Source organism: Bidens hawaiensis, unplaced genomic scaffold, assembly GCF_021521415.1.
Source record: "Bidens hawaiensis isolate Kalapana, Puna unplaced genomic scaffold, B.hawaiensis_p1.1 tig00004658_1, whole genome shotgun sequence".
Classification (NCBI taxonomy): domain Eukaryota; kingdom Viridiplantae; phylum Streptophyta; class Magnoliopsida; order Asterales; family Asteraceae; genus Bidens; species Bidens hawaiensis.
In genome coordinates, this window is record NW_027491284.1 from 1,449,693 (window position 1) to 1,521,781 (window position 72,089).

At 37.6% G+C, this 72,089-nt stretch overlaps 2 protein-coding genes across 2 annotated transcripts; both read left to right on the plus strand.

The window, feature by feature from the left end:
• The first annotated feature begins 6,230 nt into the window (after positions 1-6,230).
• On the plus strand, positions 6,231-19,699 carry LOC143627360 (uncharacterized). The gene is made up of 7 exons (XM_077097205.1): positions 6,231-6,514; positions 6,631-6,959; positions 16,675-16,984; positions 17,060-18,008; positions 18,294-18,604; positions 18,712-18,836; positions 19,191-19,699. Exons 1-7 carry the CDS (start codon positions 6,231-6,233, stop codon positions 19,697-19,699), a joined length of 2,817 nt encoding a protein of 938 aa, XP_076953320.1.
• A 35,941-nt stretch (positions 19,700-55,640) lies between these two features.
• On the plus strand, positions 55,641-67,458 carry LOC143627361 (uncharacterized). The gene is made up of 3 exons (XM_077097206.1): positions 55,641-55,817; positions 55,898-56,130; positions 67,257-67,458. Exons 1-3 carry the CDS (start codon positions 55,641-55,643, stop codon positions 67,456-67,458), a joined length of 612 nt encoding a protein of 203 aa, XP_076953321.1.
• Positions 67,459-72,089: the final 4,631 nt, after the last annotated feature.

A 72,089-nucleotide genomic window follows, 5' to 3' on the forward strand; every position in this document is an offset into this window, starting at 1 on the left:
TCCGGTTCAATTCTGATGCGGTCCGATTCAATTCTGATGCTCCGGTTCACCGGTTTGGCTTGTTTTAGCTTATTTTTCGCCCTTTTTAACCACGATAAACTTCCGGAACCTACATTATTCAAATATGTTAGTAATATACAAATTCTAATAAAACTGAACAAAAACTAATAAAATATTAATTAAAATATACAAGGGATTTATGTATATTAACCATTATATCAAATATCCCTACACTAATCTCTTTTTCGTCCCTGAAAAAATCTTATTGCAATGAGATCAGCATCGGAGAAATACAGTCTTAAAAACATATAAGGTTATCTTAAAGCTTAGATAAACGTAAAAACCACGATTGCCGATATTGTTGTCCACTTAAACTCAGCCACTAGCCTATCAAGCCCCCATGCACATTAAGCATTTAAGTTCATGTGATATTAAAAACCTATGGGTCTCACATATTTGGAGTTAAGATTCACCTACCCCCATCTCAAGCATAGTCAAGACAATTAAAAATAATCGAGTTGAAGCAAACCGGTTCGACATATGACCATAAGATAACAACCCCTTAATGGTAAGAAGAAAATACACTTAGATGGAATTATGGATGATAGGTCAAGTGAAGTCGTACGAGCATGTCCAATATTATTGGACTTTGACCTATATATGCCCTAAGAAAATATTTATTGACTAAAAACTTTGAGCCCCAATAGTGTATCCTCAGAGTCGCCCTCCTCTTGCTAACATATAAACTCTCAGTCTTGTCTAATATGTGCAATTTTGCCTCTTTTTCTATTTTTGAGAATGCTTCTTGGGCATTTTTCATTTCAAAACTTTTCTCACTTTCTCTTTTTAGATCAATTTTTGGAATACTTTATTTATTTATTTATTATTATTTTTTTAGTTTTTTATTCTGTACTTAGGCATTTTTAACCTAAAAATATATAACTAAGACTAAAGCTCGTATAAAATTGGACATTGCGGGGTGCCACCACTCCTTATTTATTTTCATAAAACAGAGTGGCGTGCTAATTTTAAAGTGCATTTAATTATCACTACCTTATGGTATTAGTTTATGGAAATACTCTCTATGCCTTATCGAATTTCAGCTTCAGTGTCCCCCCTAGGATGAGAACCCACAAAATCTAAGATTAATTAGGTTTATTAAGAATATGCCATGGGAAACCTTTCAAGACTAATTGGGCCTACCGACACATCCCAAGGTTAGTACGCTTTCTTTTATATTATCTCATATTATTAGTTAGTTTGAAAAACCGATTCCCGATAAGTATCCTCATCTCCTATTTAAGTGCAAAAAGAAACAAAATCAAGGGACATTTTTCAAAACCTTTTTTTATATATAATTAAATAAAATTTAACTATGACTCAAATGTCCTAACCCCACACTTAAATTTTGCATTGTCGTCAATGCAAGGATAAGAACTAAAAATAAAAATAAATTCGAAATACAAAAAGCTAAAAACCTAAAAATAAAAAAGATAAATAATTGAAAAGACTTAGCTGGTAATATGCGCATGAAATATAATGACAAAGTCTTCTTCCATGAATACTCTCTAACTCCGAACGTGCCCAAAAAACGGTATCTCCTCCTCTCACACATGAACGGAAGCAGCATAAACAACAAACAATATCTAAAAATATCTTATCAATTTGATAGATGTTAAACACTTAAGTATTTTGCCACACCAACCAATCCCAAGCAATAAACATGAATAAAAGCAGTAGATAAATAATAAGTATACAGTTCGGCTGCTCCATCCTCACACTTGAATTTTGCATTATACTTCATGGGGGTCATTTTTCTAGCTCTCTCAATCCTGCAAAATCATAAAAACAAAAATAACTACAAAAAACTACGTTAGTAACACGACAAGACTCAAAAATAAAGATGGAATAACTATACAAACTCTACACTTGAGTTTTCACTCATGACACTCTACTATGTGATCTAATCAGCTGCCCAAGTGGAGCTTCCTCCACCTCGGTCAAACTCCATGGTTCTCCAAGAAACTGCATCACGATACGACCATTCATCTTCAATCTTATTCCTCTTATCTCCAACTTTCCCAACCTCCACAAACTTTTGTAGAACACCGCTTATCTTTATCAAACTCCATCGACTCTCGAGAACTCAAGACCTCTCTCTCCTCCTCCAAACAAACTCTGACGGAACGGGGGTGCTCAATACGTGGATCCATGCCGGGAATAAAAGACTCAATCGCTTAAACGGGATGACATGGATCAATGAGACCGTCTTGACACTCGGGTGTCTCATGGATTTAGCAACATAAGTGACACTATCGTCGCCGGCTCTAAGAGTGATCTTACCTTCAAATATATCAAAAAGTGCCCTAGCAGTACACAAGAATGGACGGCCTAAAATAATAGGAACTCTCTCATCGGCCTCCATATCTAAAACCACAAAATATACGGGGAAAACCAAATTATCAACTTTCACGAGCAAGTTTTCTACAATCCCCCTAGGGTACTTCACCGAACGATCCGCTAAAGACAATGACATGCCGGTGGGTGTAAGTTCTCCTAGGTCTAGCTTCTCAAACAACGATTATGACATTAAGTTTATGCTAGCTCCTAGGTCCGCTAAAGCTTGACACGAGGTATTCCTACCAAACAAACATGGAATAGTGAAAACACTAGGTTCGGGTAACTTCTCGGGTACCTTATTGAGAACTACTGCCGAACACTCTCCGTTCAGTGGAACGGTCGAAAGCTACTCCAGACTTTCCTTTCTTTTAAGAAGATCTTACAAAAACTTGGCATATTTCGGCATATACTGGAGGGCCTCGATAAACGTGATATAACGTTTAATATACTTAATTCCCGTGTAAATTTTATTTAATATTTTATTAATTTTATTCGGTTTTGTGTAAGATTTGAATACTACTAACATATTTTTATATTTTGGGTTTTGGGTTTGAATTCCGGTGAAAAGAGGGCGAAAAAGGAGCAAAAACAAGCCGAACCGGAGAACAGAAGGATCAGGAAACGAACCGGACCGAACCAGAAGAGAACCGGACCGGCTAGGCCGGCCGTCCCCCTCCTTACCACGCCGGAGCGCCGCGCGGTGGGGGTGGCCAAGCTCGTCGCGTGGCACGGCGGCCTCCCTCGTCCAAAATGTTCCATGCAGTTAACCGCCTTACGTATTTTTGGACACCTGTTGCCTATATAAAGACCCCTAAACTTACCATTAAACATACCTTGAAGTCCAGATGATTTTGGTGGGTTCCGATAAGTCCGAGAGCACTTTCCGGCAGCTTTGGAGTCGAAGAATCAGTTGGTGTTGCACGTATTAGTTGAAGGCGAAGAAAACGGGTTTTATTTTTTGTTTCTTCCGTTTTTATTATTTTATCGCCATGAATTCTTATTTGTTTGTTTTGCTTAAACCTAAGATGCTAGGCTAAATTGCATGAACTATCTAGGCTTACGATGAACTTATTTTGATTTTTTGATTTGATTTTGGGATTTATTTACGTTATGGTTTTTATGATTTAGTAAAAGATTTATCTATAATTAATTGATGCATATGGATACTTAGGATTGTTTGATGGGTTTTATTCCATAGTTTTCCTTGATTATTGTTTGTCATATGATAGGATTGCTATTAGGTCAATTACTTTATGTTTTTGATTATTTTATGATTGATGTCATGATAAGATCATAGGAATAATATTGTCAAATAAACTTAAGTGTGCTACTAACTTAAAATCTGTAAAGTGTTAGGTTATTGATAAGTCTTTACTATTTAATCTTGCTAGATTTAGTTCTTCGTAAGGAGTCCGTGTAGGGTTGATTATTTATTATTGTTTATCAAATCAATTAAGCATAGTAATTGCCTTTGATTTCCGTGTTGTAAGGTAGGATTTCGTATAAAGGACCAAAATTATAAACAATTGGGTGACCGTAAGCGAACTTAATTTTTAATACTGGTGTGCGTTAAAACTTGTTAGAAATCCATAGGTTTCTCTTGAGAAGGGTCAGGGGTCCTGTTCGGGTTTTCTTTTAAGTGTCTATTTTACGATCACAGTCAATAACTAAATATTTTCCCAAGTCAATTCATTGTTGAAATTTAGTGGAGTCTAGCATAGGTAGTTTTCTCATCATCATCTTATTTTCATAACAAACTTCGTTTTCGTTTAAATTACTTGTTTTCTTAATTAGTTTTTAATTATGGAATTAAATTAATATTTTAAATCCCCCAAAAAAATGTAATTAATAAGTCGTGTTTTATAGTCGAGTCTAATTAGCTAATAAACGTAATTTAAAGAGTCTCGTGGGTTCGATATCCGGACTTACTTAGCTTTACTAGAGTCGATCGGTTCACTTGCCGGTTAGTAGTTTAGTCGAGTTTTAGAGAGTCTAGAGTATTACTTAGTGTTTATTTTTAGTTAATTTAGTTAATAAATATTAAACTACTTCAAGCACATCAAGTTTTTGGCGCCGTTGCCGGTGACTCTTGGCAATTGCGTTATTAGCTTTGATTGGACCTACTTGCTACATACGTGCTATTTGTTTACGTTTTGTTTGAGTCGTAGAAGTGTAATTAAGTCTAGTTTATTTTTAATTATTAGTTTTTTTTATTATCTTCGTTTTATTAGAAACTACTTACTCGGTCTTGTGTGTTTTGTTGGTATATGCCACATCTTCATTCGCAAGGACCGCCGTTGAATTGTTTTGGACCTACTCCGTTGAAGTCCGAGGAAAGTTCAAGTTCATCATCGTCTGAAAAGCAACCAATCACCATAGAGACTTCACCCAAATCGTCACCCACCAATTCACCCGCAATTCACCACCACCAAGTCCTAGACCTTTCCCAATGGCCGAGAATAACCGCACCGTATACGAGCAAGCTTTCGAAGGGTTCCTTGGAGACCACTCACCCATTGTCGCCCCTGACATTAATAACCCTAACTCGTGGCAGATCCCATCCTATGTCATGAATAACATCACCAATCTCCACCAGTTCCATGGCCGTGAAAATGATGAAGATGCACCGGAACACATCAACCGTCCGACTCGTGTGTTCAAAACGTTCATTTTTCAAGGTGATAGCCAAGATGCGATCTTCCTTCACTTGTTCCCGTTTACACTTTCTGGTCGTGCCGCCACTTGGCTCGATTTGCAACCTATTGGAATATTCACCACATGGGAGGCGCTTCGCAATGCATTCCTCAAGAAGTACTTTCCACCTACTAAGGCCTCTCGCCTCCGTGATCAGATCCACTCCTTCCACATGGAGCCGGATGAGGCGTATTACCAAGCTTGGGAACGTTTTCAGAATCTGCTTTCCCGTTGTTCACAACATGGGCTCACACCTTAGGCTCTTGTTGAGAAGTTTTACAATGGGCTTACTTATGAAGCTCAAGCAAGGTTTGACACAGTTGCTGGGGGCAATCTGATGAACAAGAAGAACGTGACCGAGTGTAGCAAGATGTTTGAAAGTTTTGCGCAATCTTAGTACGCGAAGAAGCCACGAGGCGGGAATTCAAATCCCGCCAGCAGTACACCCTCATCTGCTTGAGGTGTACACCAGGTTAATCTGGATACTGGTATGGCTGCTGCTTTGGAGAATCTCACCCGAGTGACAAAAGAGTTAAAGACTAAGGTGGATAAGTGTGAGATGTGTAGAGGTGGTTATGGTACGCTGGATTGTCCGTTGATGAACAATCAAGATGTTGATTTTGTGGCTGGTTAGAACAGCTTCCCTAATGCTTACAAAAACAACAATCAGAACTGGAACAACTATAAGAGTCAGAATCAGAATCAGAATCCAGGGCAAGGCAACTTAAGTTGGCGTCCGGTCGGTGGGCCACCTGGCTTCCAAGCTCCCTATAACCGAAATCAAGGTCAGTATAATAGTGGAAGTTCTAATGAGCAAAGTTCGGGTAATGGGAAAGATTCGAGTGGTGGAATGGGATGATTTGAAGAAATGATGCAAAAAATCCTTAATAAAGATCAAGTCACTCAAAAGACCCTTGCCGACCTTGCTTTTGAAGAATCAACAATCAGCTATGCTTGACATGCAGCGAACCATTGGTGATCTTGCCCGATAGTTGAATGAAAGACCTCCGGGATAGTTTTCAGGTTCTACTCAACAGAATCCGGCCGCTCAAATAAAGGTGATTACTACTCGTAGCGGTAGGGTTTTGGGTCCCTAGGTGCGAAGGAATGAAGTTGAAGTGGAAGATGAGGAGGTGATGGATGAAGAAATCGAGATGGAAGTACCGGGTAAAGTGCAGAACACCGCACTAGTTGCACCACCAGTAGAGAAGAAGCCGGTTGATGTCCGGCCATCACCTTTGGTTGACCACTCTCGTATCCCGTATCTAGCTCGCGCAAAACACGAGAAATATACACAGGAGTATGGGCACTTTCTTGATATGTTCCTACAGTTGAAGATTAATCTCCTGTTCGTTAAAGCCCTCCAACACATGCCAAAGTACACGAAGTTTCTGAAGGACCTGTTGAAGAGGAAGGATAGGTTGGGGAGGTGTCATCGATTCCCCTCATGGGAGATTGTTAGGCGGTAGTGTTGAACTGCGTACCTGAGAAGTTGTCAGATCAAGGTGTGTTTACGATTCTGTGTTTGTTTGGTAGTGATGCGATGAGTCGTGCATTGGCGGATTTGGGTGCAAGTATAAATTTGATGTCGTATTCTTTGTACAAGAAGTTGGAGTTAGGAGAGCTTACACCGACTCGCATGTCTTTATCGTTGGCCGATCGTTCTGTGAAGTATCCACGGGGTATTATTGAAAATTTGCTAGTAAAAGTGGATAAGTTTGTGTTCTCGGTTGATTTTGTGGTGCTTGAAATGGAGGTCGACGAGAAGGTTCCCATCATTCTTGGTCGTCCGTTCTTAGGTACTGCAAAGGCACTGATCGATGTGTATGATGGGAAGATCACGCTTCGGTTTGGTGATGAAAATGGTACTTATGATGTCGCGAGGTCGATGAAGCTGTAACACCCACAAAATTTCGGTTCAAATTTGACAAGTTTATTAAGATAAAGGACCAAAAATAATTATGATAAAAGTAATAGGAAAAGTATGATAAAGAAGAAAAAGTATTTTTATGTTAAGAGAATAAGGAAACTTCATCCCACATTGAAAGTGGGAAAGAAATGGAAGCACTATATAAGGAAGGAGTTTTCCACGGTAATGTTCTTATGAGACTAACCACTCTCACTAGTCCTAGCGGAGGGTGCAAAGCACCCGACGCGCATGCGCACGGACTCGAACTCAGACACGGGCGATGGGAGTAATGTGGCGTTTTGATGGTGCACTTGGCACTTCGCACGCTCGCATCGCTGCTAGCCGCATAAGGGCCGCTTTAGTGTGGAAGATAGACCAAGAAGTGACGAGCTAACAAAGTCCAGGGGCTGAAAATAAAATTTTGGTTTTCTAGACACATCACGCAACGCGATGGGTAGAACATGTTGATCATCGCGCTACGCGGTGGTGTTTCCCAGAAGCTAAGAAAAAGGGGCGCCGCGCTACGCGATGGTCCAATTAGAAGGGGGTATCGCGCTACGCGATGACCCGGTTAAGTAACCAGGTACACGTGTCCAACCACGTGTCAACACGTGGCAAGACCTCAGCTATTGCGGCGTCGCGCTACGCGATGGCCGAGGAGAAAGCCCCATCGCGCTACGCGATGGTGGGCAAAACTTTGCCCATAAAAGGGGGCTACGGGTTTGAAGCAATTTCATCCCACAATCACTTTTCTTTACACACATATAACCTTGGGAAGCGTCCCCGACCATTGTGAGGTTCTAAGATCCTGATTTCTCAAGAAACGTGTAAGAATTTGGGGTTCTAACGCCCTTTAGATTGGTTAAGCGAGTTAGAAGCAATGTTCTGACGGTTCAAGCTATAGAATGTGATAGAGAGTAGAAGTGCTGCTCGATCAATCTTAAGCGTCTAACTCAGAATACCTGTGTGAGGTAGGGGTACTGCTTAAGTATTATTTTATTATTATAATGGCTTGGACCATAGTCGGGTTTAACATTTCGGATTTTCCGAACCCGTATTCGTTTACGAACGAAACATTTTTAGACCTTTATTATTATTGAAAATCAAGTGTTTATAAATAATTAAGTTTATAATGTTCACTTTAGGCCCCTTATACTTTATATGTTGTTCAAATCTTAAACTATGCATAAAAAGCCCATTAAATGACCTAAATCCAAACTATAGGGACTAAAGTTGACAAATGATGATATTTTCCTTCTTTTGGCCGGAAGACCACGTGGCGGGGTGGCCTAGGCCCACCACGCGGCGCCATAGGCTATTTGCACAGCTCGTTTGGTTTCTTATTGTTTCCTAGTTCGTTTTTGCCCCGAAATCGCTTATTTTAGGTCATAATCGAGTGTTTTAAGACCCAAGAAGACTAATATAGCTTAGATACATGTCCATACTCATTAACCCTTGATCAAGAATGAAATTTACTGGTTATAATGTTGATTTGATCATGAAAGGCCATCTAGTTCTAAAACGAGTACGTTACCATATTTAGTTCGATTTAGTGTATCCTATATAAACATATCATTATTTCTCTACCACAAATCATCCCTAAACCCTAATTCACAATTCCTAGCCATCACCTACCTCCAACCTACATCATCTTCTTCGGTTTTTGTATTATTGTTGAAGATACACTCATAAACGGTTGACTTTGCTTATGCACCGATCTTTGACTTCCGTTTCTCATCGATCCTTTCACTTTCTGGATAAGTTGTAAACATAGGAAACATTCATATATATTCCCTAGTCAATAAACTTCAATCAATTTCGGTGGTTGAAGGGTATTGACTGGTCATTTCGTTTAAACTCGTTAAAGGGCAAAATAGTCAACAAGTTTGACTATCCGTTTTCTCATACTTCTGTTCAGATTCAACATTCGGTCTAGAAGACTTTTATTCTCGTAACGTGATTTTAAGGCTACTGACCAAAACCCGATTTCCGACTCGCTGTTCAGATTCTGGTCATTACCAGCTCGCTTAAACGTTTAATTCAACATAACTAGAGTTCTATTCATCCGTTTGGATTGATTCTAGCAGAATTAAGTTCGTTTTATTTATAGTTTCATATCACAAAGTTTCAGCTTCTGATTAGTTATCTTTTTTGACAAGTATTGGACGACTCGCTTATCCGTTTACTTGTTTATTCTTAATTATATTCACTTGCCTTCCATCTAAGGTGAGTTTTATCATTCCCCTATTTTACTCGATTTTCATAAATCTTTTGGGGAAATATGCGTATATAATACTATACATACATATCTATATATACATACATATCAAACATAGCAAATGTGTAATTGTGTGTGATTAATCAAATCTACTTGTTATGTGCTTATATGTTATTGTATTCATTCGTTTGACATATCCCCTTGGAGAGGGTTCTCATTCATTTGACCACCGCCCGATTCGCTTGGCAACGGTCTTATTATTATATGCTTATGGTTGATTTACCGGTGCCTGATTCGCTTGGCAATGGTTTAATCGACAACTTACATGCTTATGGTTTGATTTCATTGCCGCATTTATTACGTTTTCTTATTTATCATATTAACATTATTTTGGTGTCAAAACATGGTGGTAAACTCACTCAACATGTTTGTTGACAAAACTCCATTTTCTACGCATATGCAGGTTGCCTGAAGATTAAAGTTGGAAATGTAGACAAGACCTTATGATATAATCAAGATAATCGTTATATGAACTCCTGTTTGTGTATTTGAATTGTTTTGTATATTTGGATAATGTGTGTAATATTTGTAAATAATTAATTAGATATTTTCATTTATATTTATGATAGTATCTTCGAGCTGTGAGCAATCGGATCATGCCCCGGCATTTCCGCCTTAGGTTGGGGTGTGACATCGGTGGTATAGCCCAAACCTTGATCACTATTGTTAAGTACAATATGGTTTTCATAAGTAAAGGTTATAGTCAAAATATTGTTTCTTCATGATTAAGAAACATAAGGAATAAAATAATATTTCTTTATGATTAAAAAATATATGCAAAGGTTATAGTTAAATAAATATTTCTTCTTAAAGCAGAAATCCAGTGTAGATGTTTCTTCCTGAAGAAGAAACATAGCTTATGATTAATGAATAGACAAAGGGGAATTAAGGTCCAAATGTTTTATGGAAACAAATGAATTATCAAGGTTAAAGCTATACGAAACAGACTATAGGTCTAAAGCTAGATCGTTGATCTAGATATTTATGCAAAGGTTATTCTCGTACTATAGGTTCGAGATAGCAAGAATGCATAAATCAGTAAGATACACTGATCAAGAACAAAAGGCGAATACGCGCAACCTTTTTATTATATGAGTATGTTTTATAGGCGTGAATACGCCCAATCTTCTTATAGTATGAATATGTTCTCCGACGTGAATACGTCTAAATTTACTATAGCGTGAATAAGCTTAATATGTTTAAAGTTTCTCTATGACGTGAATACGTCTATGTACTGTTTAAAGATATTTACTCTTTTAAAACTATTGAGGGTTATCCATATGTAAAGAGTCAGAAAAGTATTTATATGAGGGTTAGTGCAAATCCTCTATGTTTATGAAATGTTTACTCTTTTAGATTATGGACAGTTATCCATATATAAAGAGTTATGGAAATATATACATGAGGGTTGGGTTGAATCCTCTAAACCGTTTTGATACAAGCTAGTTCCAAACACTCAGACTAAAATATACAAGTGTCTGGATCCATGCATCTATGTCTGTAGTGGGCACACAACAGACATGACCATAAGGCAAGTGACTGTCTCTAGGGCGTGAAGTCCGATTATGTGGTCTATGAGTATTTTTAGTTCTTATGAGATGGGATGACGCCCACTGAGTTGTTGAATGCTGTTGGTGTTGTGTTATAACGAAAGTGATTTGATATTAATGAATATGATTATGTTTTGAAGAATTATGAAACCTTTTACTGAGTCAGCGTTATTCACCAGCATATAGCTGACGCATTTTCCCCACATTTCAGGGATACGGTAAAGGTTAGAACAGACAAGCAAGACAGATTAGAAGATTGGTGATATAGTCGTTATACGTTATCTGATGGCTCAGATATTTTATTTAAAATGTTACAAAGAAGGATATTTTCAAATCACAGGTATTTGAAATATTTAACGGGTATTGGATCCCGAGTTTTATTATAATGATATTCTATTCAAAAGACTTCTGCTAAAAAGAACGTAACTCTGATATTTTTACACAACAGGTACCAACTATTGGTCATACGCCTATGCCCTAAGCCGGGGTGTGACGGGTTGGTATCAGAGTCATCGATCTTAGCGAATTAGGTATTTTATTATACCTAGGCTTTGATCAGAAATAAGTTTATGATGAAATCATTAGATATTCACTTGAGAATATCAAAAGAGATAATTAGTGAATGATTAAAAATGTCACGGATAAGATTTAATCTTATTATATAGATATTAAGATTACAGTAACATAGGTACTTGATTAAAAGTATCTAAAAATGCAATTATTAAACAAATTGCTACCGATAAGATAGGAACGTATACCTATTCTTATATGTCCGACCGTCGAGAATCATTTCAAACCTTCGTTAGGAAAAATGGAAAATGATGTATTTATGGGAAAGTTTTTTCTCTCAATCTCCATATCTAGTAATGAAGATGCAAATAATAAATTGAGGAAGATCCAGATCCCTAAAATACTAATATCTCATTAGTTGAGATTATTCCGAATTAGAAGATGCATGGAAAAAGATCAAGAAGATCCAAGAAAACAATAATGTCAGAAGGAAAAGAAGTAACGATCTATTGGAAAAAAATCCTCAGGGAAAGGAAAATTTTAAAATTTAGTAATCTAAGATCTCTACTTGGCTTACATTAAAGACGAATGTCTGAATATGAATTATAATTCCTTAGAAGGAATATATAACATTAAAAAAAATGATTATGAAGTTGATGTTACTAAATTAGCCGAGGTAACATTTAAGAAAGAAAGATGGAGGAAAAAGAAGAAAGAAAGAGAGAGACGAGAATACTTAGAAGGACAACAAGATCAAGAAGTTGATTGTTCACTAAAAGAAATAAATAAGGAAACATAGTAATTAGATATAAGTGTCACAATGTTCCGCACTCTTGCTACTACAAAATGATAAAAATAAGATAGGTTCTCTGAATATTGAACTTATTTTAAAATTTTTTTGTAGTATGACAAGAAAAGAAAGTGCAAACTGTAAGAACAATTCATTCAATGAGGTTAGAAGTAAGGAGAATATTAACAAGGAAATTTCCACTAAATATAGAGATGAAATTCAAAAAAGATGATTAAGGAAGCTATGACTACAATTCTTGAAGTAATCAAGAATATTTTTGCAAGTCAAAAGCCAGTCAAAGAAAGACTGTTCGTTACAAAGAAGCTTAAGATAGTTTTATGTCTAATAATAACTTAGGAGACAAAACCTGCAAAAGGAGTGTAGTTTTTACAAATATTTAGGCTTATAATCCTAAAGAATATCATGGTATAGTCACTCTAGGATGACTAAGACAATAAGGAATTGTCTTTATTTGTAAGTGTACAAGTGAAGAAATCATTCTTTACACGTGTTCAAGGGAGAAGCTCTTAAATAATAGAATATCTTGATTCAAGATAAGGATAGAGAAACAATGTACAATCTAAACAAGGAAATGCTCAAAGAGCTTATTTTAAAGAAATTTTGTCCATTCTATAAGATGGATCAGATTCAAACTTAGTTATAAAATTATAAGATTGTTAGTACAAATTTCAGGGAATATAATAAATCCTTGAATATTGCCAATTGGTTCCACATCTAGTTGCTCTGAGGTATAATAAGGTAACTAGTTACATATGGGATATAAAGAAAAAAGAGAAATTTGGTAAAAACTCAATAAGTCAAACTATTGAATCAGCTATGGAAAATAGCCAGATATTTAATTAACAGTATGGTAAGAAATTAAGAAGCATAAAAGAGGAAGAAAAAGAAATTTAGAAATTTAAGAAAGATTTTGAGAAAGATAGAAAAAAGAAACTCCCAAGATTTGTTTATAAACTTGTGGAAGAAATATGTCGGAAAGTGCCGACTAAAAAGAAATAGATAAATGTGCATATTGCAATAGAGCAAGTTACTTAATAGAAGAATGTAGAAAGGAACTAAGAGTATGTTCTGTATAAGGAGAAACGGGTCACCTTAAAGAGTGCCCGAAAAGAAAAGTTAAATAAGAATGAAGTATGATAAGACATTAGTCAAGGAAAAAGAACAAACATGATAATATCAATGGAATGTCAGATAGATTAGTTAATTCTTGTGCATAATTGTAACTCGTGGTTAGACGAGAAATTTTAGCATACAATACACAAGAATGTTCATATTCGTTATCTTTAAAGAAAGATAATCAGGTATCTAAAATCTAAAAAGGGTTTTCCGACACTAAGAACAGATATCATGTTTATCATCTCGAAGGAAAACGAGAAAGGAAAAGATAAATCTAATATTATGAGATGTGAAGATATACAAGGATAGTATATCATTGAAAAAAAATATATTGTTACCCAACTATAAGATATATAAGAAAATACCACTGATAGGATATCAGCTATAGTTGACCAAAGAGTTAAAGAAAAAAAAAACTCGAGAATATGCAAGAAATGTGACCGGTAGTATATGAAATATGATTGAGTGAAAGTACAAAGGTACTGTCAGAAAATAAGGAAAATCAATGATTGAAATAAAGAAATGGGATAGATTCGACAGACTGAATGTAGCTAACACCAGTAAATGTTTAGAATACGAAAGTTGAGGTAAATAATTAAACATAACTGATCACTGTGTTTAGCAATTTATTATTAATTATGATATTCTAAACTATTGACTGATTACATCATATGAGATGTAAAGTTAGCAACGGATTCGAAATTTCATATCAATCTGTATTGATAAATAAAATTTGAGAATCATATTAGGAAGAACCTAATTTGATAAGGGAGAGCACCCACACCGAAAACAACGAATCTCGAGGACGAGATTCATTTCAAGGTGGGGAGGATGTAACACCCACAAAATTTCGGTTCAAATTTGACAAGTTTATAAAGATAAAGAACCAAAAATAATTATGATAAAAGTAATAGGAAAAGTATGATAAAGAAAAGAATGTATTTTTATGTTAAGAGAATAAGGAAACTCCATCCCACGTGGAAAGTGGGAAAGAAATGGAAGAACTTCATAAAGAAGGAGTTTTCCACGGTAATGTTCTTATGAGACTAACCACTCTCATTAGTCCTAGCGGAGGGTGCGAAGCACCCAACACGCACGCGCACGGACTCAGACTCGGACACGGACACGAACTCGGGCGATGGGCGTAATGTGGCGTTTTGATGGCGCACTTGGCACTTTGCACGCACGCATCGTCGCGAGCCGCATAAGGGCTGCTTTAGTATAGATGATAGACCAAGAAGTGACGAGTTAACAAAGTCAAGGGGCTGAAAATAAAATTTTGGTTTTCTAGACCCATCACGCTACACGATGGGTAGAACATGTTGATCATCGCGCTATGCGGTGGTGTTTTTCCCAAAAGCTAAGAAAAAGGGGCGCCGCGCTACGCGATGGTCCAAGAGGAAGGGGGTATCGCGCTACGCGATGACCCGGTTAAGTAACCAGGTACACGTGTCCAACCACGTGTCAACACGTGGCAGGACCTCAGCTATTGCGATGTCGTGCTACGCGAAGGCCGAGGAGAAAGCCCTATCGTGCTACCTGATGGTGGGAAAACTTTGCCCATAAAAGGGGGCTACGGGTTTGAAGCAATTTCATCCCACAATCACTTTTCTTTACACACATATAACCTTGGGAAGCGTGCTCGACCATTGTGAGGTTCTAAGATCCTGATTTCTCGAGAAACGTGTAAGAATTTGGGGTTCTAACTCCTTGTAGATTGGTTTAGCGAGTTAGAAGCAAAGTTCTGACGGTTCTAGCTATAGAACGTGATAGAGAGTAGAAGTGCCGCTCGATCAATCTTAAGCATCTAACTCAGAATACCTGTGTGAGGTAGGGGTTCTGCTTTAGTATTATTTTATTATTATAATGGCTTGGACCATAGTCGGGGGTATAGCCCAAACCTTGATCACTATTATTAAGTACAATATGGTTTTCATAAGTAAAGGTTATCGTCAAAATATTGTTTCTTTATGATTAGGAAACTTAAGGAATAAAATAATATTTCTTTATGATTAAGAAATATATGCAAAGGTTATAGTTAAATTGATGTTTCTTCTTGAAGAAGAAATCTAGTGTAGATGTTTCATCCTGAAGAAGAAACATAGTATATGATTAATGAATAGACAATGGGGAATTAAGGTCCAAATGTTTTATGGAAACAAATGAATTGTCAAGGTTAAAGCTATACGAAACAGACTATAGGTCTAAAGCTAGATCGTTGATCTAGATATTTGTACAAAGGTTATTCTCGTTCTATAGGTTCGAGATAGGAAGAATGCATAAATCAGTAAGATACACTGATCAAGAACAAAAGGTGAATACGCGCAACCTTTTTATTGTATGAGTATGTTTTATAGGCCTGAATACGCGCAACCTTTTTATTGTATGAGTATGTTTTATAGGAGTGAATATACCCAATCTTTTTATAGTATGAATATGTTCTCCGACGTGAATACGTCTAAATTTACTATAGCGTGAATACGCTTGATATGTTTAAAGTTTCTTTATGACGTGAATACTCTATGTACTGTTTAAAGATATTTACTCTTTTAAAACTATGGAGGGTTATCCATATGTAAAGAGTCAGAAAAGTATTTATATGAGGGTTAGTGAAAATCCTCTATGTTTATGAAATGTTACTCTTTTAGATTATGGACGGTTATCCATATGTAAAGAGTTATGGAAATATTTACATGAGGGTTGGGTTAAATCTTCAAAAACGTTTTGATACAAGGTAGTACTAAACACTAAATATACAGGTGTCTGGATCCATACATATATTTCTGTAGTGGGCATACTACAGACATGACCATGAGGCAAGTGACTGTCTATAGGGTGAGTGAAGTCCGATTATATGGTCTATGAGTATTTTTAGTTCCGATGAGATGGGATGAGGCCCACTGAGTTGTTGAATGCTGTTGGTGTTGTGTCATAACGAAAGTGATTTGATATTAATGAATATGATTATGTTTTGAAGAATTATGAAACCTTTTACTGAGTCAGCGTTATTCACCAGCATATAGCTGACGTATTTTCCCCACATTTCAAGGATACGGTAAAGGTTAGAACAGACAAGCAAGATAGATTAGAAGATTGGTGATATAGTCGTTAGAGGTTATCTGATGGCTCAGATATTTTATTTAAAATGTTATAAAGAAGGATATTTTCAAATCATAGGTATTTGAAATATTTAACGGGTATTGGATCCCGAGTTTTATTATAATGATATTCTATTCAAAAGACTTCCGCTAAAAAGAACGTAACTCTGATATTTTTACAAAACAGGTACCAACTATTGGTCATACGCCGAGGCCCTAAGCCGGGGTATGATAGAAGCACCCGAGTGATCAAGCTGATTTCAATGGTCCATGCCTTTCGGTTTATTTTATTAACTCTTTTATTGCAGGTATGGATAAATGCTTTGATTACATTTTTGGTACGGATCTCGTGGAAAGTAATGGTTTAGTCGATTGTGATGATTTAGTTGAGAATAAGTTGTGTGAGAACGATTCGATTTGTGATGAGTTGGTTGAGATTTCGGGTTTGCCCGAGATGATTGAGGTGAATGAGAGTAGTTGCGAAAGTGAGGCGGGTTCCGAGGAGAAACTCGCTCCGTTGGAGTTGAAAGTACTCCCGTCACACTTGGAGTATGCGTATCTCGATGAGGGCTCGAACTTGCCCGTTATTGTGTCGTCCAAGTTGACGGAGGAAGAGAGGTCGAAGTTGATTGAAGTGTTGAAGCTACATAAGGGGGCGATTGCATGGAGACTTTCTGATATTCAAGGTATTAGCCCCGCTTATTGCACGCACTGGATTCTAATAGAAGATGAGTACAAACCAGTGGTGCAACCACAAAGGCGCCTTAATCCAAATATGCAAGAGGTGGTGAAGAAGGAGGTATTGAAGTTGATGGATGTCGGGATGCTCTACCCGATTTCCGATTCTCCATGGGTGAGCCCGACTCAATTTGTTCCAAAGAAGGGAGGTATGACCGTTGTGATGAATGAGAAGAATGAGCTTATCCCTTCGCGTATGGTTACCAGTTGGCGTGTGTGTATTGATTACCGTAGGTTGAATGATGCCACTCGGAAGGACCATTTTCCGTTGCCGTTTATTGATCAGATGTTGGAGCGTTTGGCAGGTCAGCAATTTTATTGTTTTCTTGATGGTTTTTTGGGTTATTTTCAAATTCCCATTGCACTGGAAGACCAAGAAAAGACGACTTTTACATGTCTGCATGGCACGTTTGCGTACCGTCGCATGCCGTTTGGACTATGTAACGCTCCGGCTACCTTTCAGAGTTGTATGGTGGCAATTTTTCAAGATATGATAGAGACATCCATGGAGGCGTTTATGGACGATTTTTCGATTTATGGTGATTCTTTCGATCAATGTTTGGCTAATCTTGAGAAGATGTTGAAGAGGTGTATCGAAACGAAATTGATGTTGAATTGGGAAAAATGCCATTTTATGGTGAAGGAAGGGATCGTGTTGGGTCATAAGATCTCGAGAGACGGTATTGAGGTGGATTGGGCGAAGATTGACACTATAAGTAGACTTCCTCCACCGACAAATGTGAAGGCGATTAGGAGTTTCTTGGGCCATGCGGGGTTTTATCGGTGTTTTATCAAAGATTTCTCCAAAATTACCCGACCGATGACCCAACTCCTCGAGAAAGACGTTCCGTTTGTGTTTGATGATGAGTGTGTGAAGGCGTTCATGTTTTTTAAAGAGAAACTCGTAAGTGCTCCCATTCTTTGTTTTCCCGATTGGAGTTTGCCGTTCGAGCTCATGTGTGATGCTAGTGATTATGCGGTTGGAGCGGTTTTGGGGCAAAGGCAAGATAAACATTTTCACCCCATCTATTATGCTAGAAAGACGTTGAATGATGCCCAAGAAAACTACACCACCACCGAGAAGGAGCTTTTAGCCGTTGTTTTCGCATTTGACAAGTTCCGCTCGTACCTTGTGCTTTCGAAGACCACCCTTTCTACCGATCATGCAGCCTTGTGTTTTCTCTTTCAGAAGAAAAACGCGAAGCCTTGTCTTATACGGTGGATTCTTCTACTTTCCGATTTTGACATCGAGATCAAAGATAAGAAGGGTGCAGAAAACGTAGCAGCCGATCATCTATCCTGTTTAGAGGACCGGAGGAGAGAAGAGTTGTGTGAGGAGGAGATTGGTGATACATTCCCTCACGAGTCGATCGACTTTGTTGCGGCCGAGAAGCAAGGTATGCCATGGTTCTCTGATTTTGCTAACTATTTGGCTAATGGTTTTATTTTGGAGGGTATGACTACGCAACAAAAGAGGAAGTTCTTCCAGGATGTGAATAGGTATGTGTGGGATGATTCGTTTTTGTTCAAGATTAGTGGTGATCGGATATTGAGAAGGTGTGTGACGAAAGAGGAAGGATGGGATATCCTCAAGCATGTTCATGAAGGGCTGGAGGTCATCATGGTGCATATGCTACCGCGCAGAAGGTGCTTGATAGTGGGTTCTATTGGCTGACAATTGTTAAAGATGCTGAAGAGTTTGTGAAGCGTTGTGATGCATGCCAAAGAACAGGTAATATTTCGTCCAAGAATGAGATGCCTCAAAACCCAATACAAATTCTTGAAATCTTTGATGTTTGGGGCATCGACTTCATGGGACCGTTTCCCACGTCAAATGGTAATAAGTATATTTTGGTGGCGATTGATTATGTGTCAAAGTGGGTGGAAGCCCAAGCATTTGCCACGAATGATGCACGAGTTGTTGTGAGGTTTCTTAAGAAGTTATTTACTCGTTTCGGTATTCCGAGAGCTATTATTAGTGATCGGGGAACTCATTTTCGCAATACCGTCATGGAGAAAGCATTGGCTCGTTATGGAGTTACTTATCATACCTCTACTTCTTATCGCCCTCAAACGAATGGTTAAGTCGAGAATGCAAATCGAGGGGTGAAGAGGATTTTGGAAAAGACGGTTGGGGCTAGTCGAAAGGATTGGTCGAAGAAGTTAGATGATGCGTTATGGGCATTCCGAACCGCGTACAAGACTCCGTTGGGTACTACACCAATTATGCTTGTTTATGGCAAGTCTTGTTATCTGCCAGTGGAGTTGGAGCATCGTGCTTATTGGGCTTTGAAGACGGTGAATGTCGATCTTACCGAAGCCGCGAGGAAAAGGTACTTTCAGATTCATGAGTTGGAGGAGCTTCGGGATAAAGCATATTCCCGATCGTTGAACAAAAAGACGAAAGCTTTACATGATCGGCGGTTGAAAGGCGGAAAAGAGTTCAAGAAAGGTGATAAGGTCCTATTATTTAACTCTCGTTTGAAGTTGTTTGTAGGAAAGTTGAAATCAAAGTGGTCGGGACCGTACTTGGTGAAAGAAGTTTTTCCGTATGGAGTGGTGGAGTTGGAGAACCCGGATAATGGAACATCTTGAAAGGTGAACGGTCATCGCTTAAAGCACTATTTTGAAGGACCGAAGGAATCAATCGAGATGGAGGAAACTCCTCTTGATCCGTCGCACTGATTTGTCACATGTTGTTCTTGAGTGAAAACTCAAGTGTAGAGTTGCTATTTTCTATCTCTATTTCTATTTTTATTTATGTTTTTGCGTCACTAACCGTGTCTTGTAGTTTTCGTTTTTGTATTTGAGTCGTGTCAATGGATCATTACCGACATCAGAAGAGGAATCGCCAGGTAAGGGGAAGCGCCAGGTAAGTCTCACGAGTAATAATCGAATCATGCAATCACCTAACCCTTTATACCCTTCTTTTTAAACCATAATTTAATATATATATATATATATATATATAATATACCCCGGAGCGCCGCGTGACCGGGGGATGAATGCCCGCCGCGCGGCGCGACGGGTTTAAACCAGAAAATTTTTTTTATTTTATTTAATATATTAAGACAATTCTTTTTCCATTTTTCAAATCATTCTTCACCTCATTCCCCAAACCCACGAAACCCTACCCTTTTCACCACCATTTTTTTCACCATTTTTCACCAAATCAAACCTTAAAATCATTAATATAACATCAAATAACCATTACCCACCATTAATTTCCATCTATTCGTCACCATTCAAATCACATTCACCACTTTATTTTCAAACTTTTTTCTTTACCTCTAAATTCTTGCATTTCAAGCTCTAAGGTATGATTTCTTGTCACCATTTGTACTTTTTTTTTAATTTAGCCTAGTTTTGCAAGTTTTCTTTGTTAGTTTGAGTAAACTAGTTTATCAGGTTTTTGTGGAATTGTTAGTTTGTTGAAGTAAGTTGGTGGGTTTTGATGACCAGGTTAAGCTCTGTTAGAAAATATATTTGATCTGCCAGTTTGTGTCGATTTGAAGTTATTTGTTGCATTATTGGTTGCGGGTGGTCCGGTTTGGTTTTCCAAAATTTCTAGTTTGTTGCGGTTGGGTCAGTTTGGGTATTGCAAAGTAAAAATTTGGTTTAAAGATGTTTGTGACTTATTGGAGTTGAGATTTGAGTGTTTACATATTTTTATACAAAGTTTTAATCATGCATTTCCGTTAACTTTATAACTCATTATTCGGTTTTTGTGGCACGTGTACTTAATTGGGACAACTAATGTGCCGGGTGGAGGTGTTGTAAATTGAGTCATTGTTGTTTTGTCGGTTAGTTAGTTTCACTTTGTTTTGAATTTTTAATTATCCGTTGAACTTTACTTGCTAAAAATGGCCACTCGTTCGTACTCAATCTCCATTCGGACAAGTTCGGTCGTTTGAATTTTTGTAACCGGAAACTAATTTTCTCCCTTTTTTTTCTTGTTTATTTGTGTTTTTCAGGATGTCAAGAGAAGGATCGTCACATGGAGCGACTAAGCGAAGACGCGGTCCGGCACCGGGTCCGCAAGATGATGAGCCGGAAATGGAGGATGTGGTTGGAAGAACAACAAAAAGAGTGATTAATTACAAGGAAGGAGCGGTACCGTTGAGGCGAAAGACTAGGGATATGCGAGGTTGTACGCTACTTCGATTTACAGAAGACTCGAAAGAATATGAGAAGTTTTATGATTTTATGGAGTCGGATATGCTGATTTTCAAAACGATTAATTGGGATACTTTGGATGAGATTGGGCAAAGAGGTGGGATTGAGGAGTTGTTGGGTCCGAAGTTCAAAGCGATGTTATGCTTAAAGGAACAACAGTATAAAGAGGTGACGCTTGAGTTTTTATGTACGTTTCGGTATAAAGAAGGTAATTTTGATCAACCCGACGCAGTTTTGTTTGAGTTAGGGCGGGAAACGTACGAGATGACGATCACCGAGTTTGGGGTAGCAAGTGGTTTTTACACAGAAGATGAAGTTAATACAGTCGAGTTTCACACGAGTCTGAGAGGGGCATTTAGAAATTAGAAGCCCTTTAGTTTGACCAGCATGGAGTTGGCTGCTTTTTGGGTAAAGATTGCGGTTTCTCCAATTTCAGGAAGTATGGTGGCATCGGACATTCGTGACCCGGTTTTGAGGTACATTCATAAAATTTTAAGTACTACTTTGGTTGGATGAGGGTCGGGTGAGAACAAGGTGAATTGGTTGGATTTGTTTTGTTTATTGGTTATGGTTGAACAAAGGCTTGTTAATGTGGCGAGTGTTTTGGCTTGGTCGTTTCACCGAAATCGAAGGGGAGGTACACAAAAGAGATCAAAAATAGGGCCCATATGTGACATTGTTAGCAAAGAATTTGGGTGTTTTTGAGAAATATAAACAAGAATATTTGACACGCGGGCCGGTGGTTGAGTATATTGGTGTAAGAGAGTTGAGGTCAGCTGGGATTTTAGCGCCCTTTGATCCATTAGCATGGGAATTGGCTCATTTGGGTCCTACTGAGCTTCCACCTCCTGATTCTGAGGTCGTCGCAGCGATGCGAGATGAGTTACCTACCCCGACATCAGAGGTCGTTACACAGACAAGAGAGACAGGAAAGACAATAACCAGTTCGAGAGCCCGGTCCTGAGGTACTTATTTTGAATTCTTTATATGACAGGATGGAATCGGGATTCGACCACATGCAGGGTTACGTGAATGAGCAGTGTGATGGGATTAGACAGCTGATTAGGGACAATCAACAAAGACAAGATGAGAATATGAGGCATTTGATGACTGGATTGCATATTGATCTGCCTGATTATTTGAGACAGCCGCCTGTGTCAGGGCCGAGTGGGTCGAGTTTCCCGGGAGGTTCGGGAAGCTATGGTTATGGTCATGGATATTGTGCGCCGTTTTATAGGTCGGGTTCACGTGAATTCGAGGAAGCTAAACCGTATCAAGCATTCGATCAGAGTAAGTAAGAGGATGAAGACTAAGTGTGGGGACGTCCTAACGAGCTTGGGGAGTTGTATCTTTTTATGCTTTATTTTTCTTTTATGTTGTTTTTATTTTCGTTGGTCTGTATAATTATTATCTGAACTTGTATGTCTGGGAGGACAGGTTGGTGTGATATTTTCCAGGACACCTAATTAGGCTTTATTTTCTAGATATTTTATTGTGTACTCACTTAGGTATGTCGAGTGGCGAGGCTGTGTCCGTTCAGAAATGAGAGAATGAGATAAATATTCCTAGCAAGCGAATCGGTGAGGAGAGCATTCATAGCGACGAGAATGGCACTTTGACAGTCTTCCATACTATCAGCTAAGTCTTTTCCTTTTTACTTTGTTTTTATGTTTTTAGTTTTTAATTTTTTTAGCTTTGTTTTGTTTATTTTTGTATTTTTAGGTTTTATTTTGTTTTTTAAATTTTTTGAGTCGTGTTTTCGTTCCTGCATTGAGGACAATGCAAATTTTAAGTGTGTGGATGGGAATACATATTTTTTTCGTTTAAGTCTTTATAAAAAAATAATAATAAATAAATAAAATTAAAAAGTTTTGAAAAATGTTCCCTGATTTTGTTTCTTTTTGCGGTTAAATGGGAGATGAGGATACTTATCGGGAATCGGTTCTTCAAACTACTAATAATAAGATATATATTAAAAAACAAGCACTTAACTTAGGATGTGTCGATAGGCTCAGCCTTTAGAATGAAAGGGCTGTTTGATAGTTGGTTTTTAACGATAAAATATGATTTTTAGTGGGAAACATGTTAAGTCTGTATAAAATACGAGATGAAAGGTCGGGCCATACTCAAGCCTCATTTTTAGTTTGATTATAGAAATTATGAATTTTAAAGAAATCTTAATACGCTATCATATGATGCTTGGGTAGGTTTAAACGTTAAAGTATACCGTGTGATCGGTGATATAAACTTAAAAACTTGCACTTCCAGTTTTAGTGTTTAACACTTCATAGGTGTATGGTTTTATAGCCTTAAATCCTATATTGATGCGATGTCTCGGGTTCGGAAATCACGGGTTTTTTTACGTTTGTTCATCAATGTATCTTCGGATATTTAAATAAATAAAAGCTTTTAAGCGTAAACCCGCAGTTTACTGCCATTACACTCACTTACATCAATTACAGTGAAGTAAAATCTTGATGATCCAGTGATCATCCCGCTGTTAGTCATTCGTGGTCCTTTTACTTGCGTCCCATACCATTAAGAACAGGATCAACTAGAGACACGACGTATGTAAACCAACAGATGGAAACTTGTAAAATCACGTGTGGTAATGGGTCCGAGGTATTGCTTGATAACGGGGGTATGTCATGTAGTGGGGAACACTTGCTAGATAGTTGAATAATTGAACCTTAATCGTATCTAATGGCTTCTTGGGATACTTTGATGTTTAAATTTAGGTGGATAAACAATATCCTTGATCGTCTTAGTTGTTCATGAAAAATGTGCAACAATGTTTTAATCTGTTATTATGAGGTTTAAGTCAAGTTGAGGTTGGTTTGATCCGGTAAAATCTAAAATAAAACGGGTCTTGACTGTGGGTTCCACTAGATTATATACAAATAATAACAATAATAATAATAATAATAATAATAATAGATGGATCTTGCTTCTCCCGGTAAAAACAAAGGCATGGGTTTAAGTGGACAACAATATCAGTGATCGCAGTTTTTGCGTTGTTTTAAAAATTTTTAAAGATAACCTATATGTTTGTAGTACTGTATTTCTCCGATTCTGATGTCATTGCAATGAGACTTTTTCAGGGACGAAAAAAGATTAAGTGTGGGGATATTTGATATAACATTTAATATACTTAATTCCCATGTACATTTTATTTAATATTTTATTAGTTTTATTCGGTTTTGTGTAAGATTTGTATACTACTAACATATTTTTATATTTTAGGTTTCAGGTTTGAATTCCGGTGAAAAGAGGGCAAAAAAGGAGCAAAAACAAGCCAAACCGGAGAACAGAATGATCAGGAAAAGAACTGGACCGAACCAGAAGAGAACCGGACCGGCTAGGCCGGCCGGCCCCCTCCTCACCACGCCGGAGCGCCGCGCGGTGGGGGTGGCCAAGCCCGTCGTGCAGTGCGGCGGCCTCCCTCATCCAGAATGTTCCATGAAGTTAACCGCCTTATGTATTTTTGGACACCTGTTGCCTATAAAGACCCCTAAACTCACCATTAAACATACCTTGAAGTCCAGACGAATTTGGTCGGTTCCGAGAAGTCCGAGAGCAGTTTCCGACAGCTTTGGAGTCGAAGAATCAGCTGGTGTTGCGCGTATTAGTTGAAGGCAAAGAACACGGGTTTTATCTTTTGTTTATTCCGTTTTAATTATTTTATCGCCATGAATTCTTATTTGTTTGTTTTGCTTAAACCTAAGATGCTAGGCTAAATTGCATGAACTATCTAGGCTTATGATGAACTTATTTTGATGTTTTGATTTGATTTTGGGATTTATTTACGTTATGGTTTTCATGATTTAGTAAAAGATTTATCTATAATTAATTGATGCATATGGATACTTAGGATTGCTTGATGAGTTTTATTCCATAGTTTTCCTTGATTATTGTTTGTCATATGATAGGATTGCTATTAGGTCATTACTTTGTGTTTTTGATTATTTTATGATTGATGTCATGATAAGATCATAGGAATAATATTGTCAAATAAACTTAAGGATGCTGTTTACCTAAAATCTGTAAAGTGCTAGGTTATTGATAAGTCTTTACTATTTAATCTTGCTAGATTTAGTTCTTCGTAAGGAGTCCATCTAGGGTTGATTATTTATTATTGTTTATCAAATCAATTAAGTATAATAAATTGCCTTTGATTTCCGCGCTGTAGGGTAGGATTTCGTATAAAGGAACTAAATTATAAACAATTGGGTGACCGTAAGCAAACTTGATTTTTAATACTGGTGTGCTTTAAAACTTGTTAGAAATCCATAGGTTTCTCTTGAAAAGGGTTAGGGGTCCTATTCGGGTTTTCTTTTAAGTGTCTATTTAACGATCCCAGTCCATAACTAAATATTTTCCCGAGTCAATTATGACTGAAATTTAGGGGAGTCTAGCGTAAGTAGTTTTCTCATCATCATCTTATTTTCATAACAAACTTCGTTTTCGTTTAAATTACTTGTTTTCTTAATTAGTTTTTAATTATATTATTAAATTAGTATTTTAAATCCCCCAAAACAAATATAATTAATAAGTCGTGTTTTGTAGTCGAGTCTAATTAGCTAATAAACGTAATTTAAAGAGTCTCCTGGGTTCGATATTCGGACATAGTTAGCATTACTAGAGTCGATCGGTTCACTTGCCGGTTAGTAGTTTAATCGAGTTTTAGAGAGTCTAGAGTATTACTTAGTGTTTATTTTTAGTTAATTTAGTTAATAAATATTAAACTACTTCAAGCACATCAAAACGGAAGGTTAATCCTAAGCTGCCTAAACATATCTAAGAATTTCCCGTACTCTCTAGTAAATTTCTGATTCTTAACACGGGCTGGGTACAGGATACGAGCATGATCTATAAGTGGTGATGGCCTAACCTCTTTAGGTTTCTTCTCCTCACTCCCTCTAACTATGGGCTCACTGGTAGGTGCGGTACTTGCTGGGCCTAGCCTAGGTTACACTTTTCCCAGGAGTCTCCATCACTATGTGCTCATCAACTAACTCATCTCTCTCCTCTACCTCAATCTCTCTATCCGGACCTAAAACCCTACCACTACGGGTGGAAATGGCATTTAACTGAGCTACCGGGTTTTGCAGAGTGGAACCCGAAAGTTGACCTGGGGGTCTCTCATCTAAACGTCGGGCTATATCACCTACGGTTATCTGAAGATCTAAGAGTGCGGACTGATGATTCCTTAAAAGCAAATCATGATCGGCAAATTTTTTCTAAGTTTCTTGATCTCTAATTAGTATTTGCTTTATCATCTCCTCTAACCTACCAATACCACTACTCAAATCCTGCCCATTACTCCCAAGTTGACTATTTTGATCCCCACTAAACGACTGATCTTTCCCCCGGTTAAGATTTGAATTTGATTGGAAACTAGGGGTGTGCTGGAAGAACACCAATTAGAATTATAGTTATTACTTTTATAGTTGTTCCAGCTTGAACTATTATTACCATTAAATGTATTAGGAACCCTATTTTGCCCTCCTATGAAGTCTATCTGCTCCTGACTCATCAATGGACAATCTAAAGTCCATGTCCCCCTCTACACAACTTACACTTATCTACCTTAGCCTTAAGTTTTTTAATCTCACTGGCTAGACTCTCTAAGGAAGTCGCCACACTAGTATCCAAATTAACCTGGTGCACACCTCGGACAGATGAGGGTGTACTAGTGACGGGATTTGAATTCCCGTTACTTGGCTTTTTAGCAAACTCAGATTGGGCAAAACTTTCAAACAATTCATTACACTCAACTACATTTTTCTTATCCATTAAGTTACCTCTAGCAGCAGTGTCAAAATGAGCCTGAGTCTCATACGTCAGCCCATTGTAAAACTTCTCAACAAGGGCTCACGGAGTAAGACCATGTTGTGAACAACGGGCCAGTAAACTCTAAAAACGCTCCCAAGCTTGATAGTACGGTTCGTCCAGCTCCATCTGGAAAGAATGAATTTGGTCACGGAGATGAGATGCTTTGGCAGGCGGAAAGTATTTCTTCAAGGAAGCAGTATGCAGCGCCTCCCAAGTAGTGAATGCTCCGGCAGGTTGTGAATCGAGCCAAGTGGCTGCATGACCCGTAAGTGAAAACAGGAACAAATGGAGGAAAATGGCATCTTCATTAGCACCTTGTTAATTGAACGTTCTGAGCACGCGGGTGAGACGGTTGATGTGCGGTGATGCGTCTTCATCGTTAGGGCCATGGAATAGATTACTCTGGGTGAGATTGGCTATGACGTAAGAGGGAATCTGCCAGGAATTAGGGTTATCGATTACGGGGGTGATGATGGGCGAGTGATCTCCGTGAAACCCTCGAAGGCTTGTTGGTAAACGGTTCGGTTGTCGGCCATTTGAATATCGGGAATGGTTCTGGGACTCGGTGGCGGTGAACTGTGTGGTGATGACTTCGGTGGAGAATCTATGGTGATCGGTGATGACGAACTAGCTTCTGACTTTAACGGAGGTGGTCCTTGCGAACGAAGATGTAGCATAAACCTGAAAAACACACAAGACCAACTGAGTAGAATCTATGAAAACACTAAAATAAAACTCAACTATAAACACAATAAACTAAACTAAAATTTAGACTAAATTAATTAGACTCCTACGACTCAAAATAAAATAAAATAACACATATGTAGACTCTACTAAAAGACTCCTAAACAAACCTAACAATTAAGTAAACTATATTAACCTAACTTCTACGACTCAAAAACAAAACAAAATACAAATAGCACGTACATAGCAAATAAGTCTAATCAAAGCTAATAACGCAATCACCAAGAGTCCCCGGCGACGGCGCCAAAAACTTGATGTGCTAAAAGTTGTCTAATAAAAACACGCTAATCTAGATACTAAGTAATAAATTTTGACTCTTAACTAAATTAAAACTACTAACCGACAAGTGAACCGGTCGACTCTAGTATAGCTAAGTAAGTCTAGATATCGAACCTACGAGACTCTTTTAATTACGTAAACTAGCTACATTAGACTCAACTATAGATACGACTATTTATTTATTATTTGTTTGAAGGGGGTTTTACTAATAAACTAATTTTAAACTAATTAAGAAAATTAAAGAAGACTAAACTTAGAACTTGGACTTAATTCAGATGATGATGAGATAACTACCTAGGCTAGAATCCCCTAAATTTCAGTTGTTAATTAATCGGGAAAATATTTAGTTATGGACTGGGATCGTAAAATAGACACCTAAGAGAAAACCCGAACAGGGCCCCTGACCCTTCTCAAGAGACACCTATAGGTTTCTAATAAGTTTTAACGCACACGAGTATTAAAAATCAAGTTTACTTATGGTCACCTAATTATTTATGACTTAGTTCATTTATACGAAATCCTACCTTACAGCGCAGAAATCAAAGGCAGTTAAATATATTTAATTGATTCGATAGACAATAATTAAATAATCAAACCTAGACGGACTCCTTACGAAGAACTAAATCTAGCAAGATTAAATAATAAAGATCTATCAATAACCTAGCACCTTACAGCTATTTAGGTTAGTAGCACACTTAGGTTTATTTAATTAAATAATATTATTCCTATGATCTTATTCGAAATCAATCATAAAATAGTCAATAACACAAAGTAGATGACCAAATAGCAACCTATCATAATGACAAACAAAAATCAAGGCAACTATGGAATAATAAAACTCAACAAACAACCCTAAGTTCACATATGTATCAATTTAATATAATTAAACCTTTTACTAGTTTATAAAACTATAACGATAAATAAATCCTAAGTCAAAATCAAACATTAACAAAGGTTCATCATAAGCTAGGCAGTCTATAAAGTTTAGCCTAGCATCATAAAATCAAACAAAACAATGATAAACGAAATCATGGCGAAAATAAATAAGAACGGAAGATTAAAGGCGATAAAACCCAGAGTATTCGTCTTTGAATAATAAGCACTTCGCCGGCTGATTCGCAGCCTTCAAACCCTCGGAAATATCCTTTCTTGAGCTCTCAAATTCGTGCAAAACGACCAGGGTATTTAGGTTATCTTTAAGGTTAAGTTTGGAGGTGTTTAAATAGGTTTTCTGGGCTCAAAACAGGTAAAAATAGAAGTTTCTGGACTCTGATCCCCATGGCGTCGCGCGGCAGAGAAGCTCTTGTTGGCCGTGCAGCTCCGCCAAAGTGGGAGGGCCAGTCTGACCGGTCCGGTTCAATTCTGATGCAGTCCGGTTCGTTTCCTGATGCTCCGGTTCAATTATGATACGGTCCGGTTCAATTCTAATGCTCCGGTTCACCGGTTTGGCTTGTTTTAGCTCATTTTTCGCTCTTTTTAACCACGACAAACCTCTGAAACCTACCTTATTCAAATATGTTAGTAATATACAAAATTTTAATAAAAACCGAACAAAAACTAATAACATATTAATTAAAATATACAAGAAATTTATGTATATTGAGCGTTATATTAGAAGCTTAAACTTTTGTGAATCACCATGGATTGTTCGCGTTTCAATAACATCACAACATGAAGATTTTGATATAAAAGTTAGGAAAATTTAGGAGGCACCAATAAAATTTAAAACATATAGTTTTTATAGGTTTGTTGGGGGTCTATAGGGTTAAACCAAATAAACATGGATAGACTAGTACAAAAATGACAGAAACAGAAAAAATACGGTGTTAGCGATTTAGTTTAAATGGTTTCATTAGTTAAAGTAGTTTATCTTGAGTATTGGGTTCTGTTCGGCACATGGTGCATGAATCCAAAGAGGAAACTACTAACTTTAATAGTTAAGTGAGTGTTCGGCCATTATCGATCCGAAACTTGATATGAGCCCAAGTTTGGTTCAGGCATGTTAGAAAGCATGAGGAATATAATAAGAATTTAAGATGAAACAATATGTAAAGATAAATACGTGATTGGCTTGCTAAACACTAACTTGTGTGTTTTAACTTTTAAGCGAAAGTTCGGTTTTGATTCGGTTCATGACTTGGTATGAGACCGAGGTTGGTTACCACGTAACTAAAAGGATAAGAACCTAATAAGAACATAACGTAAATAGAAAATTTAAGAAAATATGTGAATCGTTGGCTCGAAACAACAACTAGTGTGTTTAAGCAAAAGTTCGGTTTTGGTTCGGTCCACGACTCGGTATGAGACCGAGGTTGGTTGCTACACACCCAAAATATAATAACCTAATAAGAACTTAAAATAAATAGAAACTTTAAGAAAATATGCGATTCGGTGGCACGAAACACAACTACTGTGATTAAGCCCAAAACTTGGTATGAGACCAAGTTTGGTTTGTTGGTTTGGTTGGCCCAAAACTTGGTATGAGAACAAGTTTGGTTTCAACACTTCCATATTACAGTAGATACTCTATAAAATAATACATTTGGGACCACCAAAATTTATTAATTAAAAGAGTTATTAATTAATCGATAAATTAATAATTAATAATTTATATATTAATTAATATTTTATTAATTTATAGTAGAATACTTAGTTTACAAACACCTTTCAAGCTTCCACTTAATTATTGTATACAATGCATGTATATCAAATGAACGGCCCAATTTGAAAGAAACCTTCAATCTCCCACCTTATTATGCTTCTTGTATTCAATGTATCACTTTATGGACATTAAAAATATTTTCTATATAAATACAAGATCAAAATAGGTTAACACAAACAAATCATACACACAACATGGCTTCCCATCTTAAAGGTGTGAAAAAAACAATGATAGACAAGATTCGAAGAGCATTATGCAAGCACAACAAGGATAATTCAAGTCTCACTCAAAAGCAATTGCAAGAATGGGTTCATGGTAACTATGGTTTACAGGTGAGTCAAGCGACTATATTGAATACAGTTAAGCGGTCTTCAGAGTATCTCTCACTTGCTCCCGAAAGAGGCGATGTTAAGCGACACAAACCGGCAAAATTTCCTGACCTAGAAAAATCTCTCTATGAATGGATTCTTCAATATCAAGAACATGTGAATATGACCATGCTAAGGAAAATTAGAGACGAGATTTAAGGAGAAATTGATTTCAACAAAAAACAAAAGACAATTGAGTCATTTTTCAAGAAACTTTCATAAATCATTCATGTAATATGCTATATATAAGGAATTATTAATTTATATTTTATATGGGGTCTAAAGAAATTATAAAAAATGTATTATCTTATACTTTTAGCGAATTATTAATTTAGCACCTTATCCCCGAGTCGGGACCGACAAAAAATATTATCTTAGAGAGTTTATTAAATAATCGAGTATTAATTTATAGAGTTTCTACTGTATAACAATAAAAATGAAAAAGAAATAAAAGCTTAGAATCTTATACTTTACATGCAAATCGGTTGTTTAACGTTTAAATAAAGTGTTTAAACGAGTGTTCGATTTTGGTTCGGTGTGTGACTCGGTATGAGACCGAGGTTAGTTACCACATATCCAAAACTATAGAACTAATATAAAAAATTATAAAATCAGAACTAAAACGAAACCGAAAGATTAAACGAGTTAGGATAGCTAGAATTTTGTCAGTATGTCATTAGGATAAGCAGGGTAGCATAGCAAGAATTTTTTTTTTTTACTTCTTTTATATGTTATTAGTATTTTGTCAGTGCTTGGATTGTCAACCATCTGATAGTAGAACTTGTGTGGTCTGGTCAGGGCACATAATAAAAAACTTCTTAATAAAAGTGTATTATTATTGACGCTTAATAATGTAAAATTAGTAAAATTTTCATGGACAATATGTTCAAATTCTATTTTCATAAAGCTAATGAGTTTAATCGTTAAAAATATCGATGTCGGTTGAACCCGACACAATCTATGCACCTCCTCTAATGAGAATTGGGGATGATAATCGAATCCGATGGGCAAACCTGAAACATTTTGGACGGGTATATGGGTATGGAATAAGGTATATGCTTATGCAATACCCGACCAAATTACTCGAATGCATATACTCGTTTACCTGAACTATATACCCAAAATAATATGGGTATGATACTGAAAAGTTTAGTAGATTATAAGTGAAAAATGTATTTGATAATATTATTTATACTAGGATAGAGCCCGTGTGATACACGGGTGGTTAAAAAATAAAACAAAAGAGTTACATTTAATAATATACATAATAACATATCTTATATATTCATAAGATATAAATAATTTCATAAAACTCATAGATTAGTAAAAATAATTTGTATTTTATAAGAAATCAAAACGAAAGGTTGTGAATCTATACCAATTAAGAAGAAAAAAAAAGCTATCATCAATTCATTCTAGTTAAGTTGGTAAACTACAAACATTTTAAAATTAAAGTATTGAATTCAATTTTCACTAACATATTTTTCATATTAACATTCATGAAGGGTAAATTTTAAAAATAGAAACTTGTACACTTGGTAACCTATATAGAGGGTCTAATTGAATGTCATGTGAACAAAATTGTTTTACTTTAATATATTAGTTAGATTTATTATGATATATCCTTTTGGATTTATATCATAATGATATTTACATGTTTCGAATATATCAATTACAACGATGATATTATGGATGTAATTTATTGTATTTTAATTTTATAAACATAAAATTATATAAAAATTAGAATGGTATGGAAAAAATATAGATGGAAATCCCGTGTTCAGCGGGTCATGCATAGTAATGTTATGACTCCAAGATCAGCAAATATAGTTTTTAAAAGATTGAGTTTTGCGATTCAAAACGGGGGTAGCGGCGCAGCTTGTTGCCCGCTTGCCTTCTGTTTCGATATAATCCAATAAACAATTAACATTCACAAAAAAAAAAGTTAGTCAAAAAAAAAAATGTAAAAAATAGTGGGTATACTTGATAGCCGCTAGTTTGCCCATACCCAACGGATATTTAGTCAAGTATGAAACATAATTTTACAGCTGAGTATAGAATTGAAATTAGTAATACCTGACTGGCCGACTCAAACCCCTCCCATTGTCATTCACTGTATCATATATAGTTCACACAAAACTTCAAATCATAACTTTTTTATACAAATTTTAAAATAAGAAAATTAGATATATTATTAGCAAATAACAACTCAACTTAAATATTTTCCTGTAAAACGGTCACACACTCTCTCTCTTTCTCTCTCTAAAAACCACTTTCTCTCTCTAGAAATTAACCCCAATTCGACTCTAATTACCCTTCGATTCGCTCAATTGCACCTGCATTAGCCTCCAATTGATCATCAGTATCGTCAATCCCGTTTAATTCCGTTCAATTCCATTCAATTTCGTTCAATTCCGATGTGTTTTCGTGGTTTAATCAGGCTATTATTCGATTGTTATTATATAAGGTAACAACAGCCCTATTAACCCTTACCGGAGCTCTCCAACACGTCCATAACACCACCGCGGCTCATTATTCTCGCTGTACTGTTGTTTCCGGCTACTGTTGTTAACTGCCGCCGCCGCCGTCGTCTATTGCCGCCGCCGGAAAAACGATTAAAGCTCTGTGGAGGTTGCTGGGTTGCTGCGAGGTGTTATCATTGAAGGATCTTAGCTGATTCACCCTCTGCTGCCACCGTAACACGTCGCCGGAGCTCCGCCGTCGCCGCCGCTCAACGCCGCCGCCGCCGAAACTCAAGGGTTGTAGATTGTGTCACGTTTCTAGCTTATTCTCGTTAGCTCACGGTGTCTCGTCCCGGTTTCAATATTGGTGACTTGCTAAAATCCCGGTGAGATCGTTTCATATCTTTTATTTTTGTTGGCAATAGGCCTTGATGCTGCTAGAGTAGTCAGTCCAATTTATCTGTTACTGTGTGCCGTGTGTCTATTATTATTATTATTAGTTTTTGTTACTATTATTATTATTATTATTGATTTAGTGTTCTATTGCTTGTGTTTGTGTGATTAGTTGCAACCATAGAGCGTAGGAACCATGACTATTACCTGAGACCATGTCCTGAATCGAGGGGTGTAGGAAAGAGTAAAGATAGGGAGCGTATATTGCGTTTGGCTTCTTGGAATGTAGGAACATTAAATGGTAAGTTGTTAGAATTGGTAGATGTGCTTAAAAGACGTAGGGTTCAGATAGCATGCCTCCAGGAGACTAAGTGGAAAGGACATAGAGGGGCTGAGTGTAATGGGTATAAGTTGTGGTACTCGGGGTCTGATGGAGCTAGGAATGGAGTGGGGTTTCTAGTGGCTAAGGAAATACACACTAGTGTGGTGGAGGTGATAAGACATAATGACAGGATTATGGTGTTGAAATTAGTACTAGGAGAGGAAGTAGTGGCAGTAGTCTCCGCCTACGCGCCTCATGTAGGCCTAGGGGATCAGGAAAAGAGAGAATTTTGGGATTGCCTAGACGCAGTGGTAGGGGGCATACCAAGGGGGGAGAGGATTTGCATAGGAGGTGATTTTAATGGACACATTGGTAAGGCTAACGATGGTTTTCAAGCCGTACATGGGGGTTTCGGTTTTGGTGATAGGAATGAGACCGGAACAGATCTTCTAGAGTTTGCGGTGGCACATGACCTAGGTATTATAAATTCTTTTTTTAGGAAACGAGATTCTCATTTAATCACTTTTAGAAGTGGCGGACGCGACACGCAAATTGACTACCTTTTGATGAGGCGAGGAGACCGACGTCGGTGGAAGGACTGCAAAGTCATACCTGGGGAGGCAGTTGTGACTCAACATCGACTACTAGTGACTGATATAGCCTTCAGAAATAAGCTGACTGTTCGAGAGAAGAAAGGTACACCGAGAATTCGATGGGGAAATTTGAAGGACGAAAATCTCCTACTGTTTAAGGATAAACTCATACTGCATACGCGGGCTCGACTAATTGGGGACTCAACTCATATATGGGAAGCTATGGAGACAAAGATCATCCAAGTAGCAAAGGAGACTCTCGGGGTCACAACAGGAAAGTCAAGTGGGCATAAGGAGTCTTGGTGGTGGAATGACGCAGTGCAAGACAAGATAAGGGACAAACAAGGATGTTTTAGGGAGCTAATGAGGTGCACGAATGAGGAGGAGCGAGTGGAATTGAGGGACAACTACAAAACGGCCAAGATAGAGGCAAAGAAGGCAGTGGCGGAAGCAAAGAAGGCGGCCTTTAAACGGATGTATGAAAGTCTAGAAACAAAATAGGGGGAACATGCTATGTTTAAGATTGCCAAAGCCAGGGAGCGTAGAAGGCAAGATCTAGGACCGGTGAAGTTCATAAAGGATACAGATGGGCATGTACTGGTCAAGGAGCAGGACATCAAGCTAAGATGGCAAACCTACTTCCACAATCTTTTTAACAATGGGAGAGCTTACCAAGAAGAACATGACAACACAAACTTTCAACGACAACAATCGAATAACTGCTACTGCCGACTGATCACACGAGAAGAGGTGAAGGACGCACTTAGGAGGATGGGAAGGTCTAAGGCGGTTGGCCCAGACAACATACCCATCGAGGTGTGGAAGTGTCTAGGGGAGGAAGGAGTCATGTGGTTAACTACTCTGTTCAATAGTATTCTCAAATCAGGTAAGATGCCAGACCAGTGGAGGAGCAGCGTTGTAGTTCCTATCTATAAGAACAAAGGAGACGCCCAATGTTGTGGTAACTACCGAGGAATCAAACTACTAAGTCATACTATGAAGCTATGGGAAAGAGTGATTGAGGTTAGACTTAGACGAGAAACTCAGGTTACGGTCAACCAATTTGGCTTCATGCCGGGGCGTTCCACCACAGAGGCAATACACCTTATAAGAAGATTAATGGAAAAGTATAGGGAGAAGAAGCGTGATCTACATATGGTGTTTATTGACCTAGAAAAGGCCTACGACAGTGTGCCACGACAGGTGCTCTAGGAGTGCTTGGAGGGTAGAAGAGTGCCCAGGAAATACATAGAGATAATTATGGATATGTATACCAGGAGTGAAACAAGTGTCCGTGCGCCAGTGGGGGATACTGATTTCTTTCCTGTAGAGGTAGGTCTTCACCAGGGGTCAGCGTTGAGCCCGTTTCTTTTTGCAGTAGTCTTGGATGAGTTGTCAAAGTCGATTCAGGGGACTCTCCCGTGGTGCATGATGTTCGCAGACGATATTGTGTTACTTGCTGAGAAAAAACAAGATCTAAACATGAGGCTTGAGGAGTGGCGAACAACCTTAGAGACAAAAGGTTTAAAGATTAGCCGATCTAAGACGGAGTACCTACACTGTGATTTTGGTGAGATAAACGACAGTGAAGACGCACACATCACAATTGAAGGGCAGGTGGTCCCGCAGGTAACGAAGTTCAAGTATTTAGGATCATTTGTACAGAGCGATGGGGAATTAGACAGTGATGTGACCCACCGAGTTCAGGTAGGATGGTGTAGATGGAAAGCAGCCACAGGTATATTGTGCGACAAGAGTTTCCCGACTAATCTGAAGGGAAAATTCTATAGGGTGGCAGTTAGACCTGCAATGCTATATGGAACAGATTGTTGGGCCATCAAGAAGGCACAAGTGCGGAAGATGGAGGTAGCAGAAATGAGAATGCTACGTTGGATGTGTGGGCACACAAGGCTAGACAGAATAAGAAACGTTGTGCTTCGCGAGAGATTAGGGGTGGCGAACATAGCAGACAAGATAAGAGAGTGGAGATTGAGATGGTTTGGACATGTAAAGAGAAGACAGACGACGAATCCTGTTAGATCCGTAGAAAACATTACTATAGAGGGGAGGAGGGGTAGAGGACGACCGAAATTGACTTGGGATGAGAGGATTAGGCATGATTTGATAGACCTAAACCTCTCCGAGGACATGGTTGAGGATAGGAATTCGTGGAGAAGTAGAATTAAAGTTAAGGATTTTTAGAGAGAATTGAATACCTTAGGGCTTAGACTTAACTTATTTAGGTCACATACCATAATGGTATTTCCCTTACATATTTTATTATTATTATTATTATTATTATTATTATTATTATTATTATTATTAGCTTTTATATTGCGGTTAAATTGTGACCTTATTATTAATATTATTATAATTAGTAGTAGTTTTTTATATAACTGTTAAACTTTGATTTCCTTTTTTTTTGCTTCATACACATGTTCTTAGAGCCGAGGGTCTCTCTGGAAGCCACCTCTTTATTCCTTTGGATAGAGGTACGGTGTGCCTACATCCCACCCTCCCCAGACCCTACCTATAGCTCTGCTGTCGGTGGGATTTTACTAGGTATGATTGATTGATTGATTGATTAGCAAATAACAGTTTGAACTAACAGGTCGATCGTTAACGGTCTCATTTTTTAATATATTTATTTCCAACAAATCACGACTAACAAAAACTTAATGTATCAACTATTCTTATTTTTTAACTAAAAACATTCCCAGCTTATTCCCTAACATATATCCATATATATTATATAATTATACTAACAATCGCTGTATTTTCTCTTTCCTATTTAATTAAACAATAGATTTTACATTTTTATTAATATCTTTCTTTCTCATTCCCGGCTTATTCCCTAACATATATCCATATGTATTATATAATTATACTAACAATCAGTGCATTTTCTCTTTCCTATTTATTTTCGCGTGTAACAAATCCTCCATTCATTTAATTCTTGCTCTTTCATCCCACCAACACAAATCAATCAGTAAGTTCTTCTTGCTTTCGTCTTCGTTCAATTGAATGCCAGATTGTGGATTCTTTGATTGGGTTATTCATGAACAATTAAATGTTGCAGATATGAAGAAAGTAACCACTCGTTTTCCACAGTCAGGTCTAATTCTCATCTTTCAACTGCAATTAGCATTTTTATTTTTCCCAACATGTAGTCGCTGAAAATTGGTCCCTTTTGATGCAAAAATCGTGTTAATGATCTTCTGTTCTTTTCATCTTTGAAATGAAATTACGGTTCTGCCCCTGGTTCTTAATTGAATTTACACAAATCTCAACAAAAATTGTGATAAGATTAAAATGAATAATGGCAGAAATTTCGTCCTTTTTTACGATCCTCAGTTTCTTTACCTTTGAAGTGAAATTACTCTGCTTCATGATTGTCCTTTTTTTATTTTTTTTTCTTGATATTTTCTGTTTTGTGATTGAAGGTGGGGGTAGAATTGGAATTTCGCATAAACCATTGAAGAAGGTGAAAACATTGAGCTCTGTGGGCGGGATGGATAAGCTTCCCAAAAAGGTGATTTATAAATTATTATAATCATATTTTTTATACCATTTATGGGGTGTTTGGATGTACGGTTTGAAATTGTTGTGAGTTGAAGAATAAATTGACCACCCATTAAGAAGGGTAATATGGTAATTTCACATTGATGTTTGATCATATTCAAGTACGGCTTGTTATGTGTTTGGAACTTGGAAGTGTAGTGACAAAATTTTTAATATTTTGATTTGGGTTTATTAATTAATCATGAGTTTTAACGTTTGAGCTTTTGATATTTGCAGCGTTTGGATGATAGTTATAATGTCAATCTTGTATCGGTTCCAAGAAAGTTACGATCAGGTGTGTTTAATTTATCATGGTATTTGTCAATAATGTTGCTTAGCCTATCTTTATTGATATGTGAGTAAAATACAGTTTTAGTCCATATGGTTTAAGCGAAATCAAATAACTCTTTTAGTCCATTGGTTAGAATTTGACTTTTTAAGTGTATCGGTTTCGTTTTCGTATCAATTAAAGTCCAACCCACACCCACTAACTCCATCCAAAATTTCCGGTTAACTTTTTATTAAAAAATCAAAATAGTGAGATACCCTTGGATTATTTCCACCAAGTAACACAATAATCCAAGTGTACCTTGGTCATTCAATAAAAAGTTAACAAAAAATTTGGATTGGGTTAGACGGCTGGATTAAAAAAAGTCAAATTTAAACTAATGGACTAAAAGGGTAAACCACTCGGACTAAAACGTATTTAACTCTCAACTATTTTGTGTCAATTTTTTTCTTATAAAAGAACAGATTTTTAGTTGATTCTTTATTAATTAAAACAAGATTGTTATTTGTTCCGCCATCTGCAGTGATGAACAAGCGACACTTTGTCCAGTCAAACCCAAATCTAATGCCATCTACTTATGGTAACAAGGCCAACACTAACCAGGTTGGTACTTTTGATTTATTTGGAGGGTAGAATTGTCATTTCACTAATTTTTTCATAGACTTTGCAGGATGAACACTTAATGATGAAAAATGAAGAAGAAGCTATTGCTGGTTTGCTTGCATTGGCTGGAAATGATATCACAAACACCCATGAAATTAAGCTAAACAACAAGATTCATGATCTGAATGAATCAAGAAACATCTTAGATGTGAAAAAGGTTAAATCTTTATTGTCATTTTATGTTTTTATGTGAAAAGGTTAATTTATTATAATGTTTTTATGTGAAAAAGGTTAAATCTTTATAATCTATTTTTAAGAAACATCTTAGATGTGAAAAAGGTTAAATCTTTATTGTCTTTTTATGTGAAAATGGCTAATTCTTTATAATGTTTTTATGTGAAAAAGGTTAAATCTATATAATCTATTTTTATGTGAAAAAGTTTGAATCTTTATTCTCTTTTTATGTTTTTATGTGAAAAAGGTTAAATGTTTATAATGTTTTTATGTAAAAATGATCAAATTTTTATGTTTTTATGTTTATAATCTTTTTATAATATGTTTTTATGTGAAAAAGGGTAAATCTTTTTTATCTTTTTATGTGAAAAAGGTTAGATCCTTATAATATTTTTATGTGAAAAAGGTTGAAGTTTTATGTATTTACTAACAATTCTTGCAGGATTGTCAAGATGCTAAAGCTGGAAAAGGTTCGCGAAAGAGGTGCTCTTCGCATATTTACATATGCCAACTCATCAAGAACCTGGAAATTTTCAAGGGTAAAATGGTAATTTCACACAAAGACATGAAAGCTGAAACAACCCCGGGAAATGTTATGGAATTCAACTCGGGTAAAAACTTAAATGAGGCGGTCCCGGTTGGTAAAACCGTGATTCAAGACGAGCAAAGCGGATATGGGGCCCACTCGTATTTTGGTAGCGGTATTGTGACCCGTCACAATGGTCTAGACCCGTGTTTCCTAAGCAACATATGTGGATGAACCCGTTAATGTACAAGCCGCCCCAATTAAGTTCTTGTGTACAAGGTTTATTGCTTAATTTACAAGTGTCCAAGCACCTTGCTTCTTCGGGCTATGATGGAAATGGTGTTATGTTTCGTGTGAAGAGTCCTCCGACACTAAACTTATCATTGTAATGACGATTTTAATAAAAGTGAGGTTTTAGGGTTGAGAGATGTACAAGTTATCACATCAGAGGCAATGGGATTTGTTTCGAAATGCATTGGGAGTGAATGGTTAATGTATTTAGCTAACAAATTATGAGGTTAAAGAAATCTTGATTTCAAACGTGAATGATGGCAAGTGGTGATAAACAGGCGAAATCAGAAAATAAAGTTTGTTTTATTCTTATTATATTTATTATACATACAGACATTAAATATATATAAACAAAACCTTTAATAGGTTTCTGGTTGCTCCTTATCCTATCTCAAGCCATCAGATTGCTTTATTTGTAAATAAATGTTTCTCATATGTTTGACCTGAATTCACGGGTTTGAGTTTCAACAAACCATATAGCCCTTAAATAGGTTATAACATCTTATTAAATTAAAAATTAATCTTACTAAATATTTTATATGAAAATCCTATAAAATTAGTATATACTAAAAAATTATGTCTGATTTGTTTTTTTAAATATTATTTATAATTAAGAAACAATTTATAGTAAAACAACTAAACGGCCATGGGTCTCACCAAACCCAGATGGATTTTAAACTATGTTATAACATCTAATTTATTTGTTAAACCCTTTCATCATCAAACCATAAGTATATTATTAACTTTATTATAATAAATAAAGTTAAAATCCAAAAAAAATATATAAATATCAGAAAAGAATGATGTAAAACAACTCCTGTAATACGGGAGATAAAAGCTAGAGATATATAAATAAGGGTTAAGACTAAACATATCTCATCCTCTACCTGTCACCCCCCCCCCCCCCCCCACTTTTAATTTTTTTTAACAATTTTATTTGACATATTGCCACCCTCTAACTTCATTTTATGGTCATCTTTAAAATATTAAATAAAAAATATAAAACTTTTATTTATTTAAAAAAATTAACTAAATAAAAAAATTAATTATAAAAAAACTTAAAATTACTTTCTTTAAAAGAATTAAAAATCATTTTAATTATATTTCTCTAGCTAGTTTCTTTATTTTTTATAAATCTATTTAAAGAATAATAATATAGTGTCTTTATAAAAACGATATAAATAGTATTGTATATTTTCTCTTATCACATGTCTTTTCCCCTACACAAAAATTAAAAAGTCAAAATAATTTGAAATTATTTTGCTAGGTTCGTGTACATGATTAATGGCATCTGAAAACAGAGTCAAATTTGTTAATCAAGTTGTATATTATTTAATCTTTTTTTATTTATTAAAAACTAATACAACTTTTGTCACACCCTAACTTAGGGCCTAGAAGTGTGACACCCGGTTGGTACATGTTTTGAAAATATATTAGAATTACGGGTTTAATTTAGCGAAGACTTGATTATAATAAAATATTAATTCACATTGAAAATTTGCTCGGAAATTAAATTCGTGAGTGTCGTTAAAAAAGATCTGTTTAACAAAAATACAAGGATTTTAATAACAAAATCGAGTAATCTGTAAACATGCTTATCTATCATCTTGTGAGACAACTCCTAATCCTAGTACATGCTGCTTAATTTAGTAGCTTGAAATGTGGAGGAAAAATATGTCAGCGATATTTTGGTGAAACATTGACTAACTCTTAAAAGAGTTTAATAAACTTTTCATTAAATATAAAGATAGTTTCCTGTACAGCTCAGCGAGAATATCTTTCCATCCCGGGATTTACACCATTGCCATACACACACAATTCAAGGGTTTTCGAGCCACATAGCTCGTTGGAGAACTGGTTATGACTGACATTAGCATACCTTCTAGGGTCAGTTGTGTTGTATCCAGACACATGTATAATTGGTTTGAGTTGCTTTTATTTTCTATGCTTTATTATAACATTTTATAGATCACGTAATCTCATGTAAACCTTTGACTAAATTTTTAAGGCAAACAACCCGTTCATCTTATTGAGTAAAATTAGTTTGACTGCTTGTAAAATGTTTAATGCATTCACATGTGATTATCTGTTCTGTATGATGAGGTGATTTCATTTAAAAACCTTTGCGAATGATTGACAACGCTTAAACTACAATAAAATAGGTTTACACAAAATCCAGATCGTCTCTTGATCCAACTATAGACCATACTGGCTTGGTTTTATCATTTCAAACATCATTTATAATGACTGGTTCGTTTATAAGTTCAAAACTTATTTTCCATTAAAATAATGATTTTTAACTTGAGACGGACCGTATCAAAATGAGACGTTTCGTACATGCGTGACGTGTCGTCACATTTAGAAACCTTGACTCGTATCAAGTTTCTGGGGTAAGACGGACTGTATCACTATTAGACGATCCGTCTAATCACTCTGTTTGGCCCGTTAGGCAAGTGTCTTATGATCTTATACAAATATAAAATCACTTATATGACTTCTATAATCATTTTGACTGAGGTTTGATCGTTAATAGGTTGGATACTCGTTTAAATGAAGTAAACGAACTTTAAAAGAGCCTAGAACTTGTTTACCTTACTTCCAAGCTATAACATAAACACTCCTATAATCTAATATCACATGGATAGGACCTCCCCTAGAATGTTAGTACTTGGTTAGGCTTTCAACACCTTTCTTTTAGGTGAAGTAACTTAAAGAACACCAAACTAAGATGAAACAAGATTTTTGCTTATGAGATGATGTAGGGATGTGCTTGAAGATGGAAGAAATACTTTTAACAATTCCTAGACAAAACCCTCTTGGATAGTATTATTACTTGAATATAAATAACCTGATTTGTTAGATGTCTCGTATTGATATTTGTTGGAGGATTACCGGGTCACACATTAGTCTGTCTAAAACAAACAAACGTTGGTAATAAAATAATTTGAATTAGTAACATGAATTACTATTCCGTAATAAACGAACTATAAATACATTTGTATTGATAAAAAAATGTATTATAAGAGAACACTCGATAGTAATACATGATTTTTTAATTATGCATTCGTTTACGAGATTAAAATAAAAGTATGTTTTGTCATTCGCTAAGGGTACGAAAACTCATTTCTTCAACACTTGGATAGGTAAACAACTAAACACATTTAAATTCAAGTAATTTATAAATTGCTTATAATTAACATTTAATAACATTAATTAACAAGTTTAATCTTCATTAAAAGTCCTAACCCAAAATCATTCGGCCATCAAAACTACCATCCGAAATTGTACACACATTATCACTTGGATTATTTAAAACTCACAACCATGCATTATTATATCTAGTATACATACAAAATAATATAATTCGTGTACCAAAAGTTATATATAATTTACCAACCAACTTCATCATCACAGCTAGTCCAAAACACTTTGTCTTTTTACTAAATAACCCAGTTCTAAATGATCTTCATCTTCACTTCAAATCATATGATAACCTACAATATGCGTACAATATATATATATTTTTCAACACAAGTTGAGTAAGTAATCACCAGTTTTTGTGGTAATAATATAACATGTAAGAAATCAGCAAACCAATATTGTGAGTATCAACAATTAAACAATGAACAAGCAATTGATGTCGGTTGACCATCTGCCAAGCGAATCGGGCTATGGCTACTAAGACGGCGTATGATCAGACTTTAATATGATTATGATGAACCTCTCTGAATGCGATAAAGTAAATCAACTAACAAGTAGCAAATAAGCATTTAATCGTCCAACACACAACAAATCATGATGGATAATATGTGGGTCCTGCTAGGGACACCCACCACACCCATGAATACGCCACGTATAGGCCTATACACGGCGTATTAGGGGACGATTTGACGTCCTAGCTTGGCTCTGTCATAGGTTTGTCGGATCGTATCCTCATACGCCGCATATAGGCCTATATGCGGAGTATTGGGTTTTGTATATTATTGGAGCCTGGCTCCCTCCCCTCCCTCTCCACCATTTCTTTTTTTCTTTTTTCCTCTTTTTTTTCCTCACCCTCACCCTCACCCTCACCTCTTCATTCAACCAACACCAACAACCATATATGTTTTCGGAGTCGGACGAGGAGACGCCGGCGGTGCTAACGGTCAGTCGGAGTTAAACCAGGTTTCGTTTTATCTTTATTTAGTACATCTTAGGACGTAGTTGTAGATATTAGGACAGAGATCTGGTGAATGATTTACTTTTGAAATTTGTCTAGGCACCGGCCGTTTTACGATAACCCTACTTCGCTGGGCCTCCCAAACTTGAAATAGATATCCCGTACTGTTACCATTATTATTAAAACTTTTATTATATTATTACTATTAAAATATTAATATTATGATTAAGATATTGTTGTTATGAAAATATTATTGTTAATACTATTATTGTATTTATTAAAATATATTATTATTATTAAAATAATAATTTTTTAAATTACTATTTAAATATTCATTATTATATTACTATTATTAAAATATTATTAAAATAATAATACTAAAATACTATTATAATATTAATTATTATATTATTATTATTATTTTTATTCTAAACATATAATTGTTAGTATTAAAGTATTTATTTTTATATTATTATTAGTATTAAAATATTATTATTATTAGGTACGTGATGTACGCTAGAGATTCAGATGCCGGGGTTAGGCGGCGACGCAAGACGTTCGGAGGTATGTTCGTTTACTGTATTGTATAATATAATATAATATAATATAATATAATATAATATAATATAATATAATATAATATAATATAATAATATTATTTTATTATTATATTATATTATATTATGTTATACTATATTATGTTATATTGTATTATATCAAACGGGTGCTGGTTATGTTAGTGGGTTTTTCTAGAAAAGCCCACCAGTGTTGTCTTATTATGGTTTTTTTCCTTTTTTTTATTTCTTTTATTTTCTTTTGTTATTATTAATGTTATTTATGATTATTATTAATATTAATATTAATATTATTTAATTATCAATAATATATTATTATTCGAAATTCGATAAAGGGCGTTCAGTAGCAGGACTTATTTGGGAAAATTGACAGTGCGAAACGAACTTTTAAATTATTGGCTGGTTTCATTATGGGCATCTTGAATCAGTTACAGAGGCTTATTTGGGAAAACTGGCATTTCCAAACGAACTTTCAATTTCTTGGATGCTCTCGGTATCGACATCTCAAATCTGGCTCTTCGATTTCTTCGAACTCCAAAGGTCTTGACCACCGGTCACCACTGACAACCGTAGTTTTGTTCACTCAAACATATATCAGTCGTCACTAAGCTTAAGCTTAGGCTTGTTATTAGTTTTATTTTTAGTTGGGGGTATTCTAAGTTGTTCATGTTGCGTATATTAAAGAATTATTGGCATATTGTTGATACATGTATTGTACGTCTCGATCTTTATTAGGGTTATTAATGTAATAGTTTAAAGTATAGGGGTAATAATGTAAATATGGTTAAAACGCCATTCGCTCTAATGTAAGTTACATTCGTTACTTCGTAACGAATGTAACACATTCGTATTAAATGTAAGCTCATTCGTTAACCTTGATTAACGAATGAGATAACGAATGAGGGCTATTCGTTATGTTTTAAGTGTATTAACGAATGAAGTATTCATTCGTATATGTGAATGTAACGAATGACACATTCGTTAAGTGTTAACTTAACGAATGTAGTCATCCCCTATATATATACCCTGTAACTTATCGTTAATGTAGAAGTTCTGATTATTGTGTGAATCCTCTTTCGTTACTCTGCCAATTTGTCCTTTCAATACACACATCTCACAGACTAACGTATAACGAACCTAATCGTATACCGAATCAACATGCATGGTTGTAATCACAAGATCTAGATCGATTCAAGCTCTCTGACCTAACGTATAACGAACCTAATCGTATACCGAAGAAAGTCCAGACTTTCCTGAGCGTGTTTATCGGTTAAACAAGGCTCTTTATGGTTTACATCAGGCCCCGAGAGCCTGGTACAGCACGTTGGCTAACCATCTGATTGAAAGTGGGATCAAGAGGGGAACTGTGGATTGTACATTATTCTACAAGAACATGGGTGATGATCTGCTCCTCGTCCAAATCTACGTGGACGATATTATTTTCGGTTCGACAAATGAAAGCTTATGTAAAGACTTCGAGAAGACGAAGCAGACAAAGTTTGAGATGAGTTCGATGGGAGAGATGAGTTTCTTTTTGGGTTTGCAAATTCATCAGTCTGACGCCGGGGTCTTTATCCATCAGACGAAATATGTGAACGATGTCTTGAGCCGATTCAAGATATCCGACGACAAAATTCCCTCAACTCCTCTTCCCGTGGGTCACAATTTATCACCGGATGAATTGGAGGATACTGTAGATCCAACCCTGTATCGATCTATGATTCGTTCACTCATGTATTTGACTGCCTCTCGAGCTGATATCATGTTTGCTATTTGTCTGTGTGCTAGGTACCAATCGAGTCCCCGAGTAACTCACCTGGCAGCAGTTAAGCGTATCTTACATTATCTGAGGGGAAATCCAGACATCGGGTTATGGTACCCTAAAGACGATAAGTTTGATCTCACTGCTTTTATAGATTCGAACTATGGAGGATGCAAGATCAACTTTAAATCTACAATAGCGGGATGTCAATTCTTAGGAAACTAGCTTATTTCCTGGCAGTGTAAGAAGCAGACAACGGTCTCAACTTCAACAGCCGAAGCGGAGTATGTGACGGCCTCGAGTTGCTGTTCACAGGTTCTCTGGATCCAGCAACACTTGCGGGATTACGGTTTGAAGTTTCTTACTACTCCCATCTTTATTGACAATTCTGCTGCTATTTCTATCACCAAAAACTAAACATATTGAAATCCGTTATCACTTCATACGTGATTGTTTTGAAAAGAAATTAATATCAATCGATAAAATTCACACGGATTTTCAAAAGGCTGACCTTTATACCAAGGCATTTGACAAAACGCATTTTCAATATCTTCTAGGTATAAATGGTTTAAAAACTTTCAAAGAAATTCAAAAGCTTGGTTAAATCATTTTTTTTATTTCAATTTTTGTTGTTTTTAGGGGGAGAAAACAGAAAAATACAAAAATAATGTGTTTTTGTTTGTACAGAGAAAATTAAAAACTCCAAAAACATTCAAATATTGAAAAATCCAAAAACATTGTAAAATGCTCCTCAAAATGAGTTTAGAAGCAAAAAGGGAAAATGATAGTAAATTGGTCATTTGCTCCTAAGTTCAGTAAAAAGTAAGTAATAAAAGACTGTGTGCTTAATTGCATTGATGTATTGGTAGGTCTTTTGACAAACAAGTATCGACTAGTAAGTTATATAAACATAAAAGAAGGAATATTAGTTCTATAAAAGTCTTGATGATGATGGCAGAAATGTAATAATCCAGTCATACTCAAGCCTTTTAATCAATTTGAAAACCAATTTTTAAGCAAAAGTCTCTAATTGGTGGTTAACGTTTCAATGATGTATGGAATCGTTACCTTAAATCTTGTATTGATGGGAAGCCTTAATATTCCGGATTTCATTGGGTCTTTATGCGGTTTTACATCTAGTATTCATTTCGATGAATATTAAAAAATGCTTATAAAAGCGAACCCGCAGTGTAACTGCTTAAGTCTCTAAACTTGATCGCAAAAAGTACTGTGTACAAAAATGAATTACAGACTTGATCAAACCACACTGTGAGTCATACATTGTCCCCTTACTCGCGTCTTAATACCAGTAAGAAACGGACCATAAGGGACACAATGTCTGCAAACCGACAGATGAAATCGTGCATACTCATCCATGGGAACGGAACTTATGGTATTGCTTGATAACGGGGGTATATCTTGTAGTGGGGATTACAGATTATGATTACTTAAAAATCATCATTTTTCATCAAATTGGTTCTATGGTTTAAGTCAAGTTGGGGTGATTTGGAGAAAATCAAATTAAGCTTGAGTCAAGACTAGAACTGAATATGGTTGTAATTTGTGCTTAAATGAACCAATTAATCATATCACCAAAAGTTCTGAAAAATTTGTTCGAAGATTTAAGTGGACAAAAATACCAATAATCGTCTTAACACCAGTCATAATAAAAACTGAAAATAAAACTGTGATGGACGGAAAATCTGGTCAATATGATTCCCTACTCAACTCACAAAAATATGTACTGCTTTAATAGTTTAGTTCGTTTATTGTTTTCGTTATTTGTTAATTGAAAACTTTCGAAAATCCAAAAAGATTTTTACTTTCTTTTCATTTCTGATTTAGTTTCGATTTACCAAGCTGGCGAATAATTCAAAGGAAAAAGAAAAAGAATTGATCCCCAAAAGGTTTTAAGTTAATCATGCTTAACGTATTATCAATTGGTAACAATTGATATTTTTAACGTAAAAATCCGTCTAAGTTAAACATTTCCGATCCTTGGTTGATCGGGTATTTTTAATTTATGCAATTAAAAACCCTAAAATTGGTTTTAATTGATTATTTAATCCATTTAAAACCCTAATTAGTTTTAATAATTATTTAATTCCTTAATGAGAATTTGTTTCTCATTCGTTAAGGATAATTTGGTGATTCGTTAACATGTTTAACGAATGTAAAAACATTTGTTATGTAATTATAACGAATGAAGTTTCTCATTCGTTATAAAGACATTCGCGTCCGTTGTGCATAACGAATGGAGGACATTCGTTTAAACATTTGACGAATGGAATGTATAACGTTTTATTCGTTAAGACTTAACGAATGACTTCTTTATTCGTTAAAAGGTTAACAAATAAAAGAAGATAATATAAGATTCGTTAAAACTTTTAACGAATGAAAGTCCTATTCGTTTCAAAATAACGAATCAGGATCAACACTTAACGAACGAGGCCATTCGTTAGTTCAAATTTTGAACGAATGACCTCGATTCGCGTGAAATTATTGGGTTTATAATCCCAATATCAGACGAATGACTCTCATTCGCCTTCTCACTATTTCATTGATTCCATAAACGAAACTCTGTCAAATTCTCGTTAGAATCTTATACCTGCTTTTCAGATAGATTGACTGATATATTTGCATTCTACAGGTAAAGACGAGTTCAATGATCTAAAAATAAAATGGCAGGTGAAAATATTCCGAATCCTGTTATACTGTCTTGGAATAAGAGCCACAACATTTGTGCTTATTTGGAGCCGAACTTTGAAGATACTCCTCTCTTTGGGGGTATAAGTAGCTTTCTATCACGCTCGAGAATCTACAAGGCTATTTCTACACGTACTGTTGTGTATTAGAAGATTATACGAGCATTCTGGAATACTGTTAAATTTAATGAGGCAGAAAATCAAATAGAAGTTGTTATTCAGAATAAGCGGGTTATGATTGATGACTCACTGGGATTTAATGACACTATTGATGATAGATGCGAGTTCGATAGGGCTCTGATCAGAGGGTTATTTGGCCGCGTAAAGTATAATGGTGATTTGGGCAGATCGATGTACAACAAAGCGAACTTGTGTGAACAATACAAGTATCTGCTTCATGTCTTGATTCATTGCCTTGGTGGCCGTAAGGGTGGATTTGATGAGTGCCGGGTGATGCTTCAATCTGCGTTCGTTGCCCTTGTTCTTAATAAACCATTCAATTTCTCTGAATGGGTTTATTATTATTTAAAGGAAAACATCACCAGCAGACATAAATTTTTAATGTATCCCAGATTTTTGCAAATGATGATTAATGATTTGGTGCTGGACTTGGACAAAGATCAAACTGATGTGATGAAGCTCGATCATATGACTGAAGACACAATACGACGTTTGAGATTGTACAGAGGTCAAAGCATAGCAGATCGACGAAAGTTTAAGCGTTTGATTGGTCATCTGGCTAATATTGATTATGTCGAGCCACCTAATGATCGTTGGACTAATGACGATTCAGATTCAGAACGTGAAGGTGGTGATGGTGGAGATGATGGCGGTGATGGTGGTCCGGGACCACAAGCCGAGCTAACTTATGAGCAACAGCGAAAACGTAAAAGTAAAGAACCGATGGTTGAGAAGGGTGAACAGCCAAAGAAGCAACGTGTTCGACGAGGTTCGGGTATCGAGATACCGAGTCAACCGTTTGTGCTTTCTACCACTGTTTCTACTCTGATTATTCCTTCTACTGCTTCTCTAGTTCCACAAATTCCACAATCTCCTATTCCTGCAACAATGTCTGAGTTTCCTCGTTCTCCAACACTAGTGCTTATGCCTATTTCTCTGATGCCTCCAACATTAACATTGGCTACAACTGTGAGGTCGGATCCGTATTTTGGAGGAATCCCGCAAACAGTATTGGCTCGTATGCACATACCACAGCCAACTACACCTGTTACTCCTGTTACTCCAACACCATTGCCAAGGCATGAGCATTCTTTTATGTCATTCAGTCGACCTCAGGGCCCAATGCAACCGGTGCATCCTAATTTCTATCACATGACTCCTCAGGCTCAATGGTTTCATATGATGAATTTGATGAATTTACAGCAAAATCAAATGCAAGCTGACAGAGCTGCAAATGAGCTAGCGCAACAGAATTTGCTGAGGCATCTTCAATTAGCTCAACGTGAAAATAGGGAACTTCGAGCCCTCGTTGCTGCTCAGAGGGAGAGGTTAGACAAACAGGATGAAATTATTTTTCAATTAACATGTAAAGAAGATGAATTGAAGAAGTTGAAGAATAATGAAGACGATAAGGATGGAGCAGGTGGTGGAGTTGATCAGCAACTGGGCGGTAGTTTTGCTCCGTCGGCAGATGGTAAGACTGATTCTAGTGTTGGTGGTGAAGCTAAAGCGAGTCAGATGCAGATAGTACCATACAAAGACCACACAAGAGCCAAACCGATTGATGTTATTCATTCGAATATGGTTTTATTCGTTGCTATGGATGGAGTGGTATACAGTATGGTGAATGCTGATGAGATCGAAGAAGGTGAATTTGTTGATCATTCTTTAACAAAAGAACAAATTGCCTTGCTTCTGGATCAAAATGAAGATGAGGTTGAGGAATTGGGTAAAAGTGTGAATGAGGATGTGGAGATGGAAGATAGTGCTAATACAGGTATTCCTCATGGGAATGTACCTGATTTTGAAGAAGTAGAAGTGGAAGACGTTACTGCTGAAGAATATCCTGAGTTCTACACAGATAACAATAATGATTCGGGTATTCCATTCTTCACGACTGAACATTTCGATGCAGCAGAACGTCGGTTACAAGAAGAGAAGGATAAGTTTAAAGCTGCTGAATCAAGTCGTGTATCCACTACTGATAAAAAGTGGAAACGTGCTTTGGATGGTATGTTTGAACACAATGTTGAAAAGATGAACAAGATGATCGAGACTTTCAGATATCATGAACGTGAAGAAGTTAAAATTGAGAAAGCTCGAGCGTCAGCATACCAAATGAAGAAGTACAAGCCTGCAAAAGACGTGAAAGGAGACTTGGTGGCATGGCAGTACGATTCTGAGCTTAAGGTATATATCGTGAAGTGGGAGCATGGTATTTATTATTTCAAACGCCCACACGATATCTTATCTATGCCCAGATGGGATGTGAGAACCCTAGCCAATTGACCGTTTGTGAATCGTGGGGACGATAAATGGGCTAGTTGGTTTTATAAACAATTATTGCATGAAACCCGATTTGGTTTCAAGTTCTTCAAGCCTTAGGTGCCTACTCATAAGTACATCGATGAGATTGACACTCGCACTGGCTGGAGAAAGTTAATTTTACAGGTAAAGCCACCGAAGACTATGAAGAGGGTTCCTATGAAGATATTTCCTCAGAGTCTATTCACCTCGTTCAATTATTGGTACTACGACAACATTACAGGTGAAGCGGTAATTGTTTATGGTCACGGTTCAAACACAAAGACTATACGTGTAATTGATTCGATGTGGCTTGTAAACCTATCTGAGTCTGACAACGATGCGCTATTTACAAGTCAGATCAGATTTGCTAATGTAAGAGATTATGAGCTTGGTATGCAGTTTCAGAAGGTTGTTAGAATCTGTTATGCATACAAGATTCATAGTTGCGTTGACTAGAAGAAGAAGATGTTCCAGCGTTAAAGTAGATAAAGAGCTCGAGACGAGGGGGAGTTTGTTGATACATGTTTTGTATGTCTCGATCTTTATCAGGGTTATTAATGTAATAGTTTAAAGTATAGGGGTTATAATGTAAATATGGTTAAAAGGCCATTCGCTCTAATGTAAGTTACATTCGTTTCTTCGTAACGAATGTAACACATTCGTATTAAATGTAAGCTCATTCGTTAACCTTGATTAACGAATGAGATAATGAATGAGGGCTATTCGTTATGTTTTAAGTGTATTAACGAATGAAGTATTCATTCGTATATGTTAATGTAACGAATGACACATTCGTTAAGTGTTAACTTAACGAATGTAGTCATCCCCTATATATATACCCTGTAACTTATCGTTAATGTAGAAGTTCTGATTATTGTGTGAATCCTCTCTCGTTACTCTGCCAATTTGTCCTCTCAATACACACATCTCACACACTAACGTATAACGAACCTAATCGTATACCGAATCAACATGCATCGTTGTAATCACAAGATCTAGATCTATTCAAGCTCTCTCACATATATATACGTATATATAAATAGTAGATGTGAGGTATAAGAATTCATTGCGCCGACATAATCAGCACCAGATCGAGATACTAGTTTGATGAGTTTGAATCTCTCGGATCCGCGGTATCCGCTAACGGCAGCGAGAACGGGAGCCCCAACTTTGGAGAGAAAGGTGGAAATTCGGTCATTGCTCCAACATAACGAGCACCAGATTGAGATATTAGTTCGCACTTAGCTGAACCGGTTGACACGTATGCAGACGTGGATTTAGGTTCGGTGTTGACCCGGATATTATCATGTTTGTTTATAGCATTCGTTGACACGTTTGCATAATACACAATGAAAGCACAAACTCAAACAACAATCCACACAATAGCAATTGTCTTCGTTATTTTTCTCTTCTTCTTGTTTGACTGGTCGTTGAAGAGAGTTGCTATTGTATGGATTGTTGTTTGAGTTTGTGCTTTCATTGTGTATTATGCAAACGTGTTAATATCAGCGCCAACACGGAGCCTAAATCAACGTCAGCATACGTGTCAACCAGTTCAGGTAAGTCCCGGCTAATATCTCAGTCTGGTGCTCATTGAGTTGGAGCAATGACCGAATTTCCACTTATCTGTCCAAAGTATGGGCTCACGTTCTCGCTGCCGTTAACGGATACCACGGATCTGAGAGATTCAAACTCATCAAACTAGCGTCTCGATCTGGTGCTGGTTATGTAGGCGCAATGAATTTTTATAACGCACATCTACTATGTATGTATACGTATATATATATACGCCGATAATTATTTAATATACGCAACATGACCAACTTAGAATACCCACAACTAAAAATAAAACTAATAACAAGCCTAAGCTTAAGCTTAGTGATGACTGATATGTGTTTGAGTGAACACAACTACGGTTGCCAGTGGTGGCCGAAGGTCAAGATCGTTGGAGTTTGAAGATATCGAAGAGGTGGATTTGAGATGCCGATACCGAGAGCATCCAAGAAAGGGTTCGTTTGGCACTGTCAGTTTTTCCCAAGGTAATCACCGTAACTAATTCAAGATGTCCATAACGATAGCAGCCAATTGAAGGGTCGTTTTGCAATGTCAATTTTCCCATATAAGGCCTGCTACCGAACACGCTTTGCCAAATTGTGAATAATAATATATTATTCATAATTAAAATAATATTAATAATAATAATTATAAATAACAATAAATAACAAAAAAAAGAAAAGAAAAAAAAAGAAAAAAAAACAAAAAACATAACAAGACAAGCTGGTGGGTTTTTCTAGAAAAACTCCTTTATACGCCGCGTATAGACCTATACGCGGCGTATTAGTTTGATTCTAACCTGCCCTGCAAAAGCTGTGCTAGGTTGTCAACTCGTACCTTATACACTGCGTATAGGTCTATACGTAGCGTATTACTTTTGCTAAATTACTAGAGCCCGGCTCCCCTCCTTTCCCCTTTTCTTTTCTCTATTATAAATGCATGCGTTATCTCTCGACGTTCAACATAACATTTGTAATATATATACCCACAATGTCGTGGTTTAACCATTTATTTCTGGAGGAGGAGCCGGGTTACACCGCAAACGATCATCCTGGCACGTCGTGGTTACCCGAATTGAACCAGGTTTTGTTATATATTTATTTAGTATGAATTTGGTAGTTTTTTTTACTAACACAAGCTACATTACCTTTGGTCAGGAGTATGTCGGGTATGATACCCAACCCCAACAACCTTATTGTCAGCCCAAACAGTTTTATGGTAACAGTGGCTCGCCGGGCTTGCCAAACTTGAACCAGATTTCGTTATAGCTGTTATTATTATTTATTATTATAACTAGCACTGTTGTTTGAATTTTAATTTAGGTATTGTAGGAGTACTTCGTGTCGGATTACGGTATTCAGCCGGCGTACCTGTCACCTGTCGCCTGGTCGGATTATGGAGGTCAGGCTTCAGCATCGTACCAGCCACCAGTAGCAAATGATCCTTTTTATGGAACCGAGTCTTCATCGCACCACAGGCGAAACGATCATGCTGGGCCAAACCCAAATAAGGAAGATAAGTACGATGACGACTACATACGCGAAGTGAAGGTTTCGTATAAAACTGATGCTGTAAGACACCGTGTGTTTTGTTTAAGTTAATATTATTTATTTGTATGTTATTTAATAGACGACTTAATAAATAGCGTAAAACTATTTCAGATTTTTGAGAGCCGCAAGGAGCTCGAGAAATGCGTAAAAATTAGAGGACGGGAGCATGGGTATGTTGTAGTGGTCCAGCGGTCAAGGAAAAATGCTGTGGACCTTGCATGCAATCGTGGGGCGAACCCAAAATAAAGGCTACGATGAGACGTACCGGCAACATAAAAAAATGCTGTCCTTTTAAGATCTTGGGCAAGTACCACTCGAGTGGTGCCTGTTGGAGGGTTCAAGTGGTAAACGAGACTCACAACCACGATCCCGTTGAATTCGAGGAGGGGTGTGCATCATTAGAAAAATGAATAGCGACCAACTGGACATGGTTGAGAGTTTACATAGGACCGGCGTTAAGCTGCGACAAATCGATGCAGCCCTCCGTGAAAAGTTTCCCGGTGTGCAACCTGTAATAAAAGATATATACAACCACACCGCCAAGATTATGAGGGATGGGCTACTAGGCGACACCCCTATGAAGGTAGTTAAAAACATTTGTAGTTTTAATGTGTACTTGCCGTGCTTGTAATATTTACTAAAGTTTTATTTCATCCAATGCAGGCGCTGGAAAACTTTCTCGCAGGCAACGGTTTCACGTTCTATACTCGGGAGAGTGATACCGACAACAGGACGGAGGAAATTTTCTTCTGTCATAATAAGTCGCATAAGATGTGGCATGCATTCCCCGAGGTTTTGATGATTGACACGACGTACAACACCAACATGTACGACTGGCGGTTGGTTCAGTTTATCGGTGTAACGTCGACATCAAAGTCGCTTTGTATAGCCACCGCGTTTGTTATCAGGGAACGGCAGAGGAACCTCACCTGGGCTCTGGAGAAACTTAAACAAATGCTCGATGACTGCATGGAGCCACGCGTGATCCTGACTGACGCGGACCAGGCCCTCATTGTCACACCCTCAAAATCCACTAACGGAGTTTTACCGTCAGAGGGTGTGAACTGGCAGGATCGGAATCATTAGTTATAACCAAACCAAAGAAAAACGTTTAAATGAAAGTAAGTGCGGAAGCGTAAAACCTTAATTCAAAAGTTGCGTCACGCAGGACGACTTAAAACCAAATGTAACTGTTAAAATTTAGTTTGCAGAATAAAAGTGTTTTCATTTAATGCATGCTCCTAAACCGCGCGCCCGCCTCGGCTACCTGAGAATAACATACTAAAAGTGTCAACACAAGGTTGGTGAGTTCACAAGTTAAATAAGATAAATCGTTTAGCGTTTTGCGTAACCTCGTTACGGCGTTTCAGTGTTGCGTAACCTCGTTACGACGTTTAAGTGTTGCGTAACCTCGTTACGACGTTTAAGTGTTGCGTAACCTCGTTACGACGTTTAAGTGTTGCGTAACCTCGTTACGACGTTTAAGTGTTGCGTAACCTCGTTACGACGTTTAAGTGTTGCGTAACCTCGTTACGACGTTTAAGTGTTTTGCATTACCAGATAGTGTTATGTCAAATTATATATCGATAGGTAGCTAATCTATACAACAAGTATCGCTAAGTGGTTCGCGACCGAAGCTGACTGTTTATCAAGTGCCCGTCACCAGGTCCTCCAGACCATGGTAAGTGTTAGCCAAAATTTACACCCACTCAACCTCCAGTTGAGCTTAGCGTCGGGTGGGGTTTGTCAAACCCAGTAGTACTACCCAAAAGTGACTCGCTATTCCAAATATTAACCGGTCCGATGTGTGGGACTTCAAATGTTACGTATGCCGCTTAGCCTTTACAAGTGATATATAATTTATAACAAAATATTTCATATGCGTTTATCTCAGAAAATATGTTTATCGGAGTATGTTATCTCCCCCAAGTGAAAAACGTTTGAAAACAGTTTAAGAGTGGGGTAAGTGAACTCACTGTTTGCGAAGACTATCCCGATCAAGATCACCAAGTGATGCGCGTCGTAGAAACTCTCTAGCGTTCTAAATAACAAAGAGATTTTCTAAGTATCGGTACGTTTAACGAGTCTCTAGACTCGGCACATAATTCCTATGCACGTAACAGATTTCGTGTTTCGTTTGTGAGTCGTGTGTGATTTACACAAGTACAATTGTGATACGATACATGAGTGAGCAATTACTTTCGTGTCACGTACTAATAATGTATATCACTAGCAATTTCTCCCCGTAAGGGCAATTTGGTCACACACAACAATTAACTAGCAATTATTCCCGTAAGGGCATTTTGGTCAACAAACAAAGACTAACTAACCATTATTCCCCATAAAGGGCAATTTGGTCAATTCATGGCAATCAACTAACAACTATTCCCCGCAAGGGTATTTTGGTCAAAATACAACAATTATATAAAAACTATCATATTTCATGCATTCCTATACAACTCAGCAGCTAGTTTCGTTATGACAGAATTTCTACTTGAAAGATTGCACTAGTTCACCGATTATAACGTCTCAATTAATTCACCAAAAATTACCACAGAAGCATACATATCTTAGGTTTCCAGAACATATTTTATCTTATTTTTATTCCACATATTTTTCTTATAATGACCAAAATATTACAGCTAACTCATATCAGTCAGATTCATGTGCAACAGAATGTTATTTGCAATTCCCATTAAACGAAAAATCCAATAAATGCAAGACCACTTGGGTTTGGTTCCTAACTCAATGAGTCAACCTCCAGAAGTGGAACCAACCCAATTGGTCTCGTAGTTCATGAGATATAACATTTACAACATAACCTAACAGCAGGTCTAACAGCTCAGCTTTGCATCACGTTTTTGTAAAATCATAAAAGTATACTTCCACTTATCCAAAAATTACGAATTTATACTTTATAGAAACTAGACTCAACCTAGTTTACTGCAGTACCCACAATCTCAATCAATTTTCACGTTTACTCTTCGTTACAGTCTGTTAAACATCGTATATACATTCTGTCCAGAATCTGTTCACATCAAAACTCAACATAATAACAATCTATGAACTATCATGCATCCATATAACCCTCTAGACACTATAACTACTATCCATGCATATCAATTACACCATACATACAAGATTAGGGTTTTATTTGAACTCACAATCAAGGACACAACAATTAACATGCAATACTATCAAACTAGTTATCAATTCATTATCCAAATAACAACAATCATATTAATCATATGCATGAACAAAATCGGCCAGCTAGGGTTTGTTATTAACCCAACAAACATCAAATTCAATCAACAAGGATGTGAAGGATGATCAAATATACCTTCCTAGCACTTTGTTCTTCAATCAAAGGCTTGAATTGATGGTGTATGTGTGTGTGTTTGTGGACGGCAGCCAAGAGAGAACAAGGGAGGGGCAGATCGGGTCTTGTGGGTTTAGAAAATAGATTAGGGTTTGTAGTTAAGGTTATATTTATAGATATACAAGTTACACTCTAGTCCCTAAACTTCCAAATGTTACATCTCTAACCTAATTAGTTGGTTCTTGTTTCTTGTTTAACATTCCACATAACAATCAAGTAACACACATATACCTAACACATAATTATCACATAATTAGTGTTTTGACGTTTGTCGTTTATTTATCAATCGTTCGCGTCAACTCGTTTGCGTTTCGGTGCAAATCCCGAAAGACTACACATGTAGTAAGTGTTAAGCGTCATTTAAACCCTAGTTTAAATGTAATGAAGTGTGCGTTATAGATTCAACGATCTTAAAGTTTGAATTGACGGAGTTGAGTTAACGGGGTTAACCTTAAATTGACGATTGTCACATCATTCCCATGTTAAAGAATTTTCGTCCCGAAAATTTGAGTCAAGTCGTGATGAGTGTCTGAAAAAGTAAGAAAATTTTCAGTTTGTCATATCATCCCCTAGTAGAAAGAAATTTCGTCCCGAAATTTAATTCATATCTCCGGTGATATCTGACGGTTTGCCAGGTTTCGCGGTTTTCGGTGTTTGGTTAGCCATTCAAAAAGGTGAGGATACTTTTTCATCAAGTGATCCTCGCGTTCCCACGTGAACTCCGGTCCACGTCTCGAGTTCCAACGAACCTTAACGATTGGAATTTTGCTGTGTTTGAGCGTTTTGGTTTCCCAATCCAAAACCTCGACTGGTTCCTCAATGAACCGTAACTGTTCATCAACTTGTAGTTCCTCCAAAGGGACTACTTGGGTTTCATCAGATAGGCATTTCTTCAAATTTGATACGTGGAATACATCGTGTACGCCACTGAGTTCTGTTGGTAGGTCCAGTCGGTACGCCACCGGACCAATGCGCTCAGTTATCCGGTACGGACCAACATACCGTGGGTTGAGTTTGTTTCGCTTTCCAAAGCGAACCACACCTTTCCAAGGTGAGACTTTGAGTAACACCCGATCGTTCACTTGAAATTCGAGAGGTTTTCGGCGCTTGTCGGCGTAACTCTTTTGGCGATCCCGTGCTGCTGCCATGCGATTTCGGATTTGAACAATCTTTTCCGAGGTTTCGAGTACCAGTTCCGGACCAGTGATTTGGCTATCACCCACCTCCGCCCAGCAGAGTGGTGATCGACACTTCCGTCAGTACAGCGCTTCAAACGGCGCTGCCTTAATACTTGCGTGGTAGCTGTTATTATACGAAAACTCTACCAAGGGTAAGTGGGGTTCCCAACTTTTTCCGAAATCTAAAACGCATGCACGCAACATATCCTCCAGGGTCTGAATAGTCCGTTCACTTTGCCCATCCGTCTAAGGATGGTATGCTGTACTCATATCGAGACAGGTGCCCAGTGCGCTTTGCAGCGACTTCCAAAAGTGCGAGGTGAAACGAGAATCTCGATCGGAAATGATCGAGACAGGCACTCCGTGTCTAGACACCACTTCTTTCATGTATACTCGAGTCAGTCGTTCCATTTTGTCTGTTTCTTTAATCGCTAGGAAGTGTGCCGATTTAGTCAACCGGTCAACGATCACCCAGATGGTATTGCATCCCGTCGGTGTTTTAGGCAAACCCGTAATAAAGTCCATTGAGATGTGTTCCCATTTCCACATTGGGAGTTCCGGTTGTTGCAGTAGACCAGATGGTTTCTGGTGTTCTATCTTGACTCTGGCACAAGTCAAGCATTTGCTCACGTAGGTGGCAATGTCGGCTTTCATGTTCGGCCACCAGTAAAGTGCCTTTAAATCATGATACATTTTATCTGAGCCAGGGTGGATAGAATATCGGGACTTATGAGCTTCGTCCATCACTAGAGTTCTCAACTCTCCGTATCGTGGAACCCAAATCTGGTTCTCAAAATATCGGACCCCGTCCGAGCTGGTTTCAAGTTGCTTGCTCATGCCCCGCATGAGTTTCGATGGAAAATTATCACCTTTCAAAGCTTCCAGTTGCGCATCGCGAATCTGATCGGGTAAGCTGGCATGAATCGTGAGTTGCAATGCTCTCACCCGTCTGGGTTTATCTGTTTCTTTTCTGCTGAGGGCGTCGGCCACCACATTGGCCTTGCCAGGGTGGTACTTGATGGCACAATCATAATCTTTAAGCAGCTCGACCCAACGACGCTGTCGCATGTTCAGCTCCTTCTGATCGTAGATATGTTGGAGACTCTTGTGGTCGGTGTAAATGGTAAACTTGGTACCGTACAAGTAATGCCTCCATATCTTAAGAGCAAACACCACAGCTCCGAGTTCCAAATCATGGGTCGTGTAGTTCTTCTCGTGAACCCGTAGTTGTCTAGAGGCGTAGGCTATAACCTTCTCGAGTTGTATCAGCACACAACCGAGACCTTGTATAGATGCGTCACAGTGTACCTCAAAATTTTCCGTTCCCCCGGGGAGGGCTAAAATAGGGGCGCTACAAAGCTTGGTTTTCAACAGTTGAAAAGCGGATTCTTGCGCGTCACCCCAGTTGTACTTAGTGCCCTTGTGAGTCAAAGCGGTGAGGGGTTGAGCAATCTTTGAAAATCCCTCGATGAAACGCCGGTAGTAGCCGGCCAGTCCTAGGAATTGTCGCACCTCAGTCGGAGTCTTAGGTGCTTCCCAGTTCTTGATGGCCTCTACCTTACCGGGATCGACATGGATACCATTCTCGTTGATCACATGTCCTAAAAAGTGAACCTCGCGAAGCCAAAATTCACATTTCGAGAGTTTAGCATACAGTTGTTCCTTCTTCAGTAGTTCCAGAATTATCCTTAAGTGCTCTTCGTGGTCAGTCTCGTTCTTGGAATAGACGAGAATATCATCAATGAAAACAATCACAAACTTGTCGAGGTACGCCTTGCATACTCGATTCATGAGATCCATAAATACGGCTGGTGCGTTGGTTAGGCCAAAAGGCATAACCGAAAACTCGTAGTGACCATACCGTGTTCTGAAAGCCGTCTTTGAAATATCTTCTTCGCGCACTCTCAGCTGGTGGTAACCGGATCGTAGATCGATCTTCGAGTAGTAACTCGATCCATGAAGCTGGTCAAACAAATCATCAATTCGGGGTAAAGGATAACGGTTCTTGACCGTCACCTTGTTCAACTCCCGGTAGTCGATGCACATTCGGAAAGTCCCGTCTTTCTTTCGGACAAACAAGACAGGGGCTTTCCATGGCGATGAGCTAGGTCGGATAAAACCTTTATCCAACAGATCTTGCAACTGAGTGGACAACTCCTGAAGTTCCGCCGGTGCGAGTCGATACGGGGCTCGTGCTATGGGTGCTGCACCGGGTGTCAACTCGATTTGAAATTCGACTTGACGAATAGGAGGGAGTCCGGGCAAATCCTCCGGGAAAACTTCCGGAAAGTCTCGCACAACCGGTATGTCTTCAATTCGTTTCTCCTCCGCGGGTTTCTCAACAATCTGCGCCAAAATTGCCGAATGACCCTTTCGTAAATACTTCTGTGCCTTCATAAGGGTAATGACGCTGGTGGTCATGCCGCTTCTCTCGCCTTGGACCGAAATGATCTCGCCAGAAGGGGTGGTAATATGGACTATCTTATCATGGCATATAATCTCCGCTCGGTTCTCGGATAACCAGTCCATGCCGACAACGACATCGAAACTACTAAGCGTAAAAGGAATAAGGTCGATGTCAAAGACATGACCTGACAGTTTCAACTTACATCCCGCAAGTATATGAGTTGTTATTACAGTTTTACCGTTAGCTAATTCAACAGGAAATTTAGCGTCTAACGGGGTTGGAGTAAGGTTTAAAAGTTGGCTAAAGGCCTTTGACACAAAACTCCTATCAGCTCCAGTGTCAAACAAAACAGAAGCAAAACAATCGTTTACAGGGAACTTACCAGACACCACATGCGGATCTCTGCGGGCTTGACCTGATCCAATCACAAACGCTCTTCCTTTGCCATTCCCTCCACCATTACTGCCACTTCCATTGCCCCCATTGTTGTCATTCTGTTTCAGCTTGGGGCAATCCTTCCGGAAATGAACTTCCTGTCCACATTCAAAACATCCCTTAGTCGTCATTGGTGGCTTAGGAGCACCCTTCGCCGCAAGGTCTCCTCTACATTCCTTCGCTTGATGACCTATCTTTACGCATCTTTGACACTTGACACGGTCACATTGACCAACATGATGAAAGTTGCACCTGTTGCACTTTGGATATTTCCCAACATATCCGCTCGAAACCTGCCCGCTACCGTTGTTGTTGTTGTTGTGATTCTGAGTGTTGAAACTCCGAGTAAATTCGGGCTTACGGTAGTGGTGTTGCGGTGGGAGGTTTGAGGATGAAGATCTGGTGTTGTCAAACTTTCTCTTCCCGCTGTTCGGGTTGCTGTTGTTGTTACTGTTGCTGACGTGGTCATTACTCGGGTTGTCACGGGCTTTAACAGTCGAACCCCTCGGTGGTAACGCACCCTGGGTCACAGCCTGATCCGTCAGTTTGTGAGCCAAACGGATCGCTTGTTGGATCGTGGCTGGTCTGGAAGACGTCACCATACCGTGAATCTGTGGTGCTAACCCATCAATGTACATCTCTATCCTCTTGCTCGGCGGATCCACCATCCGCGGACACATCACAGCCAACTCGTGCGAACGAGTAGTGTAGGCTTCAATTTCTGAGCCCACCATCTTCAGCGACCAAAATTCTGACTCTAACTTCGAAATCTCTTCTCTCGGACAGTACTCCTCTCGCATCATGTTCTTGAACTCCTCCCAGTTCATCGCGTTAGTCAGTTCCAATCCAAGAATTTGCACATCTGCACATCGTCTGGGGACACCTCTGAGTGTGCCTCTGGCTCAGCCGGTTCTTTCTCCGGTTCTTCTTCGGGTTCCTCCTCGGGATCTTCCTCGGGATCTTCAGGCTCTGCCCCAGGCTCGGCCTCAGGCTCTACCTCAGGTTCGGCTGGGTTCTGAGCAAGTTGCATTTGTAAGACATCGCAACGCTCTAACGCTATCTCAGTTCGGGTCCTTGCTTCTTGGAGTTGCTCTTGCAAGTCTATCATCTCAGCTTGCATCTTCATCATAACCTTCATTTGTTGCTCACTAGTCTCTTGCATATCTTTCATTGCCGCTGCCATGCGGGCAATCTCCTCCTGAGTCTCGGTTCCGTCTTTAAACAGTCTGGCAACATTTTCTCTAGTGTAGCGCATGTAACCCACATCACGCTCCAAACAAGAAACGACAGCTGCGAGAACTCGCTCTACAGGTTCGGTTATAGGTGGTAGAGTGTTAGGGTAAGCAGGGTGGTTCGGGTGAGGCAATGGGGGAACTTGTTCACGGTAGACCATACGTCTGATCATGTTGGGGTACCATTCCCAGCTAACGTTGTTGTCATACAAGCCTCCGGATAGGCGGTACCTCTTTGGTGCAGGAGCTTCGATTTCCGGGACTACACGGGGGTGGCGAGGCAGTAGGTAACTGCGGTTCCTTCCCGTGAGCATGCGTCATCGAATCGGATGATGATGAGGGTGGCGTCGACATTCCTACAGGTAAGCCGTGTATATGCGCGCGTATGAGTGAAGGAGGTAAAGAAATAAGATTTCAAGACTACACAAACCTATGCAGTGCGTATCATTATAACTAATGGGTCGTCGCGGTTATAGTCTAGTATGCATGCAGCTTCTTTTTCGCTATAACCAATGGCTCTGATACCAATCTGTCACACCCTCAAAATCCACTAACGGAGTTTTACCGTCAGAGGGTGTGAACTGGCAGGATCGGAATCATTAGTTATAACCAAACCAAAGAAAAACGTTTAAATGAAAGTAAGTGCGGAAGCGTAAAACCTTAATTCAAAAGTTGCGTCACGCAGGACGACTTAAAACCAAATGTAACTGTTAAAATTTAGTTTGCAGAATAAAAGTGTTTTCATTTAATGCATGCTCCTAAACCGCGCGCCCGCCTCGGCTACCTGAGAATAACATACTAAAAGTGTCAACACAAGGTTGGTGAGTTCACAAGTTAAATAAGATAAATCGTTTAGCGTTTTGCGTAACCTCGTTACGGCGTTTCAGTGTTGCGTAACCTCGTTACGACGTTTAAGTGTTGCGTAACCTCGTTACGACGTTTAAGTGTTGCGTAACCTCGTTACGACGTTTAAGTGTTGCGTAACCTCGTTACGACGTTTAAGTGTTGCGTAACCTCGTTACGACGTTTAAGTGTTTTGCATTACCAGATAGTGTTATGTCAAATTATATATCGATAGGTAGCTAATCTATACAACAAGTATCGCTAAGTGGTTCGCGACCGAAGCTGACTGTTTATCAAGTGCCCGTCACCAGGTCCTCCAGACCATGGTAAGTGTTAGCCAAAATTTACACCCACTCAACCTCCAGTTGAGCTTAGCGTCGGGTGGGGTTTGTCAAACCCAGTAGTACTACCCAAAAGTGACTCGCTATTCCAAATATTAACCGGTCCGATGTGTGGGACTTCAAATGTTACGTATGCCGCTTAGCCTTTACAAGTGATATATAATTTATAACAAAATCTTTCATATGCGTTTATCTCAGAAAATATGTTTATCGGAGTATGTTATCTCCCCCAAGTGAAAAACGTTTGAAAACAGTTTAAGAGTGGGGTAAGTGAACTCACTGTTTGCGAAGACTATCCCGATCTAGATCACCAAGTGATGCGCGTCGTAGAAACTCTCTAGCGTTCTAAATAACAAAGAGATTTTCTAAGTATCGGTACGTTTAACGAGTCTCTAGACTCGGCACATAATTCCTATGCACGTAACAGATTTCGTGTTTCGTTTGTGAGTCGTGTGTGACTTACACAAGTACAATTGTGATACGATACATGAGTGAGCAATTACTTTCGTGTCACGTACTAATAATGTATATCACTAGCAATTTCTCCCCGTAAGGGCAATTTGGTCACACACAACAATTAACTAGCAATTATTCCCGTAAGGGCATTTTGGTCAACAAACAAAGACTAACTAACCATTATTCCCCATAAAGGGCAATTTGGTCAATTCATGGCAATCAACTAACAACTATTCCCCGCAAGGGTATTTTGGTCAAAATACAACAATTATATAAAAACTATCATATTTCATGCATTCCTATACAACTCAGCAGCTAGTTTCGTTATGACAGAATTTCTACTTGAAAGATTGCACTAGTTCACTGATTATAACGTCTCAATTAATTCACCAAAAATTACCACAGAAGCATACATATCTTAGGTTTCCAGAACATATTTTATCTTATTTTTATTCCACATATTTTTCTTATAATGACCAAAACATTACAGCTAACTCATATCAGTCAGATTCATGTGCAACAGAATGTTATTTGCAATTCCCATTAAACGAAAAATCCAATAAATGCAAGACCACTTGGGTTTGGTTCCTAACTCAATGAGTCAACCTCCAGAAGTGGAACCAACCCAATTGGTCTCGTAGTTCATGAGATATAACATTTACAACATAACCTAACAGCAGGTCTAACAGCTCAGCTTTGCATCACGTTTTTGTAAAATCATAAAAGTATACTTCCGCTTATCCAAAAATTACGAATTTATACTTTATAGAAACTAGACTCAACCTAGTTTACTGCAGTACCCACAATCTCAATCAATTTTCATGTTTACTCTTCGTTACAGTCAGTTAAACATCGTATATACATTCTGTCCAGAATCTGTTCACATCAAAACTCAACATAATAACAATCTATGAACTATCATGCATCCATATAACCCTCTAGACACTATAACTACTATCCATGCATATCAATTACACCATAAATACAAGATTAGGGTTTTATTTGAACTCACAATCAAGGACACAACAATTAACATGCAATACTATCAAACTAGTTATCAATTCATTATCCAAATAACAACAATCATATTAATCATATGCATGAACAAAATCGGCCAGCTAGGGTTTGTTATTAACCCAACAAACATCAAATTCAATCAACAAGGATGTGAAGGATGATCAAATATGCCTTCCTAGCACTTTGTTCTTCAATCAAAGGCTTGAATTGATGGTGTATGTGTGTGTGTTTGTGGACGGCAGCCAAGAGAGAACAAGGGAGGGGCCGATCGGGTCTTGTGGGTTTAGAAAATAGATTAGGGTTTGTAGTTAAGGTTATATTTATAGATATACAAGTTACACTCTAGTCCCTAAACTTCCAAATGTTACATCTCTAACCTAATTAGTTGGTTCTTGTTTCTTGTTTAACATTCCACATAACAATCAAGTAACACACATATACCTAACACATAATTATCACATAATTAGTGTTTTGACGTTTGTCGTTTATTTATCAATCGTTCGCGTCAACTCGTTTGCGTTTCGGTGCAAATCCCGAAAGACTACACATGTAGTAAGTGTTAAGCGTCATTTAAACCCTAGTTTAAATGTAATGAAGTGTGCGTTATAGATTCAACGATCTTAAAGTTTGAATTGACGGAGTTGAGTTAACGGGGTTAACCTGAAATTGACGATTGTCACACTCATGAACGCCTGCGACGCGGTCTTCCCTAATGCAACAAAAAATTTATGCAGGTGGCACATATATGAGAATATAAGGAGAGAATTTAAGGGCCTATATGGGACGGATATGGGGACGGAATTTGTGTACTGGTGGAAGGTCCTGTATCAGTATCCGACGATACAGGAGTACGACAACCGTCGCATCAACATGGAGCGTCATTTGATACTAGACGATAGATCCGGTGAGTCCTTCGAACCGGATGACAGTTTTTAATAGCCTAAACATACGTTTTAATAACGTTTCCTTTTATCTTTCAGAGGTCTGGCAATACATTCGCACCAGCTGGCTGGATCCATACAGACACAAGTTTGTAGCATGCTGGATTGATTGAGCTAATTTGGATCTAGATCATTTGATAACAACGATGCTCATGTTGATTAGGATACTATTAGGATTGTATACGTTATGTGTGTGTAGTGTGTGTGTTGAGTAAATAATTTGGCAGAGTAACGAGAGAGAAATCGTAATTATCAGAATTGTTACTATTAGAATAGATACAGGGGTTTAAATAGGAAGATGACCTCATTCGTTAAGTTAGACTTAACGAATGAGTCATCCATTACACTTACTTAACGAATAAACATCCTTATTCCTTATTACATTAAAGACAGCGAATGGCCAACATTCGTTATGTTCCATTCGTTAATCTGGGTTAACGAATGGGACGTACATTAGACGAATGTGACACATTCGTTACGGGGTAACGAATGTGCCTTACATTTAGGCATATTTACATTAATGACCCCTATACTATTAAACTATTACATTAACTGAGAATAAAGACCGAGACGGACAAAACACGTATCAACAAACACCCCCTCGTCTCGAGCTCTTTATCTCTTATTTCTGGAACATCTTCGTCTTCTAGCCAACGCAAATGTGAATCTTGTATGCGTAACAGACTTTAACAACCTTCTGAAACTGCATAACAAGCTCATAGTCTCTTACGTTAGCAAATCTGATCTAACTTGTAAATAGCGCATCGTTGTCAGACTCAGATAAGTTTACTAGCCACATTGGATCAATCACACGTATTGTCTTCGTGTTTGAACCATGACTATAAACAATTACCGCTTCACCCGTAACGTTGTCGTAGTACCAATAATTAAACGTGGTGAATAGACTTTGAGGAAATATCTTCATAGGAACCCTCTTTATAGTCTTCGGCGACTTTACCTATAAAATTAACTTTCTACAGCCTGTGCGAGTATCAATCTCATTGATGTACTTATGAGTAGGCACCTGTGGCTTGAAGAACTTGAAACCAAGTCGGGTTTCATGCAATAATTGGTTATAAAACCAACTAGCCCACTTATCGTCCCCACGATTCACAAACGGTCGATTGGCTAGGGTTCCCACATCCCATCTAGGCATAGATAAGATATCGTGTGGGTGTTTAAAATAATAAATACCATGTTCCCACTTTACGATATATACCTTAAGCTCAGAATCATACTGCTACGCCACCAAGTCTCCTTTGACGTCTTTTGCAGTCTTGTACTTCTTCATTTGGTATGCTGACGCTCGAGGTTTCTCAATTTTAACTTCTTCACGTTCATGATATCGGAAAGTCTCGATCATCTTGTTCATCTTTGCAACATTGTGTTCAAACATACCATCCAAAGCATGTTTACGCTTTTTATCAGTAGCAGATACACGACTTGATTCAGCAGCTTTAAGCTTTTCTTTTTCTTCTTGTAAACGACGTTCTGCTGCATGAAAGTGTTCAGTTGTAAAAAACGGAATACCCGAGTCGTTGTTGTTGTCTGTGTAGAACTCAGGATATTCTTCAGCAGTAACGTCCTCAACTTCTACCTCTTCAAAATCAGGCACATTCCCATGAGGAATGCCTGTTTCATTACTTCCTTCCATTTCTACATCCTCATCCACACTCTTATCCAACACATTCACCTCATCCTCGTTTAGATCCAGAAGCAAGGCAATTTGTTCTTTTGTTAATGAATGATCAACAAACTCACCTTCTTCGATCTCATTCGCATTCACCATAATATATACCACTCCATGCATACCAACGAATAAAATTATATTAGCCTGAATAACATCAATCGGTTTGGCTCTTGTGGGGTCTTTGTAAGGTACAATATGCATCTGACTAACTCCAGACTCACCACCAACACTAGAATCAGTCTTATCACCTACCGACGAAGCAGAACTGCCACCCGGTTGCTGATCTACCCCACCACCTGAGGACGACTGAATGTCATAAAGGAATGCTCAAGTCTTGGCAACGGTGTAGGTGTAGCCCGAGTCACTGGTGTTGTAGGATGCGGTGTAGGTATACGAGCCAACACGGTCTGAAGTATATCACCAAATACTGGATCAGGTCTTGTAGTAGTTATCAATGTCATAGACGGAGGTACCGAAGACACTGGCATATGAATCGGTGTCGGTGAACGTGGAATCTATTGAGTCATCGGAGATGTGGGAATAGGAGCTAAAATAGATACTGGTGGAGTCAAATGCTCAAATGGTTGACTTGGTATTTCAATTCCCGAACCACGTCGAACACGTTGCTTCTTCGGCTTCTCCCCCTTATCTACCATCGGTTCTTTACCCTTACGCTTACGTTTCTGTTCATAAGTTAACTCAGCTTGTGGTCCTGGACCACCATTACCACCATCATCACCACCATTTCCACCACCACCACCTTCACGTTCAGAATCGGAGTCATCATGAATCCAACGATCATTAGGCGGTGCAACATAATCAATATTCACCAAGTGTCCAATCAAACGCTTGAATTTTGGTCGATCAGCAAGACTTTGACCTCGGTACGATCTCAAAAGTCTAATGGTCTCATCATCCATGTGCTTTAACTTCATCACATCATCCTGATCTTTAATCAACTCAGGTTGGAGATCATTGATTATCATCTGGAGGAATCTTGGATACATTAAAAACTTATGGCGGCTAGTCAAGTTCTCCTTCAAGTGATAATAAACCAATTCAGAAAAATTGAATGGTTTATTCAACACTAAGGCAACAAAAGCAGATTGTAGCATAGCTTTCGTCAAATCCACCCTTTCGGCCACCACGACAATGTATCAAAACGTGCAACAAGTACTTGTATTGTTCACACAAGTTAGCCTTGTTGTACATGAATTTACCCAGATCGCTATTATACTTTACTTAGCTGAATAACCCTCTAATCAACTCCTTCTCGAACTCGCATGGATCGTCAATTGTATCAATAAAGCCCAACGACTCACGAATTACTGTAACGTTGATCACCACTCGTTTGTCTTGAATAACAGCCTCAATCTGATTCTCAGCTTCATTCAGTCGAGCAGTATTCCAGAACGCACGTATAATCTTCTGATAACCCATAGTGCGAGTAGATATGGCCTTGTAAATTCTAGATCGAGTCAAGAAACCGATCATTCCGCTAAAGATCGGTGTATCTTCAAATTTTTGCTCGAGATATGCACAAATATTTTGACTTTCATTCCACGATAACAGTGGAGCTTGCTTCGGGATCAGGATTCTGAATATTTTCGTCAGCCATTTCTGGTAGAAACAATAATATCACATATTAGAATAATATTTAAATATTAAAATCAACCTAACGAATGGCTATCTCATTCGTTAAGACTTTTAAAAACGACTAAGACATTCGTCTCCATTCGTTACACTTAACGAATAAACCTTATTCGCTAACATTTGTTATACGAATAAGAGATTAAATCTATAACGAATCAACCTGATTCGTCATAATCCATTCGTTAACAAGTCATATGATCATTCGTTAACAACCTTTTAACGAATATCACAACCATTCGTTAACATTTAACGAGTCTTTCCAGATAGCACTTTGACAATATAAAGTCTAATTAGAAACTTAATTTTGACTTTAACCAAGTCAAAGACGAAAGAAGAATATCTATTCATCGTCTAATCTATTAACCTACATATGAAATTTATCAATTCATCTTATCTAAGACAATCCATATCCATTTTTAAAAATTAATATGCATCGTTTGCTTGATAATCGATTCGATCATATTCAATCATTGCTGACAACTGTTTGATAAGCATGCATATCTTTATCAATGATTATCTGATGGAAAACTCTACAACTTAGATCATCATCATCGGCAATACCCGGATAACAAGGAAAGCCTAGTCGATTAGACAGATAATCAAGTATGGAATTTTGAAAAAAATTGACAAGAGTTTTTTTAGAAGAAGAAGGAATAGGAACAGATGAATGAGATCCCATTCGTCTGTCCTTGGGATTATAAACCCTCAGATTGCACATTTCCCAAAGTCGCTCGTTCAAATTTTGAATTAACGAATGCCCTCATTCGTTAAATTATGATCCTGATTCGTCATAACTTTCAACGAATAGGACTTTCATTCGTTAAAATTTTAACGAATCTTACATTAATTCCTCCTGTTCGTTAACTTTTTAACGAATAAAGAAGTCATTCGTTAACTTTTTTAACGAATGATACATTAAAACATTTCATTCGTTAAATGGTTAGATGAATGACATCCATTCGTTGTTGATAACGAAGGAGAAACTCATTCGTTATGTTTAAATAACAAATGGCTTTACATTCGTTAAACATTTTAACGAATCACCCTATTCCTTAGCGAATGAGACTACATTCTTATTTATGGAATTAAATAAACATTAAAACCAATTTAGGGTTTCAAAAGAATTATATAATCAATTAAATCCAGTTTAGGGTTTAATTGCATACATTAACAATACCCGATCAACCTAGGATCGGTAATGTTTAACTTAAACGTATTTTTACGTTAAAATATCAATTGATACCAATTGTTAATACGTTAAGCATGATAAACTTAAATCTTTT

Excerpts from the sequence above, each read along its gene's own strand:
- LOC143627361 (XM_077097206.1), top strand. The coding sequence starts at position 55,641 with ATGAATAGCGACCAACTGGACATGGTTGAGAGTTTACATAGGACCGGC. Across the intron at positions 55,818-55,897 it reads TAGGCGACACCCCTATGAAG|GCGCTGGAAAACTTTCTCGC; the intron begins GTAGTTAAAAAC and ends CATCCAATGCAG. Across the intron at positions 56,131-67,256 it reads TCGCTTTGTATAGCCACCGC|GTGGCACATATATGAGAATA; the intron begins GTTTGTTATCAG and ends AAATTTATGCAG.
- LOC143627360 (XM_077097205.1), top strand. The coding sequence starts at position 6,231 with ATGGATGAAGAAATCGAGATGGAAGTACCGGGTAAAGTGCAGAACACC. Across the intron at positions 18,605-18,711 it reads TTCTTCCAGGATGTGAATAG|GGCTGGAGGTCATCATGGTG; the intron begins GTATGTGTGGGA and ends ATGTTCATGAAG. Across the intron at positions 18,837-19,190 it reads TGATGCATGCCAAAGAACAG|TCGAGAATGCAAATCGAGGG; the intron begins GTAATATTTCGT and ends CGAATGGTTAAG.